This window comes from Abrus precatorius, unplaced genomic scaffold (assembly GCF_003935025.1).
Source record: "Abrus precatorius isolate BTA unplaced genomic scaffold, Abrus_2018 Scaffold8, whole genome shotgun sequence".
Taxonomy (NCBI): domain Eukaryota; kingdom Viridiplantae; phylum Streptophyta; class Magnoliopsida; order Fabales; family Fabaceae; genus Abrus; species Abrus precatorius.
In genome coordinates, this window is record NW_020874428.1 from 4,462,793 (window position 1) to 4,533,974 (window position 71,182).

The window sequence follows — 71,182 nt, forward strand, 5'->3', positions numbered from 1 at the left end:
GCTCACCAGAGCTATAAACTATAAGATTAATATACATACAATAATAATCATGAGTTAAAAAAAAGTTAGTTAAAGTTTAAGTATGAATAGTTTTGCTCTGTAAAGTAAAAGGGAATATCCCTAAGGCAGAACAAAATAGAGAGAACAATCCTACAACATAAAACCAAATACTTGAAAACTTGACTTGTGAGTTAGCGCATGCAGCATATAAATATAATGATAATTAAGTCCCAAAATAACAAATTAGTTTGGTCAGTGATTGAAGCACTGGCAACAGCCAAACACAGGTTCTCTTGTCGTCTTTGTCTTTTATTGGTTTGTTTAATTTTGTGGAGGGATGTGTTACATCTTACTTTTTAAATGTGAAACTATTTATATTAATAGTTATATATTTTTTTTAAATTCTAAAATTTCTTGATAGTGATTGATTATCTCAACGTATTGTTTAAAACTTTTTGTAAATAAAAATTAACTTGTACGGTAATATTCCTTTGTTGGTTGTTTCTTACTGAGTATCCAAAAAAATTGTACGGTAATATCATTAGAAATATGCTCTCTTCATCTTCTCTGTACTAATAATTAATTTTTTTTTCATATCTGTAGGTACATCTTCATTATCTGTTAATTTGCTATTTTCATCTTCTTTGTACTAATAAATTGATTTTTTTTCACATTTGTAAATGCTTCTTCATTCTTATTTTTTTTTTCTTCTCTTTGTTAATGATGAATCATCCATTCTCCATTTTTTTTATTAATGTTAAAAATTATTTTACTAATTTGTTCAATTTTTTCTTTATTTACTTGTGTTTGGTTCATATAAATGTGAACTGTTTGGTTATCACCGAATATATAAACTTAAGATTCAATTTTGATTTATAATAAAAATAAAAAAAACTCACAAAGAAATTAATTTCAAATTTCAAATTCGTAGTCTAAATCTATATTTTGAATTTGGAGAGCGGTTCGAGACATAACCGCTCAAATAACACTGCTTTCCAATCTTAATATTTGAGAGCAGTTAAACACAATCGCTATCTTAAATATAACAAATCAGATGTCGCAAGATTTTAAAACAGTTCTAAACGCTCTCAAATTTAAAATAGAATCGCTATCATTTCTCTATTCTAGCGTAGTGTTATATGTATTATTAAAGTGAACTCTAATTTTGATTAAAAAAATTATTATGTCTAAATTTTATTTTATTATAAATGTTTATGTTAACAGTTGTTCAGACAAATCATATAAATAAATAAAAAATAAGTGGATAAATCTTACACGCAATAATATATTTATCATTTAAAAAATATGTAATGCCACGTAAAAAATTATTGTAGACTCAAATTGATATTAACTTTTTCATCCAAACAAAATCCATATTGGTAGAGTATAATTATTGACGGCCAACATAAAACTAAAGCCTTAATTAGTTTATTGAAATTTGGAGTGACTTTCTATGTTTGGCGTCTGATTATGACACTAATTAGCTCGTAAATTCTTCAAACTTAAAAGAGTCCCCATTAAGACCTCACAAATTCATTGGCCGATTGCATTTCTTAAATTATTTCAGGATGTATTAAATTATTTTTTAATGTTATAATTTTTAATAAAAAATTATTAATTTTTTATTTCTTAACTTATATCATTAGATAAATTTAAAAAAAAAATCATATTTTTATATTATTAAGATTAACACTTAAAAGTGTCTCTTTTATATTTGTGTATGTTTTTTATACATGTATAATAATAATGATACGAATTGTTAATTATTGAAACGCGCAATCTGATTCTAATATTCAACGTTGTTCTGTTTGGACGTTGGGGCAGTGTTATTTGTGCGTGATAAGAGACAATTCTAAAGATAAAAATATGCAATACTTTACAATTGTAAGCCATTCCTTCTCCACCTTCACAATGACTAAAACTGTAAAATAAGAAGATCTGATGGACCATTTTTAATATCCTCGAATGCCTTTCAACTTTAAACATTGACGGTATATGTAAGAATGAGAAAAAGTAAGATTCATAATTTTTTTAATTTTTAATAAAGTTTAGTTAATATTTAAAAATGTATTGAAAAAGTGTTGTTAGCATTTTTATATTATTTAATTTTTTGGCAAATTAAACTCTTGCATAAACAATTTTTAACGATATTTTGTAAATTTAAACGTATTTAATTATGTTTAAAAAAATTAGTTTTAATCTTTATAAAATTAACTTTAAAATATTAATAATTAACTTTTTTAAAAATTAAATACTAAAATTATAATTTTTTATTTTTTATTTAATAAAAAAATTTATAAACTTATTTACTTAGTGAATAAGCTACAAGTCCATACATAATTTTCAAGTTACTCGAACATACAGTATCCGTAATCACTTGAATAACAACCATCTAAGACGTTTCAATATTGCGTCAAAATATTACTGTTATTGGATCGTGATAGGACATGTTTATGGACCGAGCAAAAGGTTTATGATTTTGATGATAACCTTTATGGTGGGCCTGTAGCAATTAAATTGGGCTAGGCCCATACCTTGCCGGGACGCAAAACCCTAGAGAAACACGAGAGGTTGATGGATTACACTGAATTGGATTGAAGCAGCGTAGGATGGCGATTTTGCCTTCTCTTGCAGTTCCTTCAACTCCCAAGTTTCGGGTATGTTTCTATTCTATGTCTCAAATTTCAGTATTAATTCAAACTAAGCTCTTTGTTTTTTATGGTCCTTTTTTAATTCCAGCAAAGTTATTCACAAACAAAATCGTAAGTCACGCTTAACTCCTTGCATTATTATGCTTTTCTGTCTGCTGTTAATATTGCTGTTATTAGTCAAGAAATGGAAATAGGTAGTGTATTTTAGTTCGTATTAGCCATTATTCTAGCAAGAGAAAAAAATCACAGCCAAGACTTGAAGATAGTCGTTCATTCAAAAAGATAAGATAGTTTAAGGGGTTATTTGGTTTTAGAAAATCTTTTCTGTTTTCAGTTTTAATTACAAAATTTTCACTTTATTTTCATTATGATTCCTGTTTCGAAAGATTCGAGAAATACTGAATATAACTTTTTATTTTGTTTTTCCTTTTTTTTTTAATACGAATCTTTGCAAACAGATTGAAAAACAAGGTGACAGTTTTATAATTAGAAATGAAAACAGAAAACGATTTCTAGACCAAAGAGTCCTTAAGTTTTGCTCAGGAAAAAAACTTCAGAGAAAATACCTCTGACATTGAGAAACTGTTGAGATTTAGATTAGGCTGAACAATGATTCCTGTTCTGATATCACAAGTGGACATAATTGAAACATGTAGGATAGAATGTATATTACATTACATTACATTACATCTTTTAATGGTTTCATCATATTGGTCATGCACGGCTATCCATTTTGTATGTGCAAGGGATTCCACATAACTCACAAGTCGCAATCCCAACAATTTATGAATTGTGATATTAATTTGACTGGATGGAATTTTTAGAACTTTGCAAACTTACATCACCGGAATGTTCATTCATTTATCTTTTATTCTTTGTGCAGGTTAAGCTGTTTCAATGCCAACCCTGTCAATTCCATAGATGCTCTGAAATATCTATGCCCCATCGAACATGTTATAGTCGAACCAGATCAATTAAAGTATCAATGGCTGACCATAACGAACCTAATGAGGTTAAGATGCAGATTGGGATCATGAGGGAGAAACTCAAGGAAGCAATGCCAATCTCAGTTCAAGAATTTCCTTGGACAAAAGCTGAGCGTGTTCTTCTAGATAGGTTCCTTAATCTTGCACAAGAGGCAGTGAAATGGTCTCTCATTTTATTTTTCTTCTTTAGCTCTTTATCAGACATAGTATATACATTCTCCAGAAATTGTGAATTGATAATCCCTGTTGGCCTCTTTGTTGGCTGTGTTATGGCTGATTTCTTGAAGGAGATATCACAAGAATTGTTTCAAAGATATGAGGTATATTCTGAATTTGTTGTTTTTTTCATCCACAGTTTCATGCTCAGTTGATTTGGTCCTTTGTTTGATCTATTAATGGACTTGCTTTTGCTGTATATCTGCCCATGAATTTGTACTTGACAGGGAAAGGATTTGAAATGGCATCTTCTTGGCATGTATTGCCTTTTTGTGTTTGTCAAGTTTATGTCCACATGGTTTGCAGTACTACCACACGTGTTTCTTTTGCATGTTGCAAATGGTGGACTGATGCAGGTTTTGTGGTATTGGAGAAATTTTATGGAAGATGCAAAGAACAAACAGGAAACAAGCACTTCCTCTGGTTTGGAGGCTTCATGATAGATGGATGGATAGGTTTTAAGTTTTTTGGCTCATCTTTGTGAGCAGATTGGGTTGTATTTTGGTATAAATATCTGGCCGACATAATCTTGCAATCTTTCCGCCAGTTTCTCTTATCATTCCTGAATTTCGTCCAGCAGCAACTAACCACTCTCAATCATATTGCCCATTGTTAAGTGGTTATTTTTTTCTGCTTCTTAAGGTGGATGCAGCACAGTGTAGGAGCAAGTTTTAAGTATCATGTAACAATAGATAAACAGTGACTTATTCTGTTATGTTTATGGGCATTACCATTTAACTATCAAGAAATATTTTTCTTTTTGCGTTAAATTGAAATTCATTCAGATGTCTTATCTGGGGGAAAAGGATCTATAAAGAAAATAGGAACAAATTTCACTTGAGACTGATTCATGATCAAGAGCTTTGCAGTAAGTTTGAAGCGTGGATGGCACATTTATCATTTATTAAAATCTATACGTAAAATGGTAGCATATGATAAAATGGGTTAAAATTTTAAGGTTTTCCTTAACTAGGTATTTGAGATATGCAAAATTAAATTCTTGAAGTATATCCAAAATCATAAGTATAATGAGTTAAGTTTATTGAAATATTATGATAAAAACCAGGAAAAGAAGTCAGATATTAAACATGCCATGCTACTGGAAAAAGTGCTTTAATTACTAATCCATCATACAAAATAATGAAGCAAATGAAGGAAATATAATTCATAGGTTAAAAATGAAAAAAAAAAGTGTTATTTTGTGATTAAAAAAAATATTGCTCAAACTAAAAGAAAAAAATTATCACAAAATTATAAAGTTTGCATTGTTAAATGAAAATGAACGTTGACCAACAAAAAGGCAATATATATATGGTCCTGCAAAGATTAAAATGTTGCTTTGAGTGAATAGACCATTAAACAAGATTAAGAATAAATGCATCTAAGGATTTTTTTTTTCTGCCCAAAGTAAACTGATGCTATTTTAATAATCTAACGTGTACTTTTTAATTTTTATATTTTATTCACAATAAGGTTAATATCTGCATTTATTCACAATATTGGAATTTAGTTATTCTCTAAAACGTACGAGGTATTTTAATGCATCTCTTTCTCTTCCATTTCTTGGAAAAAAATTAAAAAAACTCATTTAATAAAATGCATTTCTTAAATAATATGTAATATCATATTATATGATTTTAAAATAGTTTAAAGAACAAGTTAAAACTAAAATAATTTATCTAAATTTATAGATATAATTATGTCTGAGTTGATGGCGAATTAGTAATTTTACAAAGTTTTCTTTAAGAAAGGTAATCCTGATTGCATTGTATCAGATTTTACGTTGTTAAATGAATTTTATTATTTATTTATCATATATTTGTCTATATCGTTAACTATTTGTTCCTTTCCTTTAATGCTGTTCATATATTTGCTTATATTTGTAACTATATATTTTGACATAAAACACTTATTTCTAATAAATTAGTTCTCTACAATTATACTTATTATTAATTCTATTTAATTTAATATTGAATAAAATTTTTTATTTAGTTTTACTAACTATAATAATAGTTTTTTACTTAATAAAAATATCTGTATTGGTTTTCTCTTTTCTTTGTTAAGCGTAATCCAATTCATCTTCGTTTAATTTAATGCTCATTTCTTTTTCTTTTATTTTTAAAATGCGAAATCACGAAGGTAATTCATCCAATGACCTGGAGACATTTTGTTTGAAAATTTTAATGTAATTAATAACTATACAACTCACAACAAAGACTCATTCTCAAGGTAGATCTTGGGATATTTTTGAGAAATACTAATCAATCAAATGAACTATATAAATTTACATGTGTTTCTTAATGTATTTTATATAAATTGTTGATGTTTAATCTATAAAACTGCAAATAATTTTTCACAAATAATAATGTTTAGTTATATTTCTCATTTAAAAAATATATTCAAGGAAATAATGTTACATCTGGCCACTTTTTATCTTATTAAAAAAGTTAATTTTTTTAAATATTAGTTGAATATAATTTATAATTGAAATATATATTTTTTAATCATGTTTATAGTAATATTTCTTTTAAAAGACAACTCATTTTATAATTCATAAAGAATATATCTATTTTTAAAAATTATTATAAATAAAACTAAATACTGTAATAATATTTTTAAATGATAAATATCATAAAAATTTCCCAAAGGAAAATATTTATTAATTTAAGATGCACCATTATCACTTGCTTAATCTATGTTTTTGACATATTCAAATCCTCTACAGTTTTGGAGGGAACTGTAGTTTATAGTTTAAATTCGCTTAAGCAAATTTATCAAAAAGTGATTTTTGCTTAAGCCAAAAAATTCACTTAAGTGAATGTAGTTAAAAAGTGATTTTTGCTTAAGCCGAAAAATTGGCTTAAGCCAAAATTGTAAAAAATTTTAAAACTTCATCTTCTTCTTTAAGTTAAAGAAAATTCAAGAAATTTTTATTTTTCACCGATGGCTACCTAGTTACCAAAAACTTACATATTTTATCCTACCAAATATTTTAAATGTATTGTCTAGTGTGCTACTTGTACTAAATATTAGTAAAATAGAACTACTTAATATCAAGTTAAATTGCTGAGAATGATGATAAGGATTATATGAATGATAACTTTGAGAAATTGGTTAAGAAATAATTATATTATTACATGTTTTAAAACACTTAAGTTTTTGTGGTATGACCACAAAGTGTGACCACATGATCTTACACAAAATGTTTCTATATGTATTGTCTAGTGTGCTACTTGTGCTAAACATTAGTGAGATAGAACCATTTAAAATCAAGTTAAATTGTTAAAAATGATGATAAAGATTATAAGAATAATAACTTTGAGAAATTTGTTGAGAAATAATTGTATTATTACATATTTTGAAATACTTTAAATTTTTATGGTATGACCATAAAGTGTGACTGTGATTTTGCACAATTTTTTTTTAACTTTTCTGTAGTTTAAAGAGAAAGAAAATGAAATTTTAAATTTTTTTATAATTTTAACTTAAACAAAAATTACTTTTTGACTAAATTTGCTTAAGTGAAAATTATTTTTGTTAAATTCATTTAAGCAAAATAAAATTCGCTTAAACGAATTTAAATTGCTAACTACAATACCCTTTAGAGGATACAGATTTGTTTTTGACCCTATTTAATGGAAAAGACTTAGATGATATTGTTGTATTCTTATATATCCATTTAAATTTAATTGAAAACCATTTGAAAAAGATTTACAATTAAAATTATTTAATGAACAATGACTTTCATAATTTCAATTGCATCTATAATTTTATTTTATTTTTTGGTCTAAGTCTACATCTATGATTGATTAATTGTTCATGCACCGGCACCTTTTGGGCCCTTGGGGATGATTCTTGCACAGTGCAATCTCGATTACTCATTTCATAACACACCAACTACCGCTTTATCCGAACCTATACTCATTGTGCGTGGAGCGGGCCATGATCTATCTTTTTGAATAATTTCCTTGCCTGAAAGTGAAAAGCAAACCTACCAAGTTATTAAACATTATCTGAAAAGTGAAATTGCAACCATTGTTTAGAAGCAAACCTTTCTCCATATCTTGTGAAGATTGAGAACTCCCCTTGTCATCGTGATGATTGGACTCATTGGAGCATTCGGCTTGTGTTAAGGTATGTGGCATCAAACTGAACTGGTTGTAACATGAACGCAATTGTTCATAAATCTCTTTCATCCTTCCACAGTGCTCATCTTTCCGATCCATGTCAATGAGAGTCTAAAGCAGGCTGAATTAGTTTTAAGAGGGTTGAATGAGAGACAAAGACGGGCAGTGAGAAAGGGAAGTTTTACTTTTACCTGTGCTGAATTGCTCTTAAATACTGGGAGAAATCGTTGTCTACAATACTGGTGAAATAAGAGGGTACAAATCAGCAATGGAATGGTGAATCCAGATGCAACTGATGAGCGTTTAAGTCCAAACACTCCTAGCGCGATAAGTTGAGCAAGTAGCAATGAAAAGACTGTCGTGTTGTGGGCAATGGGCCAGTACTGTCCCCCGCCATCGTATTTTGTAACGTATACGTTGATAATCTGGGGGGAAAAGGGGCTAATGTTAAATGAAAGCTTTTTATGCAGGTTAAAAATAAATCAAGGAAACATCTAACAAAGTGTTTAATTGGAAGGAAATAAAGAAATGAATTATTTTAGAAAAATAATCTTGTTAGCGTCAGAATGTTTTTAACAAAAAAATTCTATTTGTAATCGCTTAAAATCAATTCAAAAGTTGTTAACAAAATAATTTTAAAAATATTTTATTTGATTCAAAATTTAATAAAGAAAAAGAGAAAAATGAGGAGAGCCAAATAATAATATTATCTACTCCTATGGTATCCTCTTACTAATCCTTTTTAAAAGAAAGTATTAAATCATAAAATAAATATATTTAATATCTTAAAATATGTAAGAAAAAAAAAACACATTGTTTTCTCCATCTAATAAGATTAGTAGGAACATCTTAAAAGAATACATTTGTTTTGGGCTTAGATTTACATTTCTGAGAATGTTGAGATAGGTATATAGTGTTCCTACGTTTGTTTCAAATTTCGTAAAAACTGTCCTCATACAAAATTTACTCCTCGGCATATGTCTTGAACGTTACTCCCATCAATTCCCTCCTACGAAGAGAGGTGGGTATACTTTATTTTCATAGGAATTATTGAAGTCTTACAATAATTGGTGATGGGTGGGTATAGTGGATAATGAGATAAAAAAATAAAAGCAACTTCTATTTTTTAGGGATATTTTTTTCCTTATAATTACATATCGAAGAATAATTTTTTAAATAATACAAGATACTAAACATGGACAAAAATTATTCTTAGAAACTTCATTTCCAATATTTTACTCCCATAAAATTAGCATCATTTTCCAAAAACAAAAGCAACCTAAGGGTATAATTGTGCAAAAGTTTATATTCACTCTTCTCCTCCCTAACCAACCAAGCAAAATAGCTGGGACTTTCTTCCCCTCCCTTCCACTTTTCTCTTCAATTAAAATCTCTCCGCTTCCCTTCCTTCCTTTGAATGTAATTATAGGGGTTTCATTTCATTTCATCTTATTTTAAACAATTTAAATAATGAACCCTAACATCATTCCATTGCGTGCAATCTCCTTTTATAAATCAAAACATAACCTAAGCATCATTTCACGTCATAAAGTAGACTGCATCATATATTTTGGCTAGAATGTTATTCTAGAAACAAATCAAACATGACCATATATCATTGAATGCAAATATGTAGATACATACATCACTTCCTCTTTTTTTTTTTTTTTTTTTTGACATCTGCATCATTTGTAGTCAGAAAACTAACGGGACCTTCGATATATATACACCCAGTGTTTCTAACTTCTAAAACGCGCTTAACAAAATTAATAAATGCAAATGATATTCCATGATCAAATTTCTGTATATAATCGACTACTTTAAGTCTGATTTTTTTTTTTCAGTCAAAACGAAGAGAAATCTCCTTATTGATAAGGGCCCCTACAAGCCATAAGCATTAACGTTCTAATTCCCACCTTCCTTTAGCAATTCTTTTATATTATAATATTTCATTTGTGAAACCAAGGTGACATGAACTACGGTGCAAACCCTCCTCCCTTTCCTCTCGGAAATAAAAAAACCCCTCACATAGAGTTCAAACCTCTTAACTCACCTCATTCCCCAAGAACTATAACTCAAATATAAATACCTAAAATAATATACAACAAAGGAAACAAAAAACGTTAAACAGACAAATTAGGGAAGTTTTTGCGCAAAGGAAAGAAGTGCAATAAACTTCATAATGGGGGAAAAGAGAAGACAAACACATGATAGATGTACCAACCTGGTTTCGGTAAACAAGGTAAGCAAGGCAAAAGTAGATCAACAAGAAGGGCAACATTAGGGGTGCCAGAATAGAACAGGTGAACCCAAGGAATCCAAACAGTAAAATTCTTGGAACCTCTGTATGGTACGGAAAAGATAGGCTGCCCTCCAGTTCATCATCCTTAAACCAAAGTAGGAATCTCCGGAAAACGTTGCATAGAAGAGGAAAAATTTGTATAACTTCACATGCCAAACTTGCCCAACCGGATGATAAAACGTAAGTTGTGAAGAAGGTAGCCTGCATATCATGAATAAGGCCAAAGTAAATTGAATCAATAATTACATAACAATTACTGATTTATCTCTTCTAAAAATATGTAGAAAACGAAATCAAGTCAACAGTGTGTTCGTTGTCCAGTGTTGCTCAAATCCCTAATACATGCAAGTGTATAAAAGCATTTCAACAAGAAAACACAACAAAAAATACACACTTGTAGAAATTTAGATAAATGACCTGCGCTGGGACTGCCTTGGCAAGTTGGGCAGGCAAATCTGTTACGCTAGAAAAGACAGAGAGTTGACTGATAACGGAACCAGTAAATACATTAACAAAAAACACGTTCCAGATTGTGAAGTACAAGACTTTACAACATGCACTCTTCTTCCTTCCACTACGGGAAATAGAACCCTCCACTGCTGAAAATAGCATCATCATGGGTGGAACTGCGCACAAAAATAAAACCAATATCACACTTGGTAGGTAACCAGTCACCACCTGATTCACAAATTTCCTGCAAAAAGACAAGTCAACTTACAGTGAACTTCATAGCATTTCAAAATTTGTATCAACCTCACATACCAAAATTCAAGTTTGAGTTCTCATTATAGTTAATGATAATTTCATTTTTAACAAGACAGTATGCAGATACAAAAGTTTATCATTGCTTATGCGAGAAATTAAAAACTAAAAGCAGGCTTATTAAAAGGACAAACGGTGAACAACTGTAACTAATACATAAATATTGACACTATCACTGCAAACAAGCAGCAGACATGATAATAACCTAAAGCTTAATAAAATATCAGAGAAAAGTTTGGTAAAATTCCAAATAAGGAGTTCTTTGAAAAAAATATCTTAGTTTATTAAACTCAAGTGGTTACTAATGAGCCACTGTTTCAACCTAGTTTACTAGTTGAGTGGTTAATTGTTCCGAAACTATAGATGTTTTTATCAATTTCATTTTTCTAATTTTCCCTAACATCTTTCTTATTAAAACGAAATTGTATATTCATCAAGTTAATCCACCATGTTACATATTAAAATAAAGTTTTGCATACATCTTATCATGCATAATTCTTCTTTTCAAATTCCCGATCCATATATATAGCCAAAAAAATGAGCCATGCCAAGATTCTAGAAGTCCATTAGTCCCTCATAGATGCAGGAACATCTTACTTTTTAAGCATCCCCGTCAGAAAAGGGAACGTTTTCTGAAGTTTTTCCAGTTGAGTCAAGCCTTGTACAAATGTGACAGGGATAAGAAAAACAAGCATGAAGGCAACAGAAGCCACAAGTGTAGTTATCTTACGGATCCAAAGTTGCCTATATGGTATGCAAATATTGGACCAATAAACATCGTGTGGCTCCGGGGCTACATCTGTCACCCATAACATAGGATTTGATGTTTGCAGTATCTGTGCAGCCAGAAGAGCAGCATACCGGCTTTTAAAGAACACAAAAGCAGCAGCACATTCCTGTATCAGAAATCCAAACAGGAAGCTAAAAAAATTAGTGGACACAACAAATTGTTGACATTATGTAACCTGAATTCCTTTAAATATTTCTATAACTAACAAATGACAAAAAATTGTAATGGCAAGGATTTCATAGCATAAAAAATGGTAAATAATGATAATAATATGACACACACAGAAGAAGAGAACACTCATTATATATTACGTCAAGTCAGACAACATTATAGATAATTGCATCTTTCGAGAGTGAATAAACAACTAGCTCACAACAAATTTTCATCTATGATAATGCACAAACAGAAAACATACACATATTTGGAAGTCCCAGTGTGGTAAAAAATTAAATTTGAGATAAATTCAAAACCAAAATAACAAGATTTAACTTGTCACAATCAATCCAAAATACATCTGAACTTCCAAACCCAAAAACCAAACATTTCAGATATTTTTCACCATGTAGGCATGGACCACTTTATAGTCTCTGTCTCCTGATTTTAGGTATACATCTATCAACCTAGTATACTTGTTCTTCTGAGAATGCTAATTCTCCAGCTATTAGGTAGAAACATGAATGGTTCTTTTATCTTTGGTACACCCACTCACACAAGTTTGGAAAAGAAACATGGAAAATAAACAGTTTACCCTATGGTCATATTTATTTATTTATTATTTACTTTCTTTTGCAAATGCTCATATTGAATATTAGATATGAATAACAGGTGTTGAAAAGATCTTACTCTAGCCTACTCATCAAAGAGGCTCCAACACAACGTCAAGAACCATTTCATTGACAAAGCTTAAGCCGATAGGTGTAGGTCCAAGAATGGTCGTTACATTTCTCACGGACCTAAAAGAATGGACTCCATCAATGATTATTTGTTCATCTATGTAACATGCTAGGAAATTGCCTTTTCAACTTTACATTACTTATGAGGCTTTGGAAACATTTATAGGGAATTAGTTTAAACTAAAATTTCCCTGGTTTACATTGGGTACAGGTCAAAACAATGTACTGGAAAGAATATAATTAAGTTTATCGCTGAAAATCAAATAGAAAAAGAAAAATGAATCATAGTAATTGTTTATATTCATAAATTAAATTCATGTTAAGAAACCTTTTTTTTCTTTTCATACAACAATATCAACTTAAATCACATAGTAAATTTCCAAACAAATGTCAAATCATAAAAAGGAAAGTTTACATCATTTCATAATTATATAAACCAGTCCAGTCAGAAAAATCACCTTTTTTCTTGAATCCAAATGCACGTCAGTATAGCCCGTTCTCTCATGCTTACAGTCCATCTCATCAGAAATCTTCTTAAAAGAATTTGTGAGTGGTACAGAGTAGCAGCATTGCATAAAACAAGGCTTGCAAGTATTTTCCAATGAACCAGCTCTAAGTACCTGGCACACAAGTTCAGCATCATCCTGAGGGAATAGATCAAAATAAACATTAGTGTAAGTAATTGTTCTGTCACCTAGAACATTATACACGATTGTATTATTGAAAGAAAGAAAAACTCTAAATATAATAAAATATAATTACAGTTTTGAAATCAAAATCAAAACCCAAACCTGGGTGGAGGGAGTTAGTAGTTTTTAATAGATCTCCAATCTTTGTAATATATTCTCCAAATTTATTAAATAGTGAATGACTTCGCAGATATAAAGAAATTTCTCAAATATCATACCACTACCCAGGAAATGAAATTTACTTTTTAGTGCAAACCTTAATCTTATGCATAAGAAAGATTACAAATTGTCCTATTACATCAACACATGGGTCAAAAATAATTGTTTTGCCATCTGAAAGAGCTCAACAAAATGTGAAGTCAGGCATACGTCAGAATGAAAAAACTATCCCATTTCTATTAAAGAGAATTCCAAAAATTTGTCAAATTAAATACAGAGAAAGAGATACAAATACCATACCAAATCACCCAATAAAGTGCAAAGAAAGAGTTAGGAAAATGAAAGAAATGCAGATACCACGGTATATTGATATAACCCACATTGACAGTAATGACAACACTAAGTGATGATGGTCTAAACAACAAACTGTACATAAATACCTTCATTCCTATTTATCTGTCCAAAGAAAGAAGAAACTACACAAACCAATGAATCCAATCATTTTTTTAGAATTAATTGCTAAACTTATCAATTTATTCTTTATTAATGAGTCTCCTTTAACTCTTGAACTACTCAAATAGTATAAATATTTTTTGTATGGACAAAATGGTATTCATGGAAGAATAGCAATTAATATAGTCTTCAACTTTAACATGAACAGATAAAGAAGAAAAAATTTCTTATCTTTCTAGATAGATAAATATGAATAGAAGTAATATAAAATTAACAAACAGAATGATACTGAAATGACAATAAAAAATATTGAAATGAGTTTAGAAGTGCACCTTTATTTTTTGAACTGTACCAGACTTATAAATCAGTCGGTGCGACAAATATGTTGATGCATGGTAATATGAAAAGAATTGTTCCACCATTTCACAGTATGATTTTTCTGAAGACCAGGGAATTGATCGAACAAGAATTGTAAAATGACTTGGATTTGGAGGTGATCCAATAATATGTAGTAACCTCAATTTAGTGATGCTCTCATATTCCTAAACATAAACACCAATAGATTAATATTTAAGAAATTGGAAAAGTAAAATTAAAAAGAAATTGTTAGGCCATTTCATAAAAGTGGGTAGAGAAATTTATTGTTGTAGATCAATTCAGATCCTTACAAAGTAAAGAAGAGTACAAGCTGAGAATGTTATGATGTATAGTGCGAGACAATGAGCCCAAAGCCTGACGACAAGCAAAATAATAAAAACAACATATTGATATTAGTAACCAATTTGGAGGTGTATTCCTGATTAATTACTACTTCATCAACATCATAAAATAAAAAAGAACATAATAAATATAGTAGAATGGCTAAGGCCGTTATAAATTCCAATTTCACATTTTCTTCCACACAACACAGTCCATGTTTTATTTCTTTTGGGAAAAAAAAAACAGCACAAATAATCTTGCCAATAAAGAAAACTCGAGTAGTTTACTCAGCCATGAGGAGGAAAAGTCAAACAAGAAAGCAAATTCACATTTTTATTTGAGAACATTGTGCATTCCTTCCTTAGAAACTCTCAAGTAAGCTTATATATACTCTATTGTATTTCTCAGCTAGTACACTATACGCATTGTTGGATATTCTATTTAAATTAACATAATTGGGATTTCCTTTGAAAGATAAGATGCAAGTCATACCATTTTGAACCTTCTTTGACATTCTCAATGGTAAATACTTCCAGTGACTCGAAAGGTATATGCTTATGCATTCTCTCCTGACCATGGTAATTTACAGGAAGCACTAGAACAGTGCAGATGACAGCAGCAATGGAAAAAACTCGAATGCTGAAGGAACAATAAAAACATTTACAGTTATTACAGCCACAAGATTGACAATCAAATTCCCTTTAAACATTTAAATTTTTTATTTTATGTGATTTTAAATGTATGATAAACAACTGGTTATGATTTGAATAAAAAAATTGGTGCTGAAACCAAACATATAAAAACCAAGGCATAACAAAAGCTGGATACGGTAATTTATCATACTCAATTGAAAAATATATAAATTCTATAAAGGAGCAAGCTCACTCTTAGCATCACTATTTTGTTAATAAGTAATTGACATATCTATGTCAACATCAATTTTGCTACTATCTCTGTGAGTACAAATCTCAATTCTCGTTATTGATGTATAAATGTGTTAAGAAAATACCTTCTTATGCATGCACAAAACCATAAATATAGGTGATAGATTGATAGATGAACATTTATCATATTGAATAATCATACCATAAAATTTAATTACATTATATTTTTAAGTACTTGTCCCATCTGACAGCATAAATATGCAACTAAGTATGATTGTTGAGATGAATATTCTATTTCCTAGCAGATTTCAATGTTTAGATGCCCTTTAACACACATACTCAGTAGAGTGACTTTCATGACAACTGTTTCTGCAACAAAGAAAAACCATTTACAATATTAAATTGCTGAACAACACAGTTAGAATTTTAATGAATATTGATCAGAGATGTTATTATGGCACATGTGAAATGTTATCAAATATATACTCCTGACATGTGTATTCAATGGGACACCAAGTGCATCTTGAGAGTAGAATAACAAAATTCATCAAAATGAGTTTAATAACATCTTCACTTCTACTTAACTAGGAATAAAAAATCTTCACTTAGTAGTTGAAGACTGGCATCTGGTAGAGTTCAGATTAAAAAATTAACAGATATGAAAGCAATTCACTCTAGTTCAATCACACAGCTAAAACTACTCAAATTTTAGAAGGGTTGAAGAACCTGAACACAACCATCCTCACAAAAACCACGGCATCCAAGCCACCAATAGCCAGTATCTCATCCTCAGTCGTTTCCCATGCTTTTACTATCCAGCTAGGGGAGGGAACAAATCTATCCAAGCAGAGATCAATGCGTCTTGAATGCTGAGAGGCTAGTCTCCGCCCAAAGTACACATTAACATTGCTGGGTTGTTTTCTTAATACAGAATAAAATGAAAAGAGCACCACACACACAGCAATATTAATGCCAGCCGAAGTTAAAAGAGCAGCAATGTCCATCCCCGCTCACTGTACTCCCAAACGTGACACATCCCATTACCAAAGAAGAAAGACATTAGAAATCCAAGCCATGCCCATAACCTGAAAGAGTATATATTCCAACCAATGTCTCAATTAGAAATGGATTTTTTGGACAAGTACAAGAAAGATCTTTTCATTTACTTGGTTAAGTTGCAGCAGGTTGTCTGGCCGTAACTATGAGATTTTTCATCATGAAACAATAGGCAACAACAGTAAATAGATGCAAAGAACTGAAGCCAAAAAAAGGATAGTTCACTTGAAAGTTAATAATAATTGACACATTTCTGAGAACTAAAGAAGTGCAAGAACATTTACTTCGACATTCTACAGTCATCTCATGAAAATACATGCCTAGAATTTTTTCCACACAGTATACAAAAATATTCAACATTAGGAAACTGTCCACTATGCAACTTGTTCTTAAGAGAGACGAATTCAAAATACTAATAATACAAATTGATGATGACATTGGCAATCACTTTCTAAGCCATAACCCTACCCAGCAGCAAGTTATGGAGGATTTGATAAGGGTATTTTGCACAAGTATGCAAAGCTACTTGGGATCAAGTTTCATAAACTTCTCAGTGCACTTTTCCAACTTACCAAATACCAGAGGATACCAACAAAAGGCCCATTTAAAGGTTTTGTTGGGAATCACCAAAAATTGGAATTCATATTAATTGAATTGATTTTTAAAAATAATTTTCATTTTTGGAAGTAATTTTAAAAAATGGGATCTGAACTGATTCACAAATAAAATTTCATTGTTCTTCATAACAACACACTAAGGACAAATTGAATTCATCTTGTAGTAGTAATTTACTTATTTCCCGTACTTAAAATAAGTAGACGACTCAACAAATAGGGGGAGGTAAAGTCAATTTTTTTTAGTCCAGGGTGTTGCTCGTAATAGGCCCTTCAAGGGGGAGGAGGAAAGAAGATAAGAGAAATGGGAAAGGAACACAGTACAATGCATGGGATAAAATCCGCACATTTACAATTCATGTCTGACAATTTAACCAAGCTGACTCGAGGAACCCATTGAGAAAAAGTCAATTCAAGCAATAAAAAAAAATCAATTCACAAAGTATTTGATTCCAACACACACTCAAAACGTTAAATTTATTAATTAATAAATCCAATATTGAATTTGCAAAACCCTACTTTGTTTCCATGCTGTAGGGGATAAAATCCATAAACAGGGTTTGGACTTCGGTAGGCAGAAGACAAAAGGAGCAAAAGCAGTTCAGTAAATCACTAACAGTTTCACTAATTAGTGGAATCGAACAAAATTAAGAACCTATTGTCATCTATCTAAACAAAAACAACAGACTCACCACAGACATCACCAAAACAGATTCAAACTAACACAGCTTTTAAACCAAACACACACCAAAAAAATAAAAATAAAAATAAAAATCCGTATCACTATTACAGGACTAGGCACAGCACAACAAAACACGTGAAAACAAAAAACGGAAACAGTTAATTCTGAATGAACCAATAAAACAGACAAAAACAAAACGATTCCAGAAGGAAGTAACAATCCGAATCCAAAGAAAAAAATAAGAGACAAGGAAGCGCAATGTACCAGCACACAGATGAACAATTTCGTCAACGAAGAGGATCGATTAGCCTCAGTGTAAAAAGAAGCGAGAAAAATGCTGAACGAAAAAACAACCGAAGAAAGCAAAGCTTAAAAGTCAAAACTCGCAGCGCCTTGCTGCGCGCCTTGCTTCTACTTCTCAGAGACGCACGTTAATGCAAAGGATCTATTCCAAGGAAACGAACAAAAATTGAAACCCTATGTTTTGGGGGTTTTCTGTTTTTCTTTCCTTTCACCCGTCGCCGGAAATTGCAAATATCCAAAAAGGGAATCACAATGACCAATTAGTCACAGAGCATTATTATCTCTCTCTCTCTCTCTCTCTCTCTCTCTCTCTCTCAGCAGACACAGAACACGCTATTAGCTAAAGCGTAGATAATCACCGAAAAGCCACGTTGTAATATCGTGACTCATAATAATTGAAATGATTACGATTTGAAAGAAAAAGCGGGAGTAACGGATCCTCCACGTGGCGAACACCGAGGCGCCAACCTCAAGTGCGTGTAACTACCCCAACTGGCAGTGGAAACTTTTCGGATACGCTGCTTCGCGAACCATGACGCAACTCTATGCGATCGCCTTCGGTGAGATGCCACGTGGACAATAATGAAGCTATTGGCTTCTTTCTTCTGCCCTTGCTTAAACGTCATTTGCCGACTTGTTTGTTTGCGTAGGATTTTTACATTCAGAATCGTATTGGGCTCGAAACACGATTTGCTCGCTTGTTGTGAGTCGCAGACTTCATGCTGGGCCCACCAGAAGGGAATTGTCAAGAAATTGGACCAGATGGGCTTTCGTGTTCGTTTAAAACTATTTCTCCACCTAAAATAATTAGTTGCCACTCCATAACAATACGATTAATGAAAATCATGGGTTCATGGTACACAATATTTGATGGAAAGGAACTGTCTAGGAGATAATATCCTCGAAAGAGAAATTCTATTTGTATAAAAAAAATTGTATAAATTTCGTTATATCTTGACCAATTGGAAGAGAAGGGGAAAGAAAGGAATGATGAGATAAATGCTGTGACAAAGAGAAATAGAAAAAAAAAGTATAATAATGAAAATTTGTTGTAAAAATATTGCAAACCGTACTTGAAAATGGACAATTTTTTTAATATATTGTCATTTCATTACAAGAAGGTTAACAGAAAGCATGGAACACAATAGTTGGTGGGGAAAAAAATGTGGAGGAGGGAGGAGAGATACTTGGGTGTATTTTGTAGGACAACACCCCCCCCCCCCTTTTCTTTTTTAATCTATATATTATATGTCTTTTTACAGGCTTTTTTTATTTGGGACTAGGGCTAGCTGTTATGAATTCACGAGCAATAAAACCATTTATTTAATGATTGGACTATTGCAAATCTAGCAGGATTTGCAACAATTATTTTCTACTGCAATGTTGGCTTTAAGTCTTACCCATCTGTCTTAAATGTGCTGAAGTTCTTATGCCTAATATGACACCCTACCTGGAGGTTTGATTAGTCAAATATAATCAACACCCGGTAATTTGAAATTTCGTAGCACGCAACCAACTAATACCCCACATGTACTACGGATCCAGATCGCCTACAGTTCTGGCGAGAACTGCCGGTTGCAGTTTTTCTCTCGCTTAAGTGACCAATAAAAGGGCTTAAACATGCAGAAATGCGCCTAAGCGGGCAAGAACAGACTTTTAAGCGAAATTCGCTTAAACGACCATATCAAGCTTAAGCGAATTCCAAATAGCTTAAGCCCTCCCAAGCGAAAAAGAAAAATTTAAAGCAAAAATGGACCAGAGAGGCATGTTTTTCAGTCACCTATTTTGCTTAAGCTAATCGTTAATAGCTTAAGTTAATTTAAAATCGCTTAAGCCCCTCGTGAGCGAAAAAGAAATATTTGAAGCGAAAATGGACCAGAGAGGCATGTTTTTCAGTCACCTATTTCGCTTAAGCTAATCGTTAATAGCTTAAGCTATTTTCTCCTCGCTCAAGCTACGACCAGCGAATTTAATTATTATCAAGCGAATGTAAAACAAAGAGCACATGTTTCAGGCAGTGTAATTAGCTTGAGCGAAATTTAAATAGCTTAAGCTAATTGTGGTAGGGCTTAAGCCAGACTTTTACAAATGCAGCTAAATTTTTTTAGCTTAAGCAATTTTTATCAGCTTAAGCGAATTTATTAGAAATTACATTTACCTGTACATGCTGATATAATCGCTTAAGCCCATATCTGTAGCTTAAGTGAAATATATAGGCGCTTGGGCAAAATTGGATGGCTTAAGCGAAAGGTATAAAAAATCCAACCTAATCCTAATACAGACAACAATTAAGGGGGCCAAAATACACTTGATTACATATAAATTACGTCAAACTTACATCTTACACAAAAAAAAGTTGATAAATACATATTTAGCTTAGAAACAAAATAAGTTTTGGTAATTGCGTAATCAAATTTGATCAAGAATTGAAGTATTGGTATCATGAAGTTATCCCTGCAAAATAAGAATAGACATTACAAACAATAATGGATGGAAAAAAATTCATGATATTTGGTTTGATTTAAGTTGGTAGTCTTACTGTTAACAAATCCGTAAAACTTAATTGAGTGACTAATGTTTGAGGGGGATCATAACATGGAGGCGCCGAACAATGTACTTCAAATGAATCTGAAAGCATTGGTTGATATTCCTAAAACATTCAATGATAGTTGATAATTAAAGCATTGGTTATAATAAGGAAGTTAAAATAAATTTATTAATTGATAATTAAAGTAATCATAAGACAGTACCTTAGATGCTGATTGACCTAAAGTTGGAGTTTTGTTCTTCTTTCTTTTTGTTTGTAATTTAACCCAACCTTTGAATCTTTTAGACCCTTTCCTCTTAATGGTTGGTCGTTGCTTGAATCCCTTAGGTTGTGTACCCTGATTGGTGATGTTATTTACACCATCATCCCTATTCTTGTCATTATCTTGTGTTTGTAAGTAAAGCTTTGCAATGTGGCCCGCTAAAGTGTTAATACTGTCATCCACTAATTGACAATATTCTTCTGAACTAGAAACCTCAGAGACTAACCTAATCATTTTATATGCTAGTTGTCGGTATCTTCGTGTAGTAGAAAGTATATGATCTTCTTCCACTTGTATGCCTTTTACATTGTGAATAATTCCACAATGACCTTCTTTTGTCCATCTCTTTAGAATGTATTTGTCAGGAATAGCCTTTACATCATTGGCTTCAAACACTTTCAAAGCATGACAGCAAAGTATGCCCATTGTTTCAAACTTTTTACAAGAGCAATTGATAGTAGTTGAGGAACTATCAAATATTACTGTCCATGACCTTTGTTGATTGACTTTAGTAATTACATATTCAATCAAATGAGGAGTTTTAATCCTTAATGATATGCAACATGCCAAAAATTGAGCAAACTCTTGTTGAAATAAATTATACACTGTATGTGTGTAAACCTTGGCCATTTGTATTAGGATTGGTGACATCTCATATCGCAACATGGCTAACTTATGACAAGAGTCATACTCACACTTAAGCTCGTTGTAACGCTTGTCTTCAACAACCCGTTCAAAGTGAGCAAAGAATTGCTTGATGTCAACACCAGGCTTCATACATGCTTTGGAATCAGAATTTAAGTTTTCACTCAGCTGAGTACTTCGCATTCCAAGGGTTAAACAATCCTTCAGATAACATGATGCTCATTTCTCCTTTATGGAATACAGTGAAGTAATCCAAGTATTTTGTTCAACATTGTATTCTATAATGAACTTTGTCCAGGCCTCCTCAAAGTCAATTGAACTATCAAAGTCATACATGCATCTTTTCAAATCTCTTAAAAAATGACTTCCTCCTTTCATCAAATTGCCAAGGTGTTTTATTCCATTTTGCATTAAGTGCCATGTACATAATGCATGATGTGTCTCTGGCATTACATGGACAAGTGCTTTGGCCATAGCTTGATCTTGATCTGTAAAGATTGTTTGAGGTTTTCTGTTGTTGTGTGCTTCCAAAAAAGTCTCAAACAACCATTGAAATGATTCGGCTGTTTCATCATACAACAAGGCTGCTCCAAAGATAACAACACCTTTGTAATGGTTAAAGCCGAAAAATAATGCTAGAGGCCTATTAGCACGATTGGTGCAATATGTTGTGTCTAGTGATACAACTTCACCAAAAAACCATAATCAATTACCATCTTTGCATCTGCCCAAAAAACATTTGTGATTTGCTCCTCTGCATCCATCTGGTACGCATGAAAATAAGTTGGGTTGTCTAGTAATTGTCGTTGAAAGTATTGCATTAGACAACCGACCTCACTGTATACCATTCCTCTTTGTCTTTTTGCTCTCAAATAATTCTTTGCATCTAGTCGAGTATACCCAACATTACCTCGATGTCCTGCAAGTGTGGACATTAGTTGAAATGATGCCTTTTGTCGCAATCTAGAGGCCTTAGCCAAATCAATTTCATGAGCTTGGACTTCAGTTATATTACGATGTGAAGCAAGCATGTGTGTTGTCTCAAGAAGTTGTAATGGGTGATTATACTCTTCAACAAACTCACGAATGACATACTTGTTGTTGTTTGCCAAAGACAATGATATCCTTGCAAGACATTCAGTTCTAGTTTCTGGTCGATGTTTTGTGACTTGGAGTTTTCTTTTATCTTCTATTCGATGTCCTTCTTTACAACAAACATATCTGTAACCTGTAATGACACCATCTACCTTTCGCTTGTTAAAATATTGTTTCCTGACTCTAAATCCTGCCAGCTTGCCATATTCACACCAAAATCACCATGCTTGCTCAAGACTCTCAAACTCTTGCCCGACACTTGGTTTCCTTGCGACATCCATTCTTCAGTCCAATAAAATAACAGTAAACATGATAAATATTTTGACCAAAATAATGTTATATAACAGATGAAATGGTAAAATGTGCACCTTTAGTATGTTTGAAGACTTTCTTTATCACAGTCTAACTCGAAATGGATTTTATTTCTGCGAACTTGTGTCGTTTATCCTCACCGTGAGTGTGAAATAAGTCCTTACTAACGATAACCAATGATAATATTCTGTACTGAATGTTTCACGAAGAGTAAAAATAGATAAAACTTCTTTCTTCATAAATAAGTAAGGTAATCCTTGGCGCCAAAATTCTTGTCAAATTCGCTTAAGCCATAGCTAATTCACTTAAGCCGTATTCACTAACCCTTTTTGCGAAGGCAAAAATTTTCGCTTAAGTGACTTTTCGCTTAAGTGACCAAATATCACTTAAGCGAAATATTCAACTGTTGGTTTTTAAAAAACTGGAATCACACTGTCTCGTTTCCATTCCATTTCATTTCATTCCATTCCAACCCTTTTCTATTATTCTTTGAAAGTTTTGAACTTTCATCTTCCCCAAACGTCTCTGTTTGCAGTTTCAGATCAAGTTCAAGCTTCCATTTTTAACTCAGGTACATAATGCATGCTTTATGTTCTGTTCAATATAGTTTAGGGGTCCCTGAAAACTCACTTTCGTTGTCGCTTAAACGTCTAATAATTCTATTATTCTTAACTTCTGCATGAGATTATAGGACTTTCATGTGTTCAATATTGTGATATATGAATGAGATTAGTATTATTGTGTCTATGTTTGGACTTATTTAGAACATTAATTTTAGGGTTTAGGGTTAGTTTTCTTGCCTCTGTTATTCATGGTTGTTTAAGGGTTTAGTGCCTTTGTTGGAAGCCTCTGTAATTTTCGCTTAAGCAGGTTTAGTTCGCTTAAGCAAAAATTTATTCATAGGGAAATGGAAAGGTTAAAGGTTTCGCTTAAGGGGTTTCGCTTAAGCCACAAATTTTAGCTTGAGCAAAACATTCAAAGGTGAGATTTAATCACAGTTTATGTACTTCAGTCTTGACATTTCATTTCTAATACTATGCTAAAGTTTAGAACATTAAAATTAGGCTTGCATTACCCTATCATTTACTTATTGAAATAGATTCATGAACCTTATGCATTGCTTTCAACAGAACTAAAATAAGGCTTCCTAAACTACAATTTCTGCTGCATAAAATTTGGACTATGATAACTGAAAAGAATTAGAGATGAACTTAGCAAGTACCCCTGTGTTCTGCTGTTGTCCATTTTATGCATATTGAGTTGTTATCCTTCTTTCACATCTTGTTAAGGAATAATTATCAACAGAGGATGGAATAGAATGAACACACCTATCTAATGGTCTACAATCGCTCAAAGACTAGAATTTTATTTTTATTGTTAAAATTTCTGAATGTTAATTAGTCAATTAATTAGCTCTGTTCTTTGTTATATAAAAAAATTATTGTTACTTAGCAAGATACTGATACTTTATTTGTTTAAAATCTTACTATATAAACTCATGTTCAGTCTTCCATAATTCAAAGGTGAGTAACAATAAATCTTGTAATTTGTTTTTTATTTTAGGATGGCACCAAAGAAGTCTATTCCTCAAAGAAAGAGGCAAAGACCTGAAATTGGGCAAGGTTCACAGCAACATGATGAACCTGTTGAACAACATCAACAATCACAAGCTCAAACTGCTAAAACAGAAATCATATCATTTGATAGATTTAGGTTCAAAACTAGGGCCAAGGCTCAGAGATTTCTTGACTTACAATGTAGGGAATTGCTACCTGAGAGGAACGAATCTTTACAAGAAGGATAATATGAAGAGTTTCTGCAGGAGATTATAAGAAGAAAATGACAATTTTTGGCAAATCTCCCTAACCAAATTCATGAGGTAATTGTCAAAGAATTTTATGCAAATGCATGGCCATTGATCCCACACAAGTCAGACCAGAAGTCTTAGGTTCGTAGACACACTGTTGCTTATTACAGAGATGCAATATCAGCCCTGTTAGGCAACCCTCTGACCTTGGGGGAAGGGGAGCTATGCCAATACCAACAACATCGAGGCTCTTTGTCAGGTTTTTCAGATGACACGGTAGCTAACACCTTATGCATCCCTGGAAAATCCTATGAAACAAATGTAGCGAATAAGCCAATGCGCTTCAAAAGGTAGTCTTTGACTACTTTGGCCCAAATATGGACATCCTTTCTCTTTGCCAACATAGCCCCAACCACACACACCTCAGATGTCCGGATGCCCCGAGCATATCTGATATACAGCATCATGGAGGGGATGTCTGTTGACATAGCAGCCATAATTTCAGATGAGTTGCACCAATTTGTATTGTCCAATACCTCCAGTATTGCATCAACAACAAGACCTTTGGGATTTCCATCACTAATCACTGCTCTGTGTGCTTCCCAAGGTGTTACAATTCCAGACACCTCCAATCAAACAATTACTTTGAAGAAACCAATTAATTATCAGTTCATCAGAAATTATTGCACTAATCCAATGGAACAACCGATAGGAGATTCTTCTCAACCGTCTTCATCTGTACCACCTGCATCATAACCAACACAACCACGAACACGACCATCTATGCTTGAAGCACCACAAACAGATCCAACTCTCATATGTCATCTCACTCATATAGAGCAACAATTAGCAGCAAACAATCATGCTTACACTCACCTAAACGAGTCATTCTACAAGTAAATGTTATCTCCTTTACTATTTTAATTACTCTTGTAATTTTTATTTGACCATTATCCTCATTAACTTCATCATATCTTTCCATAGGTTCACTCTACACCAACATCATGGTCAGGATTTTGCTTTCCCATGGCCCACACCCGAGACTTTTGCAGCAGCCGTATCATGGCCTTGAGATAACCCTACCTTCACATTTCAAGATGAAACTACACAGGATCTAGATCCACAGCCAGAGGAAGGACCCCACGAGGACATTGAGGAAAATGATGGGGGAGATGTACAAAAAGGTCAACAATTACAGGAAGAAGAGGGACATGATGAGGGAGATGAGCCACAAGCAATGCAAGAGGATGACAATGTTAGAGCCACATGATTAGAATTGGGATTTTATTGTAATAGATTTTAATGAGTCAACATTTTGTGTTATGTTATGTAATGAATTTCATTTGTAGTTCTTGAATGCTTAATACTATAGTTCTCGTTAATGAATTTCATTAGTAGTTCTTGATTACTTATTCCTATAGTTCTCATTAATGGGTTTTAATATTTATCACAATTGGTAATTAGAATAATTTTGCAGTATCATTTGCTCTGAATTTTTCTGTTTGTAAATTGAAACTCAGTTGCCTGAAAAATAGTCATCTTGCCAACCATTTTCTGTGTGTTTGTCAACTCCTTTTTGTGTAAGATGTAAGTTTGACGTAATTTATATGTAATCAAGTGTATTTTGGCCCCCTTAATTGCTGTCTGTATTAGGATTAGGTTGGATTTTTTGTACCTTTCGCTTAAGCCATCCAATTTCGCCCAAGCGCCTATATATTTCGCTTAAGCTACAGATATGGGCTTAAGCGATTATATCAGCATGTACAGGTAAATGTAATTTCTGATAAATTCGCTTAAGCTGATAAAAATCGCTTAAGCTAAAAAAATTTAGCTGCATTTGTAAAAGTCTGGCTTAAGCCCTACCACAATTAGCTTAAGCTATTTAAATTTCGCTCAAGCTAATTACGCTGCCTAAAACATGTGCTCTCTGTTTTACATTCGCTTGATAATAATTAAATTCGCTGGTCGTGGCTTGAGCGAGGAGAAAATAGCTTAAGCTATTAACGATTAGCTTAAGCGAAATAGGTGACTGAAAAACATGCCTCTCTGGTCCATTTTCGCTTCAAATATTTCTTTTTTGCTTACGAGGGGCTTAAGCGATTTTAAATTAGCTTAAGCTATTAACGATTAGCTTAAGTGAAATAGGTGACTGAAAAACATGCCTCTCTAGTCCATTTTTGCTTCAAATTTTTCTTTTTCGCTTGGAAGGGCTTAAGCTATTTGGAATTCGTTTAAGCCTGATATGGTCGCTTAAGCAAATTTCGCTTAAAAGTATGTTCTTGCCCGCTTAGGCGCATTTCTGCATGTTTAAGCCCTTTTGTTGGTCACTTAAACAAGTAAAACTCGCTTAAGCGAGAGGAAAACTGCAGCCTGCAGTTCCCGCCAGAACTGCATGCGATCCGGATCCATGTACCACTTAAAGCAAAGCATTGTGGTCGAAGTGTGGATGGAATGTACATAGAACAATTTTGACGGATGGAAATAGAATGGAATGTTATATATATATATATATAAATAAAATAAAGGCTTGATTAAATATTTAGTTTTTGTAAAAGCTGTATAATTTATACTTAGTTCCTGAAAAATATGTTGTTAGGACGTAATCACTATCTCAACGAAACCAGGTTAGTTAAAAGATGAAAAATAATAATTTGTAAAAAGTAAGGATTGAATTTTAACAAAAAAATTATAGAGAATAAATTCAAAATTGTATAACTTTTATATGGACTAAGCACTTAATTAAACTTAAAATAAATGATAACTTTTATTTTTAAAACATTTTACATAGGCCCCTATTGGTACATTATTAAGTGATAATATATTTTTTTAATTGTAAAAATTAAAACCAATAAACATTTTTTGAAAGACCAAAAAAGTGAAATTACATTTGCAAAGACCGAAAACATATTTTACCGTGCACAATTTTAGACACTAAAATTTGAAAGATCACTGGACAATGGCTAGTTCAATGACTAATGTGCTCCGACTAAATTCTTTTAAAAGTTAATTTAACAGTTTCTTTATATAGAAAAAATAGGGAAAATTTTGAAAAAAAAAAAATAGTGTATAAGGGGTAAAAAACAAAATAGAAACCTAATCAACCCCCTAAAATTCGAACCTAACTGCTTCACACTTTGTCCTCCACTAGGAATACAATTGAGGTGATTGTTCCAGTTATGATGGCGACTAAAGAAGGCCTTCGTCCTTCGCATTGGCATTATTTACCTTGTTGGGAGATCTCAAAATACTATAACTAGAAAACATAACTTGCCAAGTAACCTTGTGATCATGATGGTATTGGAATTACTGGAAAATTTTTGTTCAGTCCAAATGATTGCAACTTCTATCTTCGGATAGGTAGGCAAAGCATCATCTATACACTCTAATTTAGAAAAGTGGCAAAAACACCGAGACAAGCTCAAACAACCCTCTTCCAAAATTTCTTCTCTAAAGTACAGAACAGAACAAAAAGACAAAAAAAAAAAAAAAAAGACCTAAGCGTGATTACTGGGAGTAAGAGGGCTACAGAATGTATTTTATAAAATTTTAGGCCATTAATTTGTTTTCATCTGCAAATCTAAAGTCAATACTTTAGCGCCTGCACCACTCACATTATGATATCCAACTCCAAATTACATGAATGACAATCTATCTGATGGCTAAAGTAGGTTTATTGGATTAGTTGGATTAAAAAGATTAGCGAGAAATAAGAAAAAAGTGTTTACTATATAATGAAGTGAACTTGTCGACTTTACTAAATTTAATATGTATGTATTTTCAATTTCGAATTATGTCATGAATTATATGTTGGGTAAATATGCAATTCATCTATTTCACTTTCTTGTATACAATCTACAGACTGAAATAGATCTGATTATTTCATTTTACAACAGCATGGAGTAGAGAGAGATAAAATAAAGGAAAAAGTTGGGTTCTATCCAACCTTTTGCCAGATAGCAAATGTAATGACTGACATTTAATTTATATGTAAAGAAAAAGGAGTAACAATTTATCACAACAATCACTGCCACTTACTTATAGGTCGCCTGATTCACCTGATAATTTAGTTAAATACTAAAATGTTTTGTCCTTTACAGCCAGGGGCTGGTGATTTAAAGAATAAAAGTCTATCAACAAAAGCGATCCACCATATATGGCGAATATATTTCAAAGAATTAAATTACCTTTATAGAAGAAAGTGTTTTTAAATAAAAATGGAGAACAGCAATCAGAGTTCCAATGCTACACAATCCCATGAGTCAATGGAGTGACTTCAAGTGGAATATCTGGCATCTTGGATCATATGAACTCTTTGTTGAAGCCTGTTCAAACTTCTTAGAAGCAGCTTCATTCTCTTCTAAGTTAGTCTGAAGGAAATACCGTACCCACCAGGATGAACTCCTCATCTTGGCCTGAAGCAAGAGGATAAATAAAAGATATAAATGTAGGTGACAATATCTATTGCGTCAAAAAGGTTGAGAGTCTAGGATCAAGGACCTTCTATTCATCCAAGCTCAATGATTGAAATTAAAGCAAACACAAGAACATAGATATAAACATATGATTACTCTTTTTATGCAAAATCCACTCACCGCTCTTCCAAATTTAGAAACATCCGCTATCTTAGCTTTCTGAGTGCTGGGAAAACCTTCATTTATAGATATTATTAGATGTCAGTGACAGGTCCAAAATATTATTGACTATTGCTAAGACAGTCGTTTATGCAACCAGGCAACACAAACAGTATATTCTCAAGCTGAGAACTCGTCAAACTTACTGCAGGAGAAAAATATGATCCTTTTAAGTCAAATAAGAGGCATTTCAGCAGCATAGTTCACATAACTCAACAACCAAGCTTTTGGACTCAACAACAGCTGGGTGGGAAGATAAGCCACATGAATCAATCAACACTATTTAATATTTAGGTCTATCTAAAACAGAACACAGCATTTGAAAAAATATATATAATTCCTATTTTGGGTTTTAAGGAATCTCTATGCACGGAGTACAGACAAAAAAGTAAAATTTATTCATAGATTGGAATCTGCATTAATTACAAGATTCTATAAAAAGCTCTTACCAGTAAATATCACTATACCATCAGTTGCTACCCTCACCAAATCCGGTAGTGTTTTGTTGAGGTATCTGGGAGATAGGTAATCCAGAGCATCTGAAACAACTACAAGAGAAAAAGATTTTGGCCTGTATGGAAGAGGAAACTTGATGTCAGCCACACGCACACTGCCACTACGGATAAGTGCTTTGCAATTGTTATCAGCATCCTCTATATCATATGGTTCTATACCCCAGGCTTCAGTTTCCTCCTCCTTTAGCAATTTAGAGACCACATAGCAAGTATCAGGACCAACATGCAAAACTTTGTGCATGCTATCTCCATATGCTTTCTGTAAAACAGGAATTGCTCTTTGGACCTCTCCACTGCACAAATAATCACCTGCATTTGAAAGTAGTGTACATTATTACAACATATCTGAAAGCCAATTAAATGAAAAGCTAAAGGCTACTTGATAAAAGCCGATGATAGACATACTACTAAGACATGAGTTTTAGGTTATATTTGGATGAAGAAGAAAGAAGGGGAAGAGAAGGTCTAAGTAAACCTACCACTGATTTTAGAGATTCATAACATAAGGGATTAACATGTGATCCTCCAACCCATCCTCACCACCTCCATTTTTATGAGCATTTCAGAGGTCCCACAAACTTTGGAAGATTTTAAATTCAAAACAAAGGGAAAATCAAAACTAAACCTCACATTCTCTTCCTTTTTCTTTCATTTATTCCCTTCCCCTCACCCCCAAACAGCCAAACACTGAACCAACCTATTCAGCTTAGCGCCCAATCCTTCCTTATGGAAAGAAGCCATTACAAATAAACAGGGAAACCGTAAAGATAAGATGCAAACCATTGAAACAACCTGTTTATTACATGGTAGGACAAACATACATCACACTCAATTTATGAGATCAAGAATGTGTCAGCATGTGGGATATTATTCTACTCCTCAATACAAATTAGGAGTGTCTACATTAACTATATGAAGATGATCATGATATCATTGATATGTAATCATGCACAGCCAGCATTCCAACTAGATGTTTCACAGATACAACTAAAAGGATGACAATTGACACAACTCATAACCAAAGTATTACAGACACAATGCCTAGCTAGAATAATAAAAAGGAATTAATATCAAACAATTTTATTTTATTTTTTCCATTTCAGCAATGCACATTCACATATTTCATTTTACATTAAAAAAATCCTATGAAAATGACAGTAGAAAATGCATTTTGAGAAAGAAATATGAAATTCATTAATTGATGGTAGAAATTATTTTGACACAATAAATTCAACAAATTCATCTTGATTGGCATAATAAAATATATAAGCACATATGAAGATGGATCATGATCTTCAAAATTTACATCATCACAAAGAATCATAGCTCGCTGAACCAGAAGGCTGCCCACCACCTCATGAAGAAAGGAAATAAGAGTTATATGAATAAAAGCTTAGCTTTCAATAAAGAGAAACAACTAAACACCTTTCATCTACAAGAATAGTTTAGTAAGTTAAAAATGGGTATTGACCATTTTTTTTTTCCAAAAGAACCAAGTATGACTTATTACGTCACACAATAAATCAGAGATGAAATTTCTTATGTGAAGAAAGTAGCCAGCTAAGTCTTTTGTATGCTCTCGAATCACAGGCATCATTATGATTTGTTCTGAGTTGACATCTTAAAAATTTTATGACTCAAGTACCATAAATAAACCACAAAATGCCTCCAAAGAGGAGAAAGTTTTCATTATGTCTTTATCACATAACAAGCCATCATTCAAGTGCAGACCTCAAACAAGAAACAATCATTCGTGAGTGACAAAGCTCCTGCATCTTCACATATATGACACCAACCTAACAATGTTGTTTAAAATGTAATTGAAATTCATGAAGGGTGTTAATGGACTTCTCTGATAGCGAGAAGTAACCTTAAGTGTTGAATAACTATGAATATTAACAACATTGATTTAAAATTTTCCCTATACGTTCTCATCAATTAAAATGCGTGTGCGCACGCATGAGGCAAACTTATTGCCAAACAACTAAAAGACCACTATAATATTTGAAGACAAATATTGACCACTACCCTTAGGACACTCGTTAAAGAATAAGAACAGGAAATTTTGTACTAAAAAGTGTTATTAATACACCCCAATGGGCATGATTTCCAATAAAAATTGTATATTTATTAATTTCTCAACCAATGTCCTTAAGGCATTAATATCAAAGATCCATAATGTAAATGAATATAGAAATCGAACGGGGAAACAAATCAGAATCCGTAGGGGTAAAAAAACTAAAATTACCTTCAACCCTGCTAACAGAATCTAAACCGCTGCCAAATCCACCTATACAGAAAAGGCCACGTAACATTAATTAGATAAATGTAAGAAATCAAAATTACATCTCAGTAACAAAAGACAAAAAACACTAACACAAACCTGATCCCCTGTACAAATAGCCAATGAGAAACAAACCTCCCTATAAAGTTGCAAAAACCAAATCAATTAGAATTCAGAAGAATCTCCAACAAAGAACACAAACCATTGAATCCATGGCACAACAAAAAAACTCACCACAACTACGAGCGCAACTGACAAAACCGGCGAAGACCTTGATTTCGAAGTGGAAAACAATCCACCCCCGCTGTCCCCGAACCTTCTAAAAGGATTCCCCGTTCTCCTCGACATCACTTTTCTCGATTCAGCTCTCTTCACGAACAGAACCACAAAGAATCGTTATTATAGTAATCTGCAACACAGAGAAGAAGCATGAACAAAGAGAAAATAGCACAATGCTACGCCAAAAACACGTTAGAAAAATCCAAATTACCGGAACACAGTTCTATAGAACTCGCATTGTGCAAATGGTATCAAAGGCTAGATCTGAATTGTGCGCATCACAAATAGAAAGAAGAGAGAGAAACAGAAAAACAGTGACTCGGTTCTGCTAATTTTCCCGTTGCCAAATAAAATAAAAATGGAGTATGGTATGTTCGAGTGTCGGTTGGTACTATCAACGGTGCCCAACCGATGATTAACAATGGGCCAGGGCTTATTGGACATGGGCTACTTGTCGACCCATTAGTGGCCCAATGTTAGAGGCTAAACCTGTTGATATGATGCCACGTCATGTAGAGGTGCTGCGTCAGATTAATAACCGAACCGGATCGAACCGGTTGTGGCAAATTCGATCAGCAGAATAGAAACCTCAAGCGGAGGAAAGAGTAGGAGAAATAAATGCTAATCGGAATTGAGAGAGAAGAAAAGAGTTTCGGAGGAGAGAGAGAGAGAAAGAGAGATGTGTTTGGATTGTGGAATAATTGGTTAACGGAATCATTGAATGAGAAATTGAGTTTGATTTAGAAATGAAGGAAGACGGAGGTGATCGGAACGAAGAGAAAGCACATGATATCAAGCTTTGGGGAGTTTTCCTCTTCGGCTTGATTAGCGCCACCGTTATCACCTTCTCTGTGAGTTCTTTGTATTCTTGGGGTTTTTCACCTTCAATTTCATTTTAGAGTGTCCTTCAAATCATCTGCGATTATGTTCCTTGTTTTTATTTTTTATTTGTTATTTTACTTTTATTTCTCTCTTTTGAGCGATCTTAGGGTTTGCATGATCAATTTTATTCTCGATTGCCATTTTGTAATCGTATTGTCATTTTTTTTACAATCCAATAATTCTCGTTCTCCTACAGCACGTTTTTTTTGTTGCTTGTTTCCGTCATGGGGTGAAGCAGTGATTGAATGAGTGATTCACTAAAATCGCTTATTCCTGATGGCAAATTTATTATTATTGTTAGTTGTAATCTTAATATTCTATGAACTACAACTATACAAGAATGATGTGCACAGAAATCACAATGAAACTGATGGTGCATGTTATTATTGAACTCTTTGTAGATGTCCAGATCGCAGTCTTCGTGGAAAGGAGGGAGTGGAAGTTCTTTCCGATCAGCTTTTCAAGAAGAAGCATGGAAGAGGTACAATAAGCGATTACAAGAGGAGTACGAGGAGGAGATGGAGAGAGTGGTGAGCTTTTTAGTATCATGTACTTCAATATACTGTGACTGAATCGTGGTATTTTATGATGAAAACCATTTTACTAAAATATTCGTTTATTATAGTAAGCCTAGCTAAGTCACGAAGAAATGTGATTTTTTGCTTGCTTAGATGTTTAATTGGTTTTTTAATGCTAAGCAGTTTGTCTTGAGACTTGAGTTTGGGTTGCTTTTTGTAGGAACGAATAAGGCGGATGCAAAGTGTGTTTAATAGAGAAAGGGATAAGTATAGAAGAAGCTATGAGAGCTGGACGGAAAATGGTCACGGTGCATATCAACAGAATTTCCAAAGAGATGATTGGTATTGGAAGGCCGAAGCATCCTTCAGAGAGCACTGGGCCAATTATCAACACACTCCAAGACAGAGTGGAAACTATTCCTTATCACATCACTACTCTGTTTTGGGTCTTGACAGGTACTTACTTAAAAGAGGAGTGGTAGGAACCACTCTCTAATACACTCTTTTTAACATATTCCTAGGTTTTGGCTAAATTTGGTTGAAAATACAAAAGTATGAGAGAGAATCATTAAATTAGTAGTGAAAAAGAGTGAGATTCACATAATTTTTGTAATTTTCAATTAATTTTAACCAATAACTATAAATGAGTTAGAAAATGTGTTGGTAACATTTCTCTACATATAAATATCATATGTTATTTTGTCAGGTGGCTTGTATCAGCAGTAGATATATCAGGAAGTGATAGGTACTAGATTGAAAGAATAGGAAGAAAGAGCCAATCCCCTTACAACCAGAAGGTATTCTGAAATTCTTGGAAATTAAAAAGAAGCAACAAACAAAAATATCAGAGGAAAATCAAGAGACCCTCTAGAGAATCCCAGCCTTAGGAACAGCACTACAGATACCACCCTCTACAATATACTCCCTCTTTTTGCTGTTGTGACCCCATTTATCACATAGCACCCATTCTTTTAGGATCGCTGCTTTCTCTTTGTCACAGCATCTCATTATATTCATCTTTCCCTCTCTGAATCCTAATTAACTCCACTTTTGGCCCATTACTTATCACCTTGCTGTCACTTTCTAGAATAAACATGAGATATGAGCGTAACATAATGCTGTAATAATTGAAGATTATATTCCATAGTTTCATTTATATATTGAAATTCAAAATGATTTAACTTTGATCTTATTTACACAATCAGCACTTGTTTGAAAGTTTGTTAAACACTTGTTTGAAAATTTGTTAAAAGCTTCTATACATGTGAGACCTTAGTTCCTACAATGATCTGGCACTTTCTTGTTTACTTGTTTATCAGAATTAGACTCTCTAATTTTCTGTATTTTAATATATAATTCTTAAGGTAAAATAGTTTTCATGTTTTATATTAAAGTCACGTATAGCATTTAGTGTTAGACGTTTAATCTTTTCCTTTATAATATCAGATACAGGCTTGTATAAAATGTGATTTTGATAGAAAACACTCTACTTACGTATTGATTGTCTATTAGGGAGCACAAGCTAGCGCAATTCATATTGTTAAAGAGAAGCGTTAACAACACTCTCTAATATACTCTCAATTATTGGCTCAAATTTATTAGAAACTATGGAAGTATGAGTAAGAATTATTAAATTAGGAGTGAGAATCATTAAATTAAGAGTAGGACCCACATTTTTTTTTTGTAGTTTTTAATGTTAGCATTTCTCATTGTTAAAATATGAAAACCATGTTGAGAGGAAGGAAATGTCTCGCAACAAGAATATTTGAAGTAAAGCTATCATATGATACATCTGGAGGGTCAGTAATGAGGTATCCTATTTTAAGCAGTATGTGATTATGACCCAATAAAAACGTATGTGATTATGGTATCTGTTGATACTTGATGGCTGACAGACCATTATTTGTGAATAAAAAACCATGCATGCATCGTGTATCATTCACCTAAGAAGTTAGCAATAGCGTGCTTGTTTTGCATTTGTGATTAACTATTAAACGTTCCTTTTTTTATGGATCTCAGGTTTAGGACAACGCCATATACAGATGCTGAGATTAAGGTAATTTCTCTTTTTATTATAATCGCTTTGCACATTACTGAATGCTTTATTAGCAATATGTATTGCATATGCATTGATAAAGAGAGTGATTTATGAACTATGGTGATAGTATTTTATCTATTTTTCTTATCCATGTTTCCAATATAAGAATGCCTGTTTGACAGATTGATAGGATTTGATGGATGATAGCTTTAGCACCATTTTTATTTCTTAAACAACTAGTTTCTGTATCATGATGTTGGGAATTAGTAAAATCGTGTGAAAAAAATTGCATGTACAACATTTTAACTATTTTGAATGACCTCCCTATTGAGAGTCTGCTCTATTTTTCATTCACATAGTACGGTGATCAATCTAGCAAATCCTATGATAGGGTGCCAGAATTCCTTCAGAAGTTTCTATAGAATAAAGGAGTTTGTATCCCTCATATTCAAACTATAGATGTTTATGTATGATGGGGCAGCAAGTAATCCATAAACTCCTGATAGTATAAGACTTTCTAATTTCTATAACAATATATTATTTGCAGCAAGAATCTACTTTCAGTTCCAACTTTTATACCTTGATTTTCAACATAATATGCCTAAATCATTGTTTTTTTTGTTATCTGTATTGGTTTATTAGGTGATTTTCTTCATTTTATATTTGTTTATCTTTTTTTTTTATCATAGACAGCATTTAGGACCAAGGCAAAGCAGTATCATCCTGACCAGAACCAAGATAATAGAGGTAGGCTTTTGCAAGTTATTATAAAGATCTTTTTTTCTTGAATCATCGCATTGCTGATTTTTAGAGTGTGAAAATGATGACAGAGGCTGCTGAGGCTAAGTTCAAAGAAGTAATTTGTTCATATGAGGCCATACAAAAGGAAAGAAAGAACCAGAATCTGTAATTGCCCAACTCTGCCCGACAATCCTGGAACCTTGAAGGATGCGAGGTATTCAAAACAATCATCAAAGTTTCTCTTTGACTTCATTGAATTTTCATTCGCTAAAATATGATTCTGCTGCTAGTAAATTTTAGGCAATCATCACATGATAATGCTGGCGACGTGCTGTATTATAAAACTGCTAACCTTGGACGCGTTGAAAAAAATTTTCTTGGAACTCTATAGAACGGATACATATTTGATTAGTAAGTATTGTAACCAGTCGTCCATGGCCTCTACAAATATGGTTTAAGTAGGGTGATTATGTTTACACAATTATTCATTTCTTGGACACTGTTGGGACCTCTCGGGGGAATTCTTCTATAAACTTGCTATACACAACTATACTAGGCTAACTTTTTAATATATAGAAAGGAGCAGAAACGCCAAAACACAAACTTAGGAGCTAGGCGTGTAACCCAACCGCCACCGTCTTGCCACACCAAAATCTTTTTTTTAGTTTAGGAGCAAATAGACACGAAGTAATTTTCACACTTTCTCTGTCAGCTCCTAGATACGACTGAACGCACTTAATCATTTTCCGAACGATCCAGATATGTTAAACCTCCCATATTTTGAAATGAAAAGATAATTTACCCATTAAATAAGGTTAAGTATGAGAAATTATTTACATAAATTTGCTGTTATGAGTGTTAAAATCTATGCTATAGCACATAATTCTATCGATACACAGTATATTATTATATTTTATAATTAGAATTTAAAATATTTGTAATTAAGTTAAATAATACAATTTGTAATGTTTTACAATTAGGAATTGGATTTTTTTTTAATATGGGTGTAGTACACTATTAAATATTTTGAGTAATGCTCTTTTTTAAGTTTTTTTTGTTGATGTTAATACTATAATAGCATTCATATTTACTCGTTGTGAAACAAGCACATTATACGAGATCATATTCACGTAAACTAAAATATGGGTACAAATTTAGATGTGGGTATATCCAGCGGTAAGGGTATGAGTATTGAAATTATTACCGGCACAGGTAATGCTATGTTGTAGTTGTTAGTGCAATTTATCAATTAAAATTATATTTTTAATAAAATATTTAATAATTTAATGTTATTACAGATTATTGAAATAAAGTTATAAATTTAATTGATAAAGAGCACCAACAATAATTAAACAAATGTACTTAAGTTTTGTCTTATTATTGTAATACTTTGTATATCCTCTAATCTTTAAGACATTAGATGAATCACAACTATTCATCTAGAAAGGGTATCGAATATCTTCTTGAGATTAAGGGTAACATAGCAAGCATTTAAAACTTATCTTTCGTCGTTACTAAGAAAAGTACTCCTCATCTCCTATTTTTCTCTTTTCTCACGCATAATTAATCTGCATAAACACTAAGTTTTGGCAACGCTTCAAAAATTAAGTCACCCATAGCAACTCCATGCGAACCATAACTCCCAATAAAATCCACGTAAGCTATGAAAACTATTACTAAGTTCCAAAAATTATTTCTAAAAATCAAATTGCAAGTCCAACAATCCCTTACTTTACCAAATTATCATTAGTCCCAAGACTTTAAACTACCACTACCATTAGAACTCAATCAAGCATGTGCCGATCACCATCACCGACAAATTTGCCACAATCTTGTGATTCTGTCCAGAAATGTCACTCTCGATCACAATATAAATTACATGATCCCATTCATCAATAGATTTGATAGTGGAGGCACCATTGATATCAATAGGGTTTACATGAATAAAAGAGGAAAAGGGAGAAGAACTTGTGGTTAGTTTGTAAAGTGAAGAGTAAATAAATTGTAAAGTTGGGTTCATTAGTCAAGTTGTAAAAATGGAATTTGCTACCCCAACTGTTGGCTTTATTGTATTTTTATCCTATCATACCCAATGACATGAGTCATTATGAATTTTTCTTATTGGCTTTGATAGGGATGGAAATTACTTTGACTTTAGGGATAGATTTGTTAATGTAGGAATATTCTATAATTATTATTTCCTATTATATCTAGACATCAATATATTTATGGTATATAATTATATTTCTAATTTAGATTAGACAGTTAGGAAATAGAATATTTTATGGTTAATTTTTGTAAATGACTTTGTATTATTTATTTTGGAGAATGGAATGAAAAAGGCATCGAAGGCAAAATTAATTGACATTATATCATGAGTCACTTGCTCCATATTGTAATTGTTTCAATGACATTTTTGTCAGCTGCTCTTGTTTTTGGTTTGTGCGTGTGATTTCGCTCGTCCCTGATTCTGGTTCTATGACACAACTTGCTCTAGTTTCTGGTTCGTGTCCCAATTTCTAGTTTGTGTTTGTGACTCTGCTTGCTCTTGGTTCGCTGCTCGCTCTTGATTTGTGACTTTTCTTGCCCCTGTTTGTGAGTTTGGTTTTAGTGTTCCAATTGTTGGTTCGCCATATTCTTCCTCTTGCAATTATTCATTTCTCAATATCGGATACATGGCTATGGGAAATTTTTGTGTTCGCTTCAACAACAAGAACTACACTACTTGGGAATTTCTGTTTGAAATGTTTGTAAAAGGGAAAGGGATATGGGGACATGTTGATGGTTCTTCTGCAGCCCTAAGGTAGCCCAATTTTTTACCAAAATTAAAACTGTATGCATTGATTTTGGCGGGGAGTATCTTTCTCATGAATTTCAAGAGTACTTGCAACATGGCATCATTTTTCAATGCTCATGCCCCTATACACCTCAACCAAATGGCGTTGCAGAACGAAAACAAAGCATCATTTGCTTTATTTCACACGGTCCTTACTCTCTGAAGCCTCTATTCCACTTAAATTCTGGGATGAAGCCTTATCAACAACTGCCTTTTTGATTAATTGTCTTCCTTCTCAGGTTATTGGGCTTGAGTCTCCTTTCTTTTATTTGTTTCATTCTCATCCTGATTATCATGATTTTCATCCATTTGGTTGTGTTTATTTTGTCTATTTACCTCCTCCTGGCATAATCTGTCTAGTGTGTGTTTTTTTAGGTTATAGTATCACTCACATGGGATTCTTGTGTTATGATGAAACAACTTCTTGTATTCGTATTCTTCATAGTGTAGTTTTTTTTTTTCAATCATCAATATTATTTTCAAAGTCCTTCCTTAGCCTTTAATGGTTTTGTTGCTCTTCCTCAATTTTCTAAAGTCTCTCATCTTATAGAATGCTTCAAACTAGGTCATGTGTATGTCAAACATTGGCCTGCACCACCCCTTTCTGGTGTTGCTCCGCCATCTGAACCTATCTTATTATCACAATGTCAATCAAGACAAGTCATCCATCCGTTGGATACGTATGAATTTGGATCTATATTTCTTGTTGCTACTTTATCTAACACATCTATTCCTACATGTTACTCACAGGCAATTAAGGATGCTCGTTGGGCGATGACAATGCAAGAGGAGTTCCAAGCACTTCAAGAGAATTTCACATGAGACATTGTTTCTTGCCCACCTAATGTGAAGCCCATTAGTTGCAAGTGGATGTGTTCTGTGAAATTGAATTCTGATGGCGATCTTAATTGTTACAAGGCTCAGTTGGTTGCTTTGGGTAACAAACAACAGTATGGAGTGAATTATGATGAGATATTTGCCCTCGTAGTAAATATGACTACCATTAGAACAATCCTTTCTCTTGGTGTCTCTTAACAATGGCAACTTCACTAAATAGATGTGAAGAATATCTTCCTTCATGGTGATTTGATTGAAGATATTTATGAGTCCTCTTCAAGACTTGTTTTCTTCCTCTTCCTCTACCAATGTATGCAAGTTTAAACGCTTTTTATATAGTCTACGACAGGCTCCTCGAGCATGGTTCAAAAAGTTTTGATCCACTCTTCTTGGATTCTCCTTTGCTCATAGTGAATAAAATTCTTCCTTATTCATTCATCATATAGAAATTGGTTTTTTTTTTTTTTTCTCATTTATGTTGACAATATGGTCATTAGCGGTTCTAATAATGCATCCATCCAACATCTTAAAGAGCAGCTTAACGCCTCCTTTCATATGAAAGACTTCGATAATCTTCACTACTTCTTGGGTCTTAAGGTTTATAGGAATTGCAAAGGTATTTTTCACCATAAATATACTGAAAATTTATTTTTTTTTAGCAACTTTCACTCTACTACCTCAATAGATACTCCTCTCAAGGTTAATGTGAAATATTATTGTGATAATGGTAATCTTTTATCTAATCCTTTACTATATTGATAATTGGTGAGTAGCCTCAGTTACTTGACTATCACTCGCTTGGCATAGCATCTCCAGTGCAAGAAGTGAGCCAATTTAATTGTGTCCTAATATTCTGTGATTCATCATTGGATTGCGTATGTTTCTTGGGCCTGCGCTAATTTCTTGGAAAGGTAAAAAAAATCTCTTAAGTCCTCTACTGAATCTGAGTATCATGTCATGTCTATGGTTTATTCAGAAATTATTTAGCTTTATAAACTTTTAGTTGAGCTTCGGTTCCCTCATAAAGATACAACGCCTCTTCGTGGTGACAACACCAGTGATATTCACATTGTTGTCAATAGAGTTTTTCACAAGCATCCTAAACATATTGAAGTGAATTGTCGAGATTTTGAATAATCATATTATCTCTTTTTTTTATGTTACTTCACAACTTCAACTATTAAATATCTTTATTAAAACAGTTTCTCGCCCATAACATTAATTTCTTATGAGCAAATTGATACTTCCTGACAAACTCTATCAATTTGAGGGAGCATTCATGTAAAAATATTCTGTAATTATTATTTTTTATTATACATTGTATTTAGACATTAATTTATTATGGTGTATAATTATATTTTTAATTTAAATTAGACATTTAGGAAATAGAATATTCCATAATTAGTTGTTATAAATGACCTTGTATTATTTATTTAGGAGAATGAAACGAAAGAGACATCAAAGCCAAAATTAATTGACAAGATTTGTTGGCTAATTTAAAAGACCATGCAATATAGTAAATCTTTAAACAAGTTTTGAGATTTGATCAGATTTATAAAAGACTAGGGTCTAGTTTGAGTAAATATTTAGATAAGTTAAGTTTTTATAGGAGAAAAAAATTAGTATAATTTTTTTGAAGTTAGAAGTAATTTTTATTTTTTTTATTGTTTTTAAAGCTCTCATTTAATTTTTTAAAATTTAAAAGAAATAAGTAACTTTTAATTTATGAAAAAACAAACTAGTTTTTTTATCCTATTTTTTTTCTTACAAAGAAGTTTATCCAAATTGAGTTTAAGTCAAGTTATATATATATATATATATATATATATATATATATATATATATATATATATATATATATATATATATAATTTAGTTAAACAAGGCATGCTTAAGTCTTAATTTTTTTCAAAACAAAAACAATAGACCTCTGAACGGTAAAACTTTACCTGAAATATTTCATTCCTAAGTTTAGATATTTATTGAAATAAATTAAAAGAACTTGTGGGAACTGAGAGATATTTTAATAAACTCTTAAATACATTCTAATGGCTTTCACATAAGCAAATATGCCTAAAAGTTTAAATAGGTCAATTGAGTATATGATCATAAATTATTTCTATAAAAAGATTAATGCAATAGTTTTCATTTTTATTATTATTGATTAACTTATTTATGCTAAAGAAATTTTGAATGATCAAACTGACTTTTTTATTAACTAATTTAATATATATATGAGAAAAAAATCTTTTTGTAAGTCTAAAAACTCTTACACTCAATCTAAATTTTTCGTTTAACTTAAATTTAACAGCCAGTAAAATAATAAATTGTAACCTAAGATAGAAGTTAAATAAAATGCTCAAATTGAGTGTAAGAATTTTTAAACTTATATCGATATAAGAAGAAGTCTAACTTAAGCTTGATGCGAGTTAAATCATTGGACTTTTGTCAAGTTAGCTAAACTATTTTCATTCTCGTTATACCTAACATCATTAAAGATCAGATCAATCTAAAACTAGAAAATATGTTAAAATTTGAACACTTTACATAGTTAAGTTATAAATTTTTTAAATTAAAAACTAAAATAAGACATTTTATTACATATTATCTGAATAAACTTTATTAATGTAAAACTATTATGATATTCATTACGTGTTATATTAAATAACTAAGTTTTATCATTTATTCCTAATTTACAAGAAACTGTTTTCGAATAATATATGTAACTATGGGTCAAGAGCAACTTAAAAACTCAAAACTTGACTAAAAAATTTTAGTATATTTAATTTTTAAAACTGTAAGAATATGTTTGAAAAAGAGTTTTTAAAGAAAAAACGGAGGAGATGACATATTTTTTAACTTTAAATTAAAAAAATTATATATTATTTATGATAAAAATATATATTAATATATCAATTTATATCTTTTTATTTTAAAAAATATTAATTTTAAATATATTTGTATTAAAAATATAAATTTTATTCTTCCTTTAAATAACTAAAGAAATTCGACTTACAATTGTTTATGATTCTTTGAGCACTTCTAGTTTAATTCTTAACCATACTTAAACAATTGAACTAACTAAAGAAATCTGACAGTGCCTGTAAGTATAATCAATCAAAATTTACCATACTACCACAATAACTTTAATATCAACTTTATTATCATTTATAATTATGTTAATACATATTACATTTATTTTATTAGTTGAGTTTATAGCCCGGCACTAATGCAAAAATTACTCAAAAAGTTGAATATACATGCATTGATAATGGACAAGCACTTCCCTTACTTTTCTTATAAGACTTGTCTAGGTGTTAATAATTCAATTTTTATTTTTTTTTAAAACAAGGAAGAAATTTAAATTTTTGGCAAGCTGCATCTTTAAAAATATACCTAAAAACATTCAGAATTGGTAAAAACATTAATAAGACAAGCAGTTGGCAGTTTTGACCCTAGGACCTTTCCGAACAGCATTTGGCTTATATATGATTTTACAATGACAATTAAAATCAAACTCACTTGTTTAAATGCTTTACATAATTTTGCTGAGAGTTATTAAGATCATGGACTTGATTTCTGGTATAGGGACTAGGGAGAAAGATAGAGATCATAAATGCACTTCTAGCATTGTACTACACACTACAAAGAATACACACTACGAAGCCAAAATGTTTTTACAGATCTACGAGCATCACCTTCCCTCAAATGGAGTATGTGACACAACTAGCGCATCTTGAGAGCACCTTGATTTTTCTGAACGCATTCACTGAAACTCACTTTTCTTCAACCGGAGGAGTTCTGTAATAAGCTGGGACAGTTGCAGGGAAAAACATCTGACGAATCCCCTCCGCCTTAATTATGGGGAAGATTATTGCAGATGCACTCTACAAAAGAAAAGATGGGTTTTTCGTAGTTAATTTCCCTCCTATTTATTCAGGGCAAAAAAAGATTAATTAAAAATAATAGAATAGTACTTACAGAGATTAATCTGGCTCCAATCCACAGTCGATTAGGTGAAGGAAATGGAAATAATAAACGGCCAACACCATATATTGCAACAGCAAAGAAATGGAGAACCAAGCTCAAGGGGCGAGGGTTTAATCCAGAAAGTAATGAAACTGGTCCTTCCGAGAATAGGCCTCCAAGGCTCAGATAATCAAAGCAAGCTTGGCGCATTTCCTTCCTTGCCAGATCTGGGGATGCACAAAAAACCTTGTAAAGTGCTCCAGCCAACGTATTTATAGTGGATGCCACAGGCTGCAATTTGAAAGAGTGACATTAGCTTTATATGCTTTAATGGGTTAAGTTCTGCTCCATCTTAAAAATTAGATAATAGACCAAGCTAGCATTACCTTACGCAAGGTATAAAACGATTCAAGGTATTTACATAGTGTGGATGAATCATTCAGGTCACGCAAAGGCCTGAGAAGATTTCTCAGCACCACAATATCAGACAATGCTACAGTCATGCCACCCCCTGTTAGTGGATGCCGCATGTTGAATGCATCTCCCATCAGAAGGGCTCCAGGAGTAGGAAGAGGATCTGCAGGCATGCTTCTGTTTGGCATTGTCCTTATGCTGCCTTTGTCCACTGCAGCGATGAAGGCATTATAAATCTCGGGAGGAACCTGCAACAATTTGCCACTTCATCATCATCTAACGGACCAATAAATGTGAATGTGAACAAGATTCTGCACTGAATGAAAGAAGGGTAATCGCATGCCAAGGTTAAAAAAGAATTTACAGTACTTAGAGCATAAATGGGTACCTGTGGAGCCACCGTTGTCTTCAAATATTTTTCCATTTCACCATTTGAAATAGAAGGAACCTTCTGACCAGGGACATCAACCAGACAGCGAACCTCTGTACTACTTATAGGATAGAACAGAATTGGCGAAGGATCTCCCAGTATGACGTGGCCATGATTTGCACATGGAAGTTCACAGTTCTCTAAAACTAAACCAACAAAACATGAGGGAATATCTACCTGCAAATGGAGCATTGCAAAATATTATTAATTCAGAATTTGACAGAACGTTCCTTCCTACAATCACTCTGAAGAAGTTGACTGATTGTCCCTTAGGATTAAAGCAAAAAATAATAATAATTTGGTATGGTTGTTGGTTAGATTATGGGAAGAAGTTGACTGATTTGACAGTGCAAACTCTGTCACAGAATTAAGCTGAAAGGAATTCTCACCTTAGGATTACAAAGAGAACGACGTAAGTTTGAGAAACAGCCATCACAAACAATGGTAAGAGGAGCATATGCTGTGAATTCCTGACCATCTTTGGTCTTGTATTGCACTCCTCTAATTGTCCCTCTCTCTTCAACTAGAGAAGTTACTGTTCCTTGCTCCAATCGTACACTGCGAAATATTTAAAAAGAAAAAAGAAAATACCTTTAGATCAATAGAATAACGAAAATAACATTTACAATTCTATATTATTTTTTATTGTATTATAAGAATTTATATCAATTGGTTGTCCGTATGATGAAGATATGATCAAATACTAGGATACAGAAGCTAATAGCATAACTACTTCCTATTGGTTCAAGTAACATGATTAAAATATCCAAACAAATAAACTCAAATGGGTTTCATCATCCATGCAATCCCTAATCTCTTATCGCTTTCTTATATATAATAAACTAGAACTAGTAAGGGAAGGATATACAAGCAAATACTATAAATCCACAAAGTAATAAATCAATACTTGGGAAGGGAGGCAGCCTTCTCCCGCATCCTCTGAATAAAGCGCCCATTGTGAAAGCTTCTGCCAGCAACATCTGAGTGAAACTTCTCAAGGGGGTAAGAGAGACGAGTATGTTTCCCATCCTTGAAAAGAGCATAACCAAACACTTGCTGGGCATCAATTTTCTCCACACAATCTGCAGTGAAACATGAGACGGATCATTTGTCATGGATCCATGATCAGCCACAATCTAGAACTACAATAAACCGTTTCCACATAGTTAATATTTACAATACCTTCAAGTCCCAGCTCAATTAATTTGAGATAGCCCCCAGGTTGTAGCAACTCTCCCACAATTCGGTCAGGCTCACTCAGATCTCTTTCAATGACATGTACTCGTCGCCCATCCTACATAACACATAATATTTATTAAGTCAACACTCATCTTCTTGAGCAGAAAACAGTACTCAACCTACCACAAAATTCGTAATAGTCAGAAAAGATATGTATGTCCTGAATTTCACTGATCAAGAACATAACACAACACAACACAAACAAAACATGTTACTGACAATATAAATAAATGATCAACCTAGGAAAGATGAGTGCTGACTGCTGAATAACCGAAATAAAGATCCATCCTCATATGTGATCTTATAGCAGACAGTATATCTAAAAAGTATGACAATAGAACCAAACCAAGAATCTAAAGAATGTTAAACAGAATTGTCAGTAACATGCAATAAAGTAAAAAACCATAATCCCATGAGATTTCGAATTGCAAAAACAAGTAAACTGCCCCTAAATTAACACATATTCAACTGAAAACTAAGTATTTATAGCTTCCCACAAGAACATATCATCATCATATTCATACGCATGGAAATATTAGACTCCACCTTGATATATTAAACGAAATAAAATTTCACACTTCAATTTTCAAAACTAAAAAAAAAAAAAAAAGTGCAAAATTTTCAAAACGTTCAATTCCATATCCACGCCACAACCATGTGATCGCCGTCAACAACGAATAGTATATCTAATGTCGTCATTTTCATTCGACAGCTTTATTTCCATTGGTGAAACATACTTTTCATAACCTTTCCTCTCTCAAATACATTCAAAATTTCCAACACATGAAGAATTGCAACAACGAATAATTTTCGCTAATAACCGCGAATCTCCTCGTAATTTCGAAAAGCTCAAACAGATAAAACCAAAGCCATAATTAATTATTCATAACATCGAGAATCACATGCAAGACGAATGCATCAACAACAAAACAAGCCGTTAAATAAAAAAATACCTTGCCGAGAGTGTGAGCCAAAGCGGCGCCAGCGACGCCAGCTCCGACAATGATGACGTCAGCATCACCGTTGCTATTCGCCGATCTGCATTCTCCGGCAACGGTGGTGACGCTCTCCGACAATTCAATCCTCTTTTCCGGCGACGCGCGAGTGCTCTTTCCGGCAAAAACCAAACTGTAGAGAGCGAATAGACTCAGAACGGAGCACAGAATCCAACCGAACACGTAGGGATCCACCATTTTGGAATGGAATCGGAGAAAGAGAAGGTGTTGGCTCTCTCTCTAGTTTCTCTCTCTGCCTCGCTAGCAGAGGAATTTGGAATGGGTTCAGTTGCTGTAAATGAAGTTGAAGGAGAGGGTTCGCCTTTTATAGGACATGCGAAACGCGAGTCTCATCGTTTACGACGATCACGGGGGCATCACATTACATTAGCTGTATCTGAACAACACTACAAAAAAAACAACAAAAAAATACGCAGAGTTTTGCTAACCAATACAAGTTTTTAACTCATAAGCCAAAGGTTTAACCAAACAAATAACTAATTAAAAATTACTTTTAAAAGAATTAAAAAATCATTTTTAATACAAATTTTTGTTTGTGGAATATTGTGATATGCTAATTATCTAGGTTCGGCAGAAGCATATGTTAAATCGCTTGTCCACATAGCTTATAGAGTAGATTGAAGCTAAGTTAGGTTAGGGTTATATATTAATAGGTTAAAATAATGCTCTAAAAGTATTTAATTAAAAAATAATTTTAAATATTTCACAACTTATTTTAAGTTTAACACATGTATTTTATTGAAAACTCAAGTTAATTAATTTGTGTATAAATTTACACCTACTAATCTATTTGATATATTAATTTTTTATTATTTGAAAATTTTATAATAAAGTAGACTTTAAAAAAGTAATTCAAATATAAAAAAATAGTTGATATGAAACAAATAGGTCAAATTTAAAAATTAAATTTAAGAGTTATTTAAATCTCTAATCTTATAGAACTAAACTCAACTTCACTTGTTTTTTTTATATATATATAATTTTTTAATTTTCTATTAGACCATCAAGAGACTTCTTTTGCTATATTATTGTCTTAAAGTACGAGTTAATATTTATTAAATTTAAAATACATCATAAATAAAAATAAAAATACTAATTAATATCTCTATGATACTGATAAAATATAAAAAAAATATTATTAGTATATTTCTGTTATTTTATAACTTTTAATTAATTATTAGAAAAAAAAAATAGTTTCCCGCTAATTTGCGCTGTTGCGTGAGCATGGGACGACGGACGACTATTCTCGCGTGCTTTGACTACTTTCCTCCATATTTAGTCTCAGAATGAACATTGTAATTCGTCGCTGACGTAAGCTGACAAGGAATTGAGAGCTGGAAATTTTAGTGATGACTAAGTTGTTATTTAATTTACATTTTTGCAAAGACATAATCTGCCAAGTTACAAGATAGAGATGTGAAATTACGTAATGGAGGAACCAAAGCCATCTTAATTAAGTTGGATTTTGTTTGGGATGAAATTTATTGAGTTAAAATTTAGATATTTATTCTGGCAATAAAATATTAATCATGTATTTTATTGCTAAATAAAGTTTTATGATAAATTCATTGTACTACTCAAAAATAAATTTTATTAACAATATTAACATTTTTTAAATAATAAACAATTTCTATTTTTATGTATTAGATGTGAGTAATTATTATTAAATGAAGACTTTTTTTATTGAAACGATTTTAAAGAGTTTTTTAAAAATTATCATTCTCTTTGTTATGTTTGGTATTTTTTTTATATCAAGTATTTAAATTTTGAATTTTATATTTTAAAATTTATTTTATTTAATATAATAAAATATTTATATTTAAAAAATATTAAATTTAAAATAAGTATATAATACATTTTTATTTTATTAAAAAATTATTAATGGTAATAATATAGGAAAAAAACTCATTAATTAAAAGTATGCTATAGCACTTTTATATTCAGACACCATAAATTTGACTTTGATTATTGGTCCATCAATACCAGCGTAGAAAGAAACAATTACATAAGGTGGAAACCGTTGGTTTGACTTGGATTTTCTTCGTAGCATTTCGTTGTCAATGATGAAAATTTGGCAAATAGTGGGGTAGAATCTTCACTTATGCTTGACTTACATTAAGTTTAAATTAAATTAAATTTATCTATTAAAACAGTTAACATATTTAAAAAAATTATTTAATTACAACTTTCTATATACGGGAAGGAAGCATGTTGGCAGAGGAATAAATTTGCTAATTATCTGTCTAAGCTAGCAATTTTTTTTAAAAAAAGTAACTAATATAAAAATACTAAAAATTACTTTTACTAATACTTTTACCTTTATAAAAGTATTGATAAAAATCCCTTTAACAAGAAGCAGTGCATTGGTTGTATTTACACAAAAATCAGAATCAACCCGCATTATTAATTTGGTGTTAAAAACTATACTGGTTTTTGAAAAAAGAAAATCAGTTTAGTTTTATTAATTACATATTTTGGAATTTATAAATTAATTTATTCTTGAATAAATTTTTAATGGAATAAAACTAACATTCTACACAAAGTCATAAACACCACGATGAGTCAATGATCTTATTTTGACACAGAATTTTTCATATTGTTGCAATTTTTCATACTGGAAATTGCCCTAGTAAGAACCATAAGTCTTGACTTTATAAAAGGACACTAATCAAAGACTTTTAAATATTCACATCTCATTGTCTTCTTGAACTTGTGTAGCCCGTTGATAATAAAAAATATAAACACACCTTATATAAATTATATTAAAACATTTACAAACTTAAGCATTAAAGAATATGATTATAATTAGCTGAACAAATGAAATCTAATTGCAGCAAGAAAAAAAAAAAACATTTTATCAATCATTCGTTAAAAAAGAATAACATCCAATATATAAAGTGAGAAAAAAAAAGTTAGATCCATTAATATCCACTTTCAAATTTTAATATTTATATTACTTAATAACTGTTTTTTATAAAATATAAAATTAACTAATTTAATCATTATTTTAAAAGTAAATTAATTTTATAAGATTTTATAAAAAATAAAATAATAAATATTTTATCATATTACATTATCTTAACATGTAATATATTTTTAAAATATAAAAAATATTAAAATTTAAATAATATACTCATAAATATTGAAATTATATGAAATTTGATATATATGATTACGATGATTCAGCACATTGTACATGAACATATATTTAATTGAAATCTTAATTTATAAACCTTAACTATAGAAGATAAACAAATAATTAGATGCAATAATAATTTACAATAAATTTTTTATATTATTGATTACTTATATTGTATTTTATATTATTAAATATTTTTTATTTATATTTACATATTTAATGAAATTATTTTTTTAAATTAAACTATTTATTTAGCACAGAAAAATTCATTTCATATTAATTTAATAAAAGAAACATAAAATATTCAATAAGAAAAAAAATAAAAATTCAATAAACATAAAAATGAAATAAATAAAATTTAATATGATTCAATAAAATAATAGATTAAAAATTAAAGTATTAGAAAAAAATTATATAACACTTTTAATGAAAAAAATTAATAATGTGTATAAGTTATCTCTATGTTTTTAGGTAATTAATTGTTGAGAAATATATACATGTTGGTATTTATTATTAGATAGAATAATAAGTAAATGAAAGAAAAGAAAAGAAAATATAATTAATTATATTAAAAAATAATAAATATAAAAGTAAGTAAACTACAAACGTGAAGTATCAAAATTCTTGTAATTGTGAATGTACTTTAACTACATCTAAGGAAATGATGAAGAAAATATAAAATAGGGGATTGCACTTGATCCATATATTGACCAAATTAATTTACATGATCCATGCGTTCTGCGTGTAAAGCATGGTATGTTTTTTATACTTTATTTGGTAATTGTTAGTTGTTCAATTAGTATTAAATAATAAGAATCTTTAAAAACAAAACCAAGGGCAACAATTCAATGGGCTCAGTATACTTCCAAAAATTAACATAACCTAATAATTAAACCCAATGGGTTGGAATGACACGTGTGACATTGCATCCACCAAACATGCATGGACAAAATGTAAAATAAAGGGACAAACTTTTAAGCAGTAATTTTAGTTGTTATTAAGGATTCAAGGGAGAAAATTTTCAAATAAAAAATAAATTTTAAAGTTTTTGGGGTATTAAGTAATACAATTTTTATTTAATATTTTAATTTTGATTTTTTAACAAACGCTAAAGTTAAAACACCCATTAACAAGACTTAAAATTAAAGCTCAGTGCTCACAAATAGAGCCTAAGATATTCAATAACAATCATAAACATAACCAGATTAATATAAAAGTTCTTTCACTGTCATGTGATATTTTCTAATTAAACTTTTTCTGTTATATTGTTACACAGTTTTTTCTCATGTCCCTTGTTTTAAATTTTTATTATTATATTTATCTTTTATTAATTATTTATTTACTTTATTTTAGTTAAATTATAAATTTTGGGGGATGTATTAGTTTAGGATTTTATAAGATTTTAAAAGACTTTTTTTAAGAAAAAAATTATTTTTAGTATATAATCAGGATTTTATTTCACTTAAAAACAATATAAGTGGTATTCAATATGATTTTTTAAGATTTTTTAAAGAATCGATTAAAATCAATTAGTATTCATTTGAGACTTTTTACAACTTAAAAATAATTTATTAGTATTAAAAAAATATAAGAATTTTAAAGGATGTATTAGAGGGATCTTGAAGAACTTGTTAGTGGTATTTATAAATACCAAATTCATAAAATAATCTCATCCAAATCTATCAGATTTTGTAGAATTGTTTGAAGTGACTTTTCAAGTGTTTCAAAAATTTTCAAATGAATTTTTCATCTATTTTTTTCTATGCTCCTGTCTTTTCCATTTTGTTTTCTGTTAATAATACTGCACTCCTGCTTATATATAATATCATATTATTATTCCTATTTCATTCTCCTATTTTGTGAAAATGTAAATGATAGTATCATTAACTTACTCTATTTTGTTCTATTTAGTTGAGTTTGTTTTTCATATATATAATATAGAAAACGCTTGAAATTTTAATTTTTAAGTAGTAATTTTTTGATAACACGTGTCAATAAAAGAGAAAGAAAAAAGTTAAAATTGTTGATTTTGATATAATAATCTCTACAATCAACTGTAGATCTTCAAATAGTTAACTAACACCTTTAACTGTTAAATTTGAGATATTTATCTATATTATATAGCATCTTTTTAATTGAATAAATGGATGTTTAAATATCTAAAATATAGAAATAATAATGTATACTATATATATATATATATATATATATAGAGAGAGAGAGAGAGAAGTTAAGCTTTTTACTGGGCTATAGTATTATTTTTTAATTATATAAGTACCTATTAAGTGAGATATAAATGTAATAAGTATTTTTATCCATAATTATTTATATAACTAGTTTTCAACATATGTTGTTTCAGTAATTTAAATGGGAGATTCATAAGAAAATAATAAAGAGAAAAAAAATTATGAAACTTAGACGAAGGAGGATTCAGATGAATTATTACAGCTGATAGTGAATGCTATAAAAAGTGGAGTGCGTGATGTTAATGGGTCAATTAGCAAACTAAATGTGGAAAGAGTCATCCTTCATCATCTCAATGCTAAAATTAAATTTTCTAGAATGTATAATCATTACTTGAGTCGAATGAAGTGGTTTAAAAAATAATATAATAATATGTCAATATTTATATGCAATAACTCTGACTTTGTACGTATGACTCAGTTACAAAGACATTCGCTGCTAATGATAAAGTATGAAAAGAGTTATTACTTCGTAATATTTTAAATATATTAATAGTTTATAAGTTTAGTGTGTTATATTATTTTTAATATATTAATAATGGACTTTTTTCTAGTCTCACCCAAGTCACAAAAATCTTCCAAAAAAAAAAAAGTACAGGTGATTATGAAGATTTAAAAATTGTTGTTGAGGGATGGATTTGTTAGTGAGCAGACTTCCATGTCTTTGACTCTTTTTAATTATAAAGATTGATTTGTAAATAAAAATTAAATTTTATTATAATTCATTCTTATTTTTAAAATATATTTATTTATTAATAAAAAATTATTTTATTTTGTAATAGTTTGATTTAGTGTCTTTTTTTTTAACAAATTCATGTCATATTATATTTTTTAAAATATTTTTGTTATCATATTTTTTACATTTTTTAACCGTTCACATTTTATTACATTTTTTTCATTCGGTAACTCATCTTTTAAAAACATCAATGGGATTGCGCCTGTGTTTAGAAATATTTTTGTTATTATATTTTTATACGTACCCGTAAATTGACCTCTATGATGGTTTACTCCATAGTATATATGTAACATTCCTATCGAAGTGCAAACATGTTGTCCTTGCATAAAGTTGGGGTTGGGGACCGTAATTCAGTGAAGCAAATATCTAAAATTAAAGTCTAACAACGAGCCATTAAATCTATAATAATATCATCATGTACAATTATTATTATTTTTAAATTAGTATATACGTAGGTTGTATTTGTTTACTATATGTTAATTTTCTTATTAAATTTGGAGCATGTCACATTTAGTCGGTTAAGAAAATGATGTTAAAATTATCTTTAGATTGACAATAAATAAATCAGAAAATAAAATATATTTAAAATTAAGTAATAATTTAATTTGTTTGCTATATTATTTTGAGTTATTTACTTATCGTGTTTTCTAGTTCGATTTTGTTAACACGACTTGTTAATCAATAAAAAATACACGAGGTAATAATAAATATAGAAAAATTATGAATTTTTTAAGATTATAATTATCTTTAATTAGAGTCAATTTATTTAAGTTAAATAAAATTATTATAAATAATAAAATTTTATTCAAATATTTAATACAAACTATATTTATTAAAATTTAAATTCAAAATTTCATACCAAGTTTGATAACTCTGTCAATCATTTATATAAAAAAAAAAAGTGAATGAATTAGAAATGTTAAACTGATTAAAAAAAGAAAAAAAGTAGTTAAAAATTTTGAGCAAAACAAAGTGGTCAAAGTTCTTAGAAGAAAGTTTAATATAATAAAATAACGATGGGTGTAGATTTATATATATATATATATATATATATATATATATAATTTTTACTTGAACCGTAATATGCAGTGTATTTTTATTTAAATAATTTTTTTGCATAAGTAAAATAAAAATGATTTAAGTTAAAAATTTCACTTCAACAAAATAAGTTAAAAAAATAATTTCGTTTAAATCAAAAAAAATTATTTAAGTCAAAATTGTATAAAAAGTTAGAATTTTATTTTCTTTTTCTTTAAATTTTGTCATCTTAAGTTTTTTTTGCGAGTTTAGAGGGGGAGGGAGAAAAAGGAAGAAAAAGAGGAAGGAAGTTAAATATATGTAGTTTAATATTGAGAAAGGAGAATAATATAAGTTTAATTATATAAATAATATTATATTTTATGTATTTTATTTTTATTTTTACAAAAAATAAAAAAATATTTTTTAAAAAAATTAATATTTTTAAAATTAAAATTTTTTATTTTTTTGAAAAATCATCACTTGAAAAATTAATATTTTTTTAAAAAAATTAGAATCCTATTTATGAAAGAGTATCAAAAAGTGAGAGAAAGAAAACCCTCAAAATTGAAGAACTCAAAAAATAAGGGTTAGGAGAGTTTAAGAGTGTTAAGAAAACCCTTCCAAAATCTTTCCTTCCTATTTAAGCAATTTCCAAATAATGATTAATATCTCATAACCCCTCAATTCCCCTCCCCGCTCCTCCTAAACACAAATTTCAAATATAGCCTTAATACACTGAAGTTTAATGGGCACTTTCTTGTTACTCATGATTAGTTTTATATTTTTTTTTCTGACAATTCAAATTTTAAACATCTCGATGCATGATTCAAAAACTCATATCATTCATTTAACGTACCAAAGTTTAATCTAACCACAATGAAACAAAATCACCAAATTTAAATGTTAAGTTATAATTAATCAAAAACAAAAATAATTCAAAATATTGTTTTTGGAGTGTAGCAACATATGACATGTGTTTAGATACAAAAAGAAGAAGAAAAATGCAATTATGAGCATTATGTTTATGTTTCTTATGAACAATTTTATAGAAAGAAGAAGAAATATTCTTTGTCAACCCCAAAACTCTTACTTCCTTTGCAAACCAACAAACATTGTATTAAGTGCATATTAGATAGTTATAAATGAGAAACAAAAACTCTTCAAAATTTCTTAGTTTAGAAGGGAAGAAGACAAAATTGAGACAAAGATGAAGATGAAGCTTGATTTCTTATGCAATTTTAACTTAATCTAAAATAACTTTTTTAGCTGATTTGACTTAAACAAATTTTTTATCTTAAGTAAAAATCATATTTTTGCTTATTTCGTTTAAACGAAGAAAATTTTGTTCAAATAAAAAGACATTATGGACTACAATTCACACTAAAACACTTAATATTTGTTGACATTAGAATTCTAAAATATTCAATAAATTTTGATTAATGTTGTATTTTGTCAAATGCTTAATTTGTAAAATATTACCCGATATAATAGTGTTAGAGAATATTTTTTACAAGTGATTTATAGGTTGCCTTGTAAATTAAGAGGGCATTTTATACCTTCATATGTGGAATAATTATCACTATTGATTTTATACTAAATATATAGATAGATAGAAGGGGTTATTGAGAATATTTGAAAATGACATAAATGTTCTTTAATATGAAGAATCACAATCATCAATTTCACAAGGTATAGAATACATTCGATCAATTAAAACAAAAATAATAAAATAAAAAAACTAAACATTTAAAAATCTAAAAGTTAACCCTAATTCTCACATTTTGCTATTCTATCTGTGACTTTGTGTGAAGTGTCGTCGCTTTTTTGGCCCTTTCTGTCAACATCTCTCTCTTTAATCCTTATTCTCTCTTTCACTAATTCTACTGCACCCACCATCCTAGCCAACAATTGTGTTTGTTCTTAAGCTCTCCCCTTTTTTCTCTTAGCTACCTTAATCTTCTTCTTCATTTTTGGTTTTATTTTCTCTCAATCTATTATACTAACACAAATCTTTTTCTTTTTTTCTCATCTGTTGATTTCAACGCATAGTAAAACCTAAACATATCATCATTGTTTGGTTACTCTTCTGTTGACCTCTTTATTGAGATTTTTCTTTCATATTTTTTTTCTCTTTTTTTTTATTTCAATGATGGCTTACCAAGAAAAAATATTTTCTATATCTCTTCTTTAGTATTCCTTTCTTGTTGTTGGCACATTTAGCTTTTCATGTTAGGATTATAAATTGAAGACAAGTTGTAAATTAATTTGAATAATTTTTTAGAAAATCTTGTAAGACTTAGAAGTTGTAAAATATTAGGAATATTTTTTCAAAAATATTTAAACACTTAATATGGTAGCAGTGTTGTTAAATGGTAGCCATAGGGGCGCCGTGGTTGCCTCTCCCCCCGTTACAATGCTTTCTTTTTTGGCGTTTCTTCATGATAGTGCTGTGGTGGCCATTACGTGCATGGTGGTAACAACGGCCATAGCAGAAAACTTTGAAAAATGGTGTTTTGCATGGGTTGGGCCCAAACCCAACCAGGTCCAAAGGTTGACTTGCACAGGAAAACCTAAGGTACTTGCCTTATTCGTCACTCAAAAACACCTTCCCCTCATCTCATATCTCTCTCTTCTCTTATCTTTTTCTCATCTCTGATTTATCTCTTGCCTTCAATCTATCTCTTTTTTTTTTATCTCTCTTCTCTGACTTTGTTTTGCATTTTGTTGGGGTATCTCTCTTCTCTGATATGTTATTTGTTCTACTAGGTGCCACTATTTTGTTCTCCATCTCTGACGACTCCATTTTTTTCTTGTTTTTCCCTCTCTTTTGCAATTTTTTCTTTATTTTTCTCATTTCAGTTTTACCCTTTTCATCTTTCAATTTTTTCCTCTCCCACATGTCTATTTTTTTCTCTATTTTTCCTATTAAAAAAATCTTTATTTCAGCTTCTTTTAACATAGCTCAACAAGAATCTTCATCAAACTATTCAAGAACTTCTATTCGTTCTGACCCGAGATTGAAATATGCTCATTCGTTGAATGAAGGTGATACAAACAATATTGTAACTTCTGTAGAAAAGTAATGAGTGCTGGAATCACTAGACTGAAACAACATCTGATTGGAAAAAAAGGTAACATGAAAGCTTGCCCCAAGTGTCTAGAAGAAGTTAAAAAAGAGATTGAGACATATCAAAATGATAAAAAAAAAGTCAATAACTTTGAGATGCCAAATATGAGAAGTTTTGAAAGTATAAGCTATGATAAAAATGAGAATGAGTAGGATACTCAAACACATAGTATTGCCATGGGTAATCAAAAAGGGCCAATGAATTTATTTTGTAGAAAGCTAGAAAGTACGATTGAGAAAGAAAAGTTAAAATTGAGACAAACAAATATACGAGAAGTTTGTGACAAAGAAGCCAAAGCAAGGGTCCATCAATACATAGCTCGATTTTGGTATCAAGTTGGTCTTTCCTTTAACTTTGTTAAAATGAAGAGCTTTCAAAAAATACTTACAGTTGTTGGTGCTTTTGGTCCATCAATACTGATTCTCTCATGAAAGATCATAAGGAGCAATAGAGCAAACATGATTGTTCCATAATGTCAAATGCATAGTGTAACGCCCCAAATGTTGGTAATATTAATTATTGTTATTTATATAAATCTAAATGCATATATATGTGTATAAGCATAAAAAGGATGTTGAAAATTTGCATTGGATGTGTGATGATGGTATTTGGTGTGTAATGAGTATGAATATATGTACATATATGTATGTTATGGATAAGTGTGTGTGTATATATATATGTGTGTGTGTGTGTGTGTACGACTGGATAGGGCTGAAATGGGCTAAATGTAGGACATGATACTGGGCTGTTCTCGTTGTAGCGAGAGGATTCTCGCTGTAGCGAGAGGGCCCTAGGAGGAAGGACCAGAACTGTCGCATTCTCGCTGTAGCAAGAGAGGTCTCACTGTAGAGACAAAGCAACAGTTTGGGGTGCATTTCTAGGTGCAGTCTCGCTGTAGCGAGATTCTACAGAAATTAGAGTGCAGTTTTCTCTAGTTTTTTCGCTGTAGCAAGAGAGCGTGTCACTACAGCGAGGTAAAATATCTCGCTGTGGTGAGAGTGTCATAACCAAAAAATGATTTAAAAGGGGTTAGGATTCGGGGAAAGTTATTTCTCCCTTTCCTTTCGATCCTCTCATTCCCCAAAGCCCTATTCCACCGATTAATTGCCTCCAAAGCCATTCGGGAGCTTAATTGAAGGTTAAATCCGTGTAGGGAACGCTTGGAGGTGAGTTTTAATGGTTAGGGTTCTGTTTCTCATCCCCAATTTTTTGTTTCTCGGTTTCTTAGGGTTCTCATGGAATTCTTCCATGTGTTTTAGGCTGCAATTTGTGTAAGGAGCACGTTCGTGGTCAAATCCGAGTGTGAGCCTTCAATCTAAGGTAAAGGGGGAACTCTATCCTACTCTTTTGTGCATGAATTGTTGTTATTTTGCTTAATATTGTGTTGTGACTGAATTAATGAGTAGAAAATTACTGAGAAATGTAATGTAGGTCATGTGCCGTGATGTGTGAACATTATGTGTGTTGACCCAAACTTGATGGATGTGAATTGTATGTAAATGTGATGTAATATAGATGAACATTGGCTATGTGTCGTGTAATGTGGAATAAATGTAGGCCTAGTGCCGTGTATTTGAATGCAATGTGGGCTGTGGGCTGTATGTAAACATGATTATTGCATGTGTGAATGGAATATGTGTGAATGGGCGTGTTAGCACCATTGTAATGTTTTGTGAATGGTTCAGCGATATACTAGGAGTGTGGGAGATGAGGACGGTAGAAATACCTTGGGAAAGAGGGAGTGGTGGTGACACCGATTGTGAAACGGGTACACCACAGGCCACACACTCTCTTCTTGACTAGACCTCTGACCATTACCTTTGCTGAGTGACTTGTGACTGTCCACGTGGTATCCGTGAGACGGGGGTAACCGGCGACCATTCATGGTGTAAATCTGTGATCACAGTGCTGCAGTGAATATGACTGACGTGTATATACATGGGTTCATGAATTATACTTATAGATGTGAAATGTTGTTGGTGATTGTGTTTGTTTAATGTATTAGAATGTTCTGGAGGTGAGACTCTACGTTTATTGTGTGTTTTTGGATAGTGTAGAGTACTCACCCTTACATTCATTTTTCAGGTAACCAAGACGATCAGTACCGAGCTCAGTGAAGGGACGGATGGACTGTTATAGGACTTAGAATTTATTTTGAAAACATTATAATTGAACTAGTCTTGTAGCAGTGATTTAATATTAACTTGTAACCCTTCACTTATTTCGAAATCTTTTATGAAAATTTGGTTATCCAATTTGAGAAATTATTATTTAATTGAAGTTAAATTTAAGGTGTTACACATAGACCGATTGAAAGCAAAGATGTTTGATTAATTTCTTGGTCAACTCTCCTACTGGGACTATGTTTGTGAGGTCAATTGATGGATCTAATTTTGTGAAGACTGGCAAAAAATTATTTGAGATGCTTAATGCTCTTTTGGAGGAGATTGGAGAAGATAAAGTTATGCAAGTGATAACGGATAATGGAAGCAATTATGTCATATTGGTAAGACATAAGAAGTAGAAAGATCACATCTTAATTGGAGTTCTTGTGTAGCTTATTGCATAGATCTTATGCTTGAAAATATTGGAAAACTTCCCTTGATAAAAAAAATAATTCAAAGGGAAATATATGTTGTTGGCTTTATCTACCGTCATTCAAGTATCTTAAATTTGTTGAGAAATTTTACAAATAAAAGGGAATTGATAAGACATGTAGTTACTAGATTTACAACTTTTTTCTATCATTAAAAAGACTTCATCTATAAAAAATAAATCTTAGAAAGATGTTTACTTCTGAGGAGTGGTGTAAAAACAAATTGTCAAAGGAACCTAAAGGGAAGCAAGTTACAAAAATTGTATTAAATTTGTATTTTGAAATAATGTGGTATATACTCTAAAAATCATGGCTTCTCTGGTACAGGTGTTAAGTTTGGTTAATGGGGAAAGAAGACTAGCAATGAGATATATTTATGAAGCAATGAAAAAATATAAAGAAACTATTACAAAGTCATTCAACAATAATGAAAGCAAATACAAAGATGCATTTGAAATCATTGATAGTAGATGGACTTGTCAGCTTCACTGTTTATTGTATGCAGCTAGTCACATTTTAAACTCAGAATTCTATTATGACAACCCTCAAATAGAATTTGATTTGGAAGTTATGAATGAGTTTTATGATTGTATCAAGAGGTTGGTATCAAGTTGAGATGTGAGACAAAATATACTACTTGAATTACTAATTTATAAGAGTAGTGGTGATTTCTTTTTATTCGACTTTGCAAAATCAAAAAGAAAAAGCATTGTTCTTAATAATTAATAAAAAAAATATTTTAATTTTAAGTTAATTGATAGTTAAGATCTTACCTTTAGATTTCTAATTTATCTTTGATTTTATAGCTCAATGGTGAAGAATGTATGGACATTCAACTCCACATTTGGAGCAGCGAGCTATCAAAATATTGAGCTTGACATAGTGCATCAAAATGTGAATGCAACTGGAGTGTTTTTAAGCAAGTAATTTCTCATCTCTCAAGCCTAGTACTTTCTCCTAGAAATTACTAGAAATTAGAAAGAAACTAATTATTATTTACACTTACATTGCAAATTCATTCAAAGAAGAGGAATAAGATTGATTATAAAAAAATTACATGGCTTAGTTTATGTGAAATATAACCAACAACTAAAAGAACATTACAATATTAAAGATGTAATTCATCCAATTACACTCAATAACATTGATGAGTGTAATGAGTGGTTGGTTGGAGAGATGGATGATGATGCTCATGATGAGGATGCTGGACATGATTTAGTTTCTTTATGGTGATGACACTTTAAATTGGTCAAATGTTTATGAAACTTCTGGATAAGGAGAGCCTAGCACATATACTAAGCGTCATTCTAAGAAAAAAAAAAGTCTATCAAGTTGTATTACTATCCAAGCTACAAAAGTTTTCAAGATCAAGGCATGTTGAACAGCAAAAGGAAAAGAGAAACTGGCAATTGAAGTTGATAATGATGCTGAAGAATTAGAAGATGAAGAGATGTTGGAAGAAATAGAAGATGAATAACAAATTAATATTCCAAAATCTGAGGGAGAAGAGGAGGAGGGATATACCTTGGTGGATGAAAATGAAGATGATTACATTGGAGTTGAAAAAAATGACTAGATTGATAATCTTTGTTTTTATTATTAACTTGACATTTGATTATTTTAGATTATAGTTTTTGCTACATATATTTTGAGTTAATTATATTCATCATTTTCTGTGGCATATAATATTTTTATAAATTTTATTATATCTTCCATAACCCGTCATGGCGGCTGTCATAACTTTATGGCATTTTTTTAGGTTTCTGCTATGACCTACCATCTACCATTGATAACATTGTATGGTAGGTAGTATTGAAGCAATAATGGAGCAATCTAGCCTCAATTTGCCACCTTAAATGAAAATGAAAGGGCTCTCCAATCCTACAAATTTTGCTCCAGTAGAAGCAAGTAGTAAGAAAACAAATACTTGTGTGGTACTTGGAGCTATAAATGAAGTTATAGAGGGTAACTCTTTACAGAATTCGAAAAAGAAAAAACTCAATGCTAGTATTTGTTAGAAAACATCAATGGCAGGGAACCATTTTACTAAATTATTTGAAAATGAATCAAAAGAACTTATGACTGCTTGTAAATATTGTAAAAAAAAGTGTATTACTATGATACTAAGGCACATGGCACATCTAATTTACTTACTCACCTTAAAACTTGCTCCAAATATACATATGCTTTAACTAGTGACCCTACCCAAACAATCTTTACTTTTAGAAGTGGAGAGATCAATGTAGTTGTTAGTCAAAGGTTTGATGTTGAAGCTTGTAGGAAGGCGATAGCAATGTTAATGACCATAGATGAACAACTCTTTAGGGTAGTTGAATGTGAGGGATTCAAGTTTTTATGTAGACAGTTACAACCACAATTTACAGTGCCTCAAGGCATACTATAGCTAATGACTGCTTTCAATTATATGCATAAAAGAAAAATGAGGCTGATAGATTTTTTTAAATCAGATTGTTATAGGGTTGCATTAACCACTTATTGTTAGACATTAATTCAAAATCTAAATTATTTGATCCTAATTGCACACTTTATAGACAAAGAATATAATTATCATAAGAAAATCATTAATTTATCAATAGTTCCTAATCATAAAAAAATCATAGGAAGATATGTAGGGGAGATTTTAAGATAATGGGGACTTAGGAATGTGTCAACTATCACTGTTGATAATACAAGCAATAATGATGTGGTTGTCACTTACCTAAAAAAGGAATAAAGAACATGAATGGTTTGGTGTTAAAAGGTGAATTATTTCACATGAGGTGTTGTACACACATTTTAAATTTAGTAGTAAATGACATGTTAAAGAATATGCATTCTTCTATTTCAAGAATTCGCAATGTTGTTAGATTTGTGAGGTCTTTACCTCAAAGACTAAGTTTAAGGAATGCATAAAGTTTGCTAGGATTCGATGCTAAAAATCAATTTGTCTTAATGTTCCAACAAGATGAAACTTAACCTATATGATGTTTGATGCTACTGGAAAATTTCAAGCTATTTTTAAGAAGCTTGAATTTGAGGATTCAAACTATTTGGATTATTCTGGGGTTATTAGTGCACATACAAGTGTTGATTAGAAAAATGTCAAAGTTTTTGTTAATTTTTTGAAATTTTTTTATAAAGGTACTCAAGTCTTTTCATCATCTTCACATGTAACATTACATTCTACATTTCACCAACTTGTCTATGTCTATTATGAACTTATACAGTCTACTATGAACCTAAATTTTGTTTTGAGCTCAATGGGATGGGAAATAAAGAAAAAATATGACAAAAATTGGGAAAACATTTTAAATATAAATGAACTTGTCGATGTTGGTGTTATTTTTTATACTCGATATAAATTAAGATATGTTGAGTGGTCATTTAAAGATATGTATAAAGATTATCTGATGTTTTGTATTGAGTTGTCCACAAGTTTAAAGAATAATTTATCTAGAATGTATAATTGATATTCTTTTGTCCATGAAAAGCAATCTGGTCCCACTCCAATGGAAGAGGTTTTTTGTGTGCAAAAATATAGTCCTATTGAACTTGCACCATATTTGGTAAGGAGAGATGTCTTTAAACAACATTTAAGGGGGAAAATTTCATTGATAACAAAAACAAGTTAGACAAGTACTTAGCTGAAGAATGTGTAGATGGGGGTAATAAATTTCAAATACTTGTGTGATGGAAACAAAATTCCTCATGATTTCTTATACTCTCAACTATGGTAAGGGATATTTTAGTCACTCCTGTTTCAACTGTGACTTCAGAAAGTACATTTTCAACTGGGGTAGAGTTTTAAATACATTTCAAAGTTTCTTAAGCCCACAAATGACAAAGTTATTGATATGTATCTAGAATTAGTTGAGACATTCTCTCTCTCAATTAAATGAAGTTAACTTTAGTGAGAATTTTGAGGTTTCTAAAAGAATTGGAACAGGTATATGTTATGTTTCTATAATTATTTTTAAATTTCTCTAAATGAAAATTTAGCTTTTGATTTTATTTTTCTATTTGTTTAGAATTTAGAAATGGGTCAACAACACATTCTATATTAGGAACAACAGGACTTAGAGGTGAATCTTTACTTGCAACTGGTTCATCATCTCAATCAAAACATTAAGAGTTGGTTTGAGTTTAGATTTATAATCATTGATTTTTCACTATGTTTTACTAAACTACTAACTCATTTTTCAACTTTGTTACAGTATTTCTACTTTTTGCTTTCTAGGAGTGATTTATCATCAACTCAATCACTTACAATTTACTTAATTGAACAATAGCCTTAAAATAACTTTTTTGTGATTAGTTATTTCAAATTTTTAATACCTATTTTTTTATTGAATAAGTTTCATATAATCACTAATATTTGTTTTATATTTTATTTACAAATTGCAAGTTTGTAGGTACCTAGCTGCCTATCAACAAATTTCGTTATTATAAGTTATTTTTACTTGGTTATAAGTTTAAATTTTTTCTTTGATACTAAAACTTTAAATGGATAATATGATCAATTCTAATTATGTATATGTTAAAAAAAGAGATTTGTTATTTTTAAATACATTTGCATGTATAGAAAGAATTGCCTAATTGATTGAAGGTAAATTCTAACTCTAATTTGTATTTTTATTGCCTTATTAGACAGTGGATTTATGACTATATTTAATTGCCTCTTATTACTTATTAGAAACATATTTTGATTATCGAATAGGAGTGTTCCCTACCCTGCATGAAGTAGTCTAGCAAGCATTGCCTTTTTTTTAAAAGTAGCTTAATTTGATTATTTTTGTCTTCAAATTTATCATAGATTTGAATGTTTAAACAATTAGCTTATATTTTTATTATGCAAATTTTATCATGTGAATGAATGTTCTTAAAATGATGAATTTTGGTTTCAACACAATTCATTCAAAAGACCATTATGTCATTGTGTTTAAGTTTTAATACATGTCAATTTTTGTATATGTATTATATGATCATGTATTAATAGGATTGAATTATGTGTAATATATTAATAGTTTAACAGGATTGGATTAAGACTCATTTAAGTGTTGTTTATGCTTATTTAGATTTTAATTTATAAAAATAACTAAAATTTAAAAATTCACTTTTTTTCATTAGGTCCAAAAAATGATCTTAACTCAAAAAGCCTATTACTCTTTATACTCATATTTATATATTTATAAACTATTAACCCAAAAAATATTTTATCGAAATATTAGTTGGATAAAAATGAATGACATAAAAATAAGTATAAATTTAATCAAATTAAAGGAAAAATGGCTTGAAATCGACCGCTAACCATCCTTAATTAGAAAGATTAAGTCTCATGAGTGATTTTTCTTAAATGCATACGTTACAGTACCTTTGCATAGTTTAAAATCTTTAAATACTAAAAATAAACATCAATTAAATTTCTTGAATAAAAGATGACTTCAAATTATACATTTCAATTCACTTACATCATTCTTTATAAGCCCAAAATTATTTTTAGTTTTTTTCTAAAGAAGTCCAACATGAACAAGGAAAAACTTTCTATTTCAAACTTAAGTTCATGGAAAACGAAAAATAAAAAATAATGAATAAATAAAATATTTTAAAAATTAAAATTTATGGGAACAAGAACTTCAAAACTAAAACATTTATCAAACAATAGTCACAGATTAAAAAAAAAAAAAATATATATATATATATATATATATATATTATATGATATATGATATCGTTATGTAATTAATTATACGTGTTATTTTTTTTTAATTTTAAAATTAAAAAATCCAATATGATTTTAAAGAATAAAATGATTGATGTTTAGTATAAAATAATGATGAAATGAACTCGAAATAGATAAACGATAGCGCATAGGCTTAGTTAAGAATAGAAAATTGGGTTTGGTAGCGGCGAGGAATGGATTTTGGATGTTCGGAAGTGAGCGTTTGGAAGGAAGCACTATCTGCTTACCCATCTCGGATTCACACTTTCTCTCTTAACAAAAACAAACCCAATTTGGTTTCTCTCGACGAATTCTACTGCAACCACCTTCCTTCACTTCTTCACGAACGAAACCCTAACCCTTTCATCACCTCTCAGGAACTTTCCAACCTCATGCAATGGAAGCTCACGCGCGGCAAGTGGAGGTGACTGCCACTCCCCCTCTCTCTTTTTCAATGATTGAGTAGAAGTAGAGTGGGTGTTTATTTGGTGCATTGAATCTCAGGCCGCGTCTCTTGGACTTCGTTTCGTCCCTAGACGACGTCGTAGTGAAATCGGCTTCTGAGAAAGCGTTTCAGAGTCTTCCCGATATATCCAAAGCCGTTTCTGAACTCACTGTCTTGAAAGGCGTTGGTCCCGCCACTGCCTCCGCCGTTTTGGCCGCTTTCGCCCCTCACTTAACCCCTTTCATGTCTGACCAGGTCTACCAACATATTATTGTTATTATTATTATAATACACTGACGTTGATGTGATCCAATGCTAAATTATCACATTGTTGAGAATGAATAGCTATTGTAACAATCACTTCAAAATTTTTATTTGCGGTAATTTTTAATTTGTTAAAACTATAAATTTTAATATTAAAATTAAATTTTATTATTATTAAGACAAAATTTAGGTGAAGTAAGTAATTTGGTGCTGTTTTCCGATTCGTATAATCATATTAGAGTTTTAGTTCAATAATGGGTAGTAATTTTTAATGTCGATTGTTACGACGTAAATTATGATAAAATTTTAATTTTGATAGAGATACTCTATTATTATTATTATTATTAACTTATTGTTGTTGTTGGTCTTTCATTGTATTTATGGGATTATTGGCTGCACTGCAGGCTATGGAAGCAGCTCTTGGAAACTCGAAAGACTATTCGCTGAAGCAATATCTAATATTCGCCAATAAATTGCAATCGAAAGCAAAGGTAATTTCTAATTGTTTCATTGCTTTAAAGTATGAAATTGTTTTGGTGATTAAAATAATTTTACCGACACGATTAAAGTAAGTGTTTTTTGTTCCGAACTCCATGTTACTATGATTTAAGCAAATGGAGATGTGATTTACGTTATGAATTGATGGTCTTATATACAAGTGTATAAAACAAATTGAGTAAAGGAAATAACTAATTACGTGACTAGAGAGCTTTGCGTTTGAATAAAATCAAAACAACCATGTTTTTATTCAGTGTGTGATCATCTTCTGTCATTCCATACCGAATATGAATGTGGCGTCTAGAATTTTTTTACAATCTTAGGAATTGTGCTTTTCTGGAAAATATAGTTGGACACATTATAAATGTGTTTGATATGCTTAAAATATTTTTAAAAATATCTTCATGGGTATTACTAGAACTTTTTTACCTTCATGAAAATATTACATTACCATAATTATCATGAGAATATTTTGTTAGAAAATATAGTTGAAAAAGACTCTTGAAAGTGTTTTTTTAAAATATTTATATGTAATCCGAGAATTTAATATTAGTATTTGCCTGAGTACTGGTAAATTTGTGAGAGTATTATATATTTTTTTAACTAACCTACTAATTCCGTTTTTTATTAACATAAAATTAAAAGTGACGATTATTTCATATTAAACCCTATAAAGGAGGATACAGAGATTTTACCTTTAATATTTTTATCTTAAGATTTATATAAACTATAAAATCACCCCACCCAACACCTCTTATAGATGATGAAGTTACTATACAGCTTGCATGTTTGGAATTTGGCTGTGTTAGATTATTGAATATCGGATGGAGAAATAATTTGCAGGAACTAAGTTCAGAAGGGGTCTCCTATACCGCATCTGATGTAGAAAGGGCTTTGTGGAGTTTTGCTGTAGGGAAGTCATCAGCACCTGAAAGGAATGAAGGCCCTAAGACCAATCCAAGCAGGGGCTCTAAAAGAAAGAGAAAAAATTGACATAACAACAAATGAAATCACATGTAATTTCTGTTATTTTTATGTTATGCTATTTATCCCCTTGCTATGTTGGACTTGGGAGTTTGTCCTTTACTGTCGGACAGTACTAATCACTAATCATTGTCAGGTGATTTTTTCTTTTTTAAGTTTTGAGCTTCTTTTTCCTTGCTAACATAAACCCTTCAAAAAAAATTTTAATTTGTAATTTTTTCAAAAATCATATTTACCTGATGGATATTTTTTTATACATAGAATTTAAAATTATATATTCTAAAATATAATTTTTTTTAAAAAATTATAAAATTTAAAATTTAAAAATCGTTAATGATAATTTTTAGTGCAGTTACAATGAAAAGAAATTTTAAAAAGTGGTAGATGATTATTTTTAAAATATTAAAAAATTATAAGAAATAAAACTTACCAATATAATTTTTTTTTAAAAAAAAAAATTTAATAAAAAATTACCTGTGGCGATTTTTGAAAAAATAATTAAAAAATTTTGAAGTCCAATTTTTTCTAGCAATTTTTAAAACATTTTCATATTTTTGTAATTATATATATATATATATATATATATATATATATATATATATATATATATATAACTGAAGGTTATTAAAATGGAAAAGAAAGGGTAAAAATATTTTAGAAACCCTTCAAACGTCTCTGATATGTAATTTTTAAATTTATCTAATATAAGAGATTTTTTACAAAAAAAAATTAACATTCAAATAAAACAAAAAGGATTTAGTCTCCCTTCAAATTCTTTCTTTTTTCTCTTTCAAAACTTTCAAATAAAACTTAAAATTTTTTGACGTGAGGTATCAAAAGTTAAGAAATAAATGCTTTCGATTCTTTTAGAAAAATTATCGTTAGATCATCACTTGTTTTGAGTTGCAAAACATCAAATTTTCAGAGGATCGTACCGTGGTATAATACTTGTATTGAAACCATAACGTAGGAGAAGGATGCACAACACAATCAAATTTCTGGTTTACGTGAGGTTCATATTGTTACATGTCTCAAGTTCATCTTTAAGAAAAGGTCCCAAATTTCTGTACCAAGCAATTCTCTGTCACGTGACATGAAGGCTTTGTTAATACTGTAACCAGCTACGGGGACACCCAGCAGAGACAGCAGCCGTGTATTTGAGACAATAAGAACAAATTCTCTGTTTTTTTTCAATGTTGTAATAATTTTGAACTGATAGCTGAATCCATGAAGAGAAATTCAAGTGAATGATAGAGGTTTACAATGGTGATGAATGCAGAGTTAGGGTTATATAGATTCGAACTAAAAATTCCATATTTTAAGGGTATGTCTAAGAGTAAAATTTTAGAGAAGGGGATAAATAGTTTATATTTAAATTAAGATGTTATATAATTTTTATAAAATAAATTAAAAATAATGTATTAAATTTATATTAATTTGTTATTTTATTTTAATAAATGTTAAATTAAAAAATATTTATTAAAAATGAAAAATTTGTTTTCATTTCTTTTTATGCTTAAACTCAACTCCCTACATACCTAAAGGTTTAGGTTAAAATGTGGCATTTATTATTTAAGTTTCTTAATTAACTTGTTGCTTGGAGATCTTCTTGGTATTTAATTAAGGACAAAATTTAGGTGAAATTTTATAAGTGAGATCTTCTTGACCTGGCTCTATCCCTATGATGGATTAGGAAGCCCCATATATTTTAGAAATAATTAAAATTCTCTTATATTAAGGTTTACAAAATGTCAGTTTGAAACAATGTATAACCATTTTAGTAACAATTAATTCAAAATCCTTAAATACAAGTTATTTTTATTTTAATTTGACATTTTTTAAACTATAATAAAAAAATAAAAAATGTAGGTTGACCTGTATGATCGGTAGTTTGCATACAGTTATGTTTGATTGGCATAATTGAAATGTTTATTTTAAATAGCGAAAAATGTGGGTAATAATTTTTCCTTCTTACATTTTTGCTATTCCTCTAAAATTAAGCATTGCTAACGTGATTGTTAGAATAAAGAAATAGAAAAAAATGTTAACATTATTTTTTTAACAAGTACTTTAAAACACACAATAAAAATTTATATATAATAAAAATTATAAGATTTAATGTATTTATAATATTAAGTTTTATATTTAAAAAAAAAACTTGTGGGTTTATTGATATTTATCATACATTCTTGGATATACATTAAAAACACTGATATTAATATGCTTTTAGCATTTTTTTTATCACATTTTCTCATTAGGAAAGTTTGTTATGAAATTTATTTTAATGATACAATATTAAACTTTCTCTTTGCTTTTTGACAATTCCACTTTCACTACATATTTGCTTATGGATTTAATTTTATATTCATTCATTTTAATTTTTAACCAGAAATTTTTTTTTAAAAAATCTATTTCGAAACTAGAAAAAATATATAATAACTTCAAATAAATAAAACCAAACACACATAATAATTTAACATATTATTAGCGTAATAATTAATCCTAAAAGCCTATTAAGAACGTATCAAGATATATAATAAGTTAACCAAAATGTTTTGTTAAAAAAGATGTATTCTTTTAATAAAATTGTTGCGAGTAGAAATATTATAATACACTAAGTATTGAGACAGTGAACCATGAAAGGCTATGTTAACAGTACGATACTTGTGCTATTTTTTTTTTATTATCGAATGTGTTACTTAGTGATATGGACTTTTTGAAAAAGTTTATACTGGACTTGTTTATTTAACAGGCCAGACCACTTAGGTCTGCAGGACCTAATCACATGTTCTTATTTTCATCCTTAACAATGGGAAATATTATAAGTTTATCAAAAAAGTTGACGA

The 71,182-nt window shown here is 30.7% G+C and overlaps 7 protein-coding genes across 14 annotated transcripts; 3 read left to right on the top strand and 4 right to left on the bottom strand.

Annotated features, from left to right (window-relative positions):
* The first annotated feature begins 2,576 nt into the window (after window positions 1-2,576).
* Window positions 2,577-4,619, top strand: LOC113847691. The gene is made up of 3 exons (XM_027476932.1): window positions 2,577-2,657; window positions 3,535-3,957; window positions 4,081-4,619. Exons 1-3 carry the CDS (start codon window positions 2,610-2,612, stop codon window positions 4,291-4,293), a joined length of 684 nt encoding a protein of 227 aa, XP_027332733.1. The 5' UTR covers window positions 2,577-2,609; the 3' UTR covers window positions 4,294-4,619.
* A 2,895-nt stretch (window positions 4,620-7,514) lies between these two features.
* On the bottom strand, window positions 7,515-18,626 carry LOC113874910 (CSC1-like protein RXW8). 6 transcript variants are annotated; one of them, XM_027513186.1, is made up of 13 exons: window positions 18,228-18,591; window positions 16,338-16,696; window positions 15,220-15,366; window positions 14,697-14,760; window positions 14,361-14,570; window positions 13,186-13,371; window positions 11,775-11,940; window positions 11,642-11,702; window positions 10,700-10,976; window positions 10,205-10,483; window positions 8,172-8,405; window positions 7,905-8,091; window positions 7,515-7,825 (listed from the first exon to the last, which is right to left on the bottom strand). In XM_027513186.1, exons 2-13 carry the CDS (start codon window positions 16,613-16,615, stop codon window positions 7,737-7,739), a joined length of 2,178 nt encoding a protein of 725 aa, XP_027368987.1. In that variant the 5' UTR covers window positions 16,616-16,696; window positions 18,228-18,591; the 3' UTR covers window positions 7,515-7,736. The 6 variants fall into 6 exon arrangements, with proteins under 6 accessions (XP_027368987.1, XP_027368986.1, XP_027368988.1 ...); XM_027513185.1 differs by having other exon boundaries at window positions 7,557-7,825; window positions 11,642-11,940; window positions 18,228-18,626; XM_027513187.1 differs by having other exon boundaries at window positions 7,559-7,825; window positions 11,642-11,940; window positions 15,951-16,696; window positions 18,228-18,613.
* Window positions 18,627-20,714: 2,088 nt separating this feature from the next.
* On the bottom strand, window positions 20,715-21,904 carry LOC113874116 (protein FAR-RED IMPAIRED RESPONSE 1-like). Its single transcript, XM_027512337.1, has 3 exons — window positions 21,017-21,904; window positions 20,806-20,916; window positions 20,715-20,720 (listed from the first exon to the last, which is right to left on the bottom strand). The coding sequence occupies exons 1-3, from the start codon at window positions 21,902-21,904 to the stop codon at window positions 20,715-20,717; spliced, it is 1,005 nt and encodes a 334-aa protein (XP_027368138.1).
* A 6,950-nt stretch (window positions 21,905-28,854) lies between these two features.
* On the bottom strand, window positions 28,855-32,990 carry LOC113846988 (probable pectin methylesterase CGR3). Of its 2 annotated transcripts, none has more exons than XM_027475794.1 (7): window positions 32,856-32,990; window positions 32,600-32,774; window positions 32,465-32,504; window positions 32,330-32,371; window positions 30,016-30,390; window positions 29,528-29,583; window positions 28,855-29,347 (listed from the first exon to the last, which is right to left on the bottom strand). In XM_027475794.1, the coding sequence occupies exons 2-7, from the start codon at window positions 32,711-32,713 to the stop codon at window positions 29,195-29,197; spliced, it is 780 nt and encodes a 259-aa protein (XP_027331595.1). In that variant the 5' UTR covers window positions 32,714-32,774; window positions 32,856-32,990; the 3' UTR covers window positions 28,855-29,194. The 2 variants fall into 2 exon arrangements, with proteins under 2 accessions (XP_027331595.1, XP_027331596.1); XM_027475795.1 differs by having other exon boundaries at window positions 28,967-29,347; window positions 32,600-32,734.
* Window positions 32,991-33,203: 213 nt separating this feature from the next.
* On the top strand, window positions 33,204-40,938 carry LOC113847141 (dnaJ homolog subfamily C member 7 homolog). Of its 2 annotated transcripts, XM_027476039.1 has the most exons (7): window positions 33,204-33,495; window positions 33,928-34,056; window positions 34,265-34,500; window positions 36,064-36,100; window positions 36,772-36,829; window positions 36,913-37,037; window positions 40,410-40,938. In XM_027476039.1, exons 1-6 carry the CDS (start codon window positions 33,391-33,393, stop codon window positions 36,990-36,992), a joined length of 645 nt encoding a protein of 214 aa, XP_027331840.1. In that variant the 5' UTR covers window positions 33,204-33,390; the 3' UTR covers window positions 36,993-37,037; window positions 40,410-40,938. The 2 variants fall into 2 exon arrangements, with proteins under 2 accessions (XP_027331840.1, XP_027331839.1); XM_027476038.1 differs by lacking the exon at window positions 40,410-40,938 and having other exon boundaries at window positions 33,232-33,495; window positions 36,913-37,185.
* Window positions 40,939-43,965: 3,027 nt separating this feature from the next.
* LOC113847564 (squalene monooxygenase-like) lies at window positions 43,966-47,928 on the bottom strand. The gene is made up of 8 exons (XM_027476751.1): window positions 47,502-47,928; window positions 46,492-46,603; window positions 46,217-46,391; window positions 45,699-45,867; window positions 45,268-45,486; window positions 44,852-45,127; window positions 44,478-44,756; window positions 43,966-44,383 (listed from the first exon to the last, which is right to left on the bottom strand). The coding sequence occupies exons 1-8, from the start codon at window positions 47,739-47,741 to the stop codon at window positions 44,273-44,275; spliced, it is 1,581 nt and encodes a 526-aa protein (XP_027332552.1). The 5' UTR covers window positions 47,742-47,928; the 3' UTR covers window positions 43,966-44,272.
* An 18,408-nt stretch (window positions 47,929-66,336) lies between these two features.
* LOC113874117 lies at window positions 66,337-68,345 on the top strand. The gene is made up of 4 exons (XM_027512338.1): window positions 66,337-66,569; window positions 66,650-66,845; window positions 67,259-67,345; window positions 68,196-68,345. Exons 1-4 carry the CDS (start codon window positions 66,340-66,342, stop codon window positions 68,343-68,345), a joined length of 663 nt encoding a protein of 220 aa, XP_027368139.1. The 5' UTR covers window positions 66,337-66,339.
* Window positions 68,346-71,182: the final 2,837 nt, after the last annotated feature.

Excerpts from the sequence above, each read along its gene's own strand:
- LOC113847141 (XM_027476039.1), top strand. The coding sequence starts at position 33,391 with ATGAAGGAAGACGGAGGTGATCGGAACGAAGAGAAAGCACATGATATC. Across the intron at positions 34,501-36,063 it reads TCTGTTTTGGGTCTTGACAG|GTTTAGGACAACGCCATATA; the intron begins GTACTTACTTAA and ends TATGGATCTCAG. Across the intron at positions 36,830-36,912 it reads CCAGAACCAAGATAATAGAG|AGGCTGCTGAGGCTAAGTTC; the intron begins GTAGGCTTTTGC and ends AAATGATGACAG.
- LOC113847564 (XM_027476751.1), bottom strand. The coding sequence starts at position 47,741 with ATGGTGGATCCCTACGTGTTCGGTTGGATTCTGTGCTCCGTTCTGAGT. Across the intron at positions 46,604-47,501 it reads TGGCTCACACTCTCGGCAAG|GATGGGCGACGAGTACATGT; the intron begins GTATTTTTTTAT and ends TGTGTTATGTAG. Across the intron at positions 44,757-44,851 it reads CGTTTTATACCTTGCGTAAG|CCTGTGGCATCCACTATAAA; the intron begins GTAATGCTAGCT and ends TTCAAATTGCAG.
- LOC113874117 (XM_027512338.1), top strand. The coding sequence starts at position 66,340 with ATGGATTTTGGATGTTCGGAAGTGAGCGTTTGGAAGGAAGCACTATCT. Across the intron at positions 66,570-66,649 it reads CTCACGCGCGGCAAGTGGAG|GCCGCGTCTCTTGGACTTCG; the intron begins GTGACTGCCACT and ends ATTGAATCTCAG. Across the intron at positions 67,346-68,195 it reads AATTGCAATCGAAAGCAAAG|GAACTAAGTTCAGAAGGGGT; the intron begins GTAATTTCTAAT and ends AATAATTTGCAG.
- LOC113874910 (XM_027513185.1), bottom strand. The coding sequence starts at position 16,615 with ATGGACATTGCTGCTCTTTTAACTTCGGCTGGCATTAATATTGCTGTG. Across the intron at positions 14,761-15,219 it reads GTCAAAGAAGGTTCAAAATG|GCTTTGGGCTCATTGTCTCG; the intron begins GTATGACTTGCA and ends GCTTGTCGTCAG. Across the intron at positions 7,826-7,904 it reads TTCACAAGATATGGAGAAAG|GCAAGGAAATTATTCAAAAA; the intron begins GTTTGCTTCTAA and ends TTTCACTTTCAG.
- LOC113847691 (XM_027476932.1), top strand. The coding sequence starts at position 2,610 with ATGGCGATTTTGCCTTCTCTTGCAGTTCCTTCAACTCCCAAGTTTCGG. Across the intron at positions 2,658-3,534 it reads CTTCAACTCCCAAGTTTCGG|GTTAAGCTGTTTCAATGCCA; the intron begins GTATGTTTCTAT and ends TTCTTTGTGCAG. Across the intron at positions 3,958-4,080 it reads AATTGTTTCAAAGATATGAG|GGAAAGGATTTGAAATGGCA; the intron begins GTATATTCTGAA and ends TGTACTTGACAG.
- LOC113846988 (XM_027475794.1), bottom strand. The coding sequence starts at position 32,713 with ATGTCGAGGAGAACGGGGAATCCTTTTAGAAGGTTCGGGGACAGCGGG. Across the intron at positions 32,372-32,464 it reads CTATTTGTACAGGGGATCAG|GTGGATTTGGCAGCGGTTTA; the intron begins GTTTGTGTTAGT and ends TTTTCTGTATAG. Across the intron at positions 30,391-32,329 it reads TTCTGTTAGCAGGGTTGAAG|GTGATTATTTGTGCAGTGGA; the intron begins GTAATTTTAGTT and ends TTTCAAATGCAG.
- LOC113874116 (XM_027512337.1), bottom strand. The coding sequence starts at position 21,904 with ATGCGAAGTACTCAGCTGAGTGAAAACTTAAATTCTGATTCCAAAGCA. Across the intron at positions 20,917-21,016 it reads TAGGTCAATCAGCATCTAAG|GAATATCAACCAATGCTTTC; the intron begins GTACTGTCTTAT and ends TGAATGTTTTAG.